The 54,972-nt window shown below is 33.1% G+C and overlaps 1 protein-coding gene across 3 annotated transcripts; it reads left to right on the plus strand.

Annotated features, from left to right (window-relative positions):
- Nucleotides 1–8,181: 8,181 nt before the first annotated feature.
- LOC110100604 (DEAD-box ATP-dependent RNA helicase 47A) lies at nt 8,182–29,002 on the plus strand. Of its 3 annotated transcripts, XR_003699681.1 has the most exons (4): nt 8,182–8,324; nt 11,604–13,355; nt 16,325–16,392; nt 28,475–29,002. XR_003699681.1 is itself a non-coding variant. In XM_020828185.2 (3 exons), exon 2 carries the CDS (start codon nt 11,604–11,606, stop codon nt 13,323–13,325), a length of 1,722 nt encoding a protein of 573 aa, XP_020683844.2. In that variant the 5' UTR covers nt 8,182–8,324; the 3' UTR covers nt 13,326–13,355; nt 28,475–29,002. The 3 variants fall into 3 exon arrangements, 2 of the variants coding, with proteins under 2 accessions (XP_020683844.2, XP_028547977.1); XM_020828185.2 differs by lacking the exon at nt 16,325–16,392; XM_028692144.1 differs by lacking the exon at nt 28,475–29,002 and having other exon boundaries at nt 16,325–16,543.
- Nucleotides 29,003–54,972: the final 25,970 nt, after the last annotated feature.

A 54,972-nucleotide genomic window follows, 5' to 3' on the forward strand; every position in this document is an offset into this window, starting at 1 on the left:
GAACCTATAAAACCATTCGGTTAGAGGACGTAATAATTGTTCGCCGAACAGAGGTAGAAGGAGAGAGGGATTAATGATATAATTAATTTTAAGAAAAGTTAATTTTAATAATAATTATTTTAATTAGTTATAGTATTATAATTAATTATTATTAATTTTAATTAAATGATTATAATTAATTTTAATTAAAGTATATTTTAATTAATAATAAATAATACTTTTTTAATTACAATTAATTATTATTAATTAACTATAATTGATTAAATTTAATTAATATTAATTAATTATAATTACTTAAAGTTAATTATAATTAATTATAATAATTAAAATTAATAATTTATTAATTGTAAGTAAATGTAATTAATTAACTATAATTATAATTAATTAATATTAATTATAATTAATGTAAAAAAATGGAGACCTCTTGCCTTGATCCACGACACCATCAACACTGCATAGTTATAATGATCTAAAACTTAGATTCTCATTCTCGTCATTTACGGTGGAACAGGTAACCACCTACATGCGCTCTCATAGCATGGTAGGAGGGAGTCTGCTGCGACGCCTATGACGAGGCATGTAATCACCTAAAATCTCATTTTTGACCTTTGCAGCGGACTGACAAAACTCCTTATACGTGCTCTTATAGCACTATGAGAGGAAACCCGGTGCGGCGTAACAACGAGGCGGGTATTCACCTAAAATTTCATTTTTGGTGTTTTCGGCAGACTGGAGAACCACCTTTATGCACTCTCATAGCACGGTAGTGGGGAGCCTGGTGCGACGCATACGATGAGATGGGTAAGCCCTATATATGATCTCGTAGCGTGGTGGGGAAAGCCACTTATGTTCTTCATGTAGGTACTTTTGAAGATCCCATACACGCTCTTATAGCATGGTGGGAATCGAATATATACGACCTGGTGTCCCCCGACACCTACCATACATGCTCTAGTAGTATGGTGGGATGGCCCCGTTTCTCGTAGTTTCCCCTAAACGAGGAAAATGCTGGGAGCCTGCAAAAATTTTCAGCATAATTATGGGCTTAAACTTGAACAAAATTTGGACTAAATACAAGACTTGTGGACAGAATGCAAATGACTAATAATAATGATTTTGAACTTAAGTAAAATAAAATTGAAATTAGAACTTGAGTTCAATTTAAATATTAATTGTACCTGCGAACATTGGACTCAAACTTGAATGAATATGAGCTCTAAAGACTTGAATTAGAACGGAGCATATAGAACCAAACCTTTGATTGATGAATGAATAATCAAGATCTAAGCAAATCCTAATCATTCAAGTGGACATAAATGAAAATAAAGCTTGTGCTGTCCAAGGAACTCTAAATGCATCCATACAAGGAGGGAGGCATATGCTGAATAAAGCTTTAGCCCATGAAGAACAAAGCCCTAGCAGTAACTAGAGGCAATGCATAGTCTAATTACAAACAAATACATGAATACATATTACAAATCATATAAGGATGATAATGGTGACATTTGTATCAATCATGTAAACAAGCGTGCAAGGATTCATCCATATCATTCATAAGAAATAATTAGTGGATTCATGCATATATAAATTGATGTGCAAGTGAGTATATCAATTAGCATACAAAGTGAACTACAGGGAGTAAAGCCTAAGATGAAGAGCAAGAAGTTAAAACTCTCATTTGATGAAATGCATGGTTTAAAGACAAGAAGAATATATATACGGATGATGAACTTGTTCATCAAGATGAAATTCATAAGAAATGAAATGTACATGCAAGCTAATGCAAAGAAGGCATGTTGGGAATATCATGCATACCACCTATGTTGCCTAGCTTGTGAAAAGCATGTATTATGTCTACACATTTGAAAGGAATTTGTACTGAATAAGGGATAATACTTACAAGCAAGGATAAGAAGCCGATAATGTATACAAGCATTGATAAACAACGATGACGATGATCAAATTGTGGAGGGTGCAACCTCCTCACGACCAATAACCAATGTAACACAAAGATATATAGTAGCTCTCACAAGTATTAGAAGAGATGCATGCAAGTACAACAATCCACTAATCAATGCATTCAATGAAGCCTGGAATGCATACAAAAATCTGTCAAACACAATAACATATTTGCAACTTATAACCATTGTAATTAATGGTAGAAATCAAATGAACACGCTAACCTGTATGCAAGTGGCGACATGAGATACACTGCTGATGTGATAAATCTCTTGAACATACATGAGTTTGTGTGAGAGGTCCTTTGCAAGCAAAGATGAAGATCCACAATGTATCAGATACCCACAAATAAGAGTAGAAGATGAATGGTAGGTTCAAAAACACCTACGAGTCATTGTAGTAAATTTGATGTATGATCAATAAGCTGTCTACGAATACTGAATGACTACAGAAAATGCAAGCATCTACGAACTACTGTTGGAGCCCCATCACATACACTACATGCCATATACAAGCAAACATCATATGATATGCAACATATATAGGCTCCTACAAGTTATTGTAGAAGACCCTTTATGTATCCAATATATCGTACTCCTACTATTAAAGATGTATGACGTGCAACAAGAGTAGAGGCCTACGAGTGTAAGAGATATTTCATGCACTAAACATACCATATGCAAGCAAATATAGAAGGACTGTGACAAACACAAGCTCCTACAACTTGATGTAAAAACTTGTTATGCATATAATGTATTTGCCACAAGAAAAATGCAGCATGATCACAGTAAGTGCAAATGCTTATGATCTATTGTAGGAAACTCATTATGTGTATAATAGGCTAACTAAATGTGTGTAAATACAAGAGAATTGTAGTAAATACAATTGCCCACGAACAAAAAACATGAGATTCGTTAGTGCATTACAATCCACTTGTAGAAAGTAACAAGTAGTGCATGGCAGTCTATCTATAAGAAACAAGAAGATAATCAGTACAACACCATGTCACCGAATCTGCAATATTCATACAAGCAGACAAAAGACATCTACAAGCTGCAATGCCATGCCATTTGATCTGCAATATCTATGCAAGATAACAGAAGACGTTTATAAATATTCTAAAAATGCCCCTCACACATACACTATAATATGTATGCACATATGTACATATAAGGGCATGTGCAATAAAATACCCGCATGGGCCTCGATGAGTGTGCTACCGGTACACACGTGACGTCTAGGGATGCTACGTGGGTCAATAAATGAACCACAATTTGAGCCCGATGCTTCTATATGGATATATAGGAGTCGACATGACTCGAACTATCAAACAAATATACTGTCAGGGTATCGACTAGAATATCTATTTTATACATTCTTATAAGATCTTCAAGACCTATGAACAAAGAAATTTATTAATAAAATATAAAGCCTCCAAAACCTAATCCTCTATCAGCAAGTCGACAGAGTCGACAAGGTTCAATCCATAAATGAGGATTTCCTATAAACACCCCAATGATGGTCGTGTTAATAGAAAATCTCAATCAGAGGTGTCCCCAAATATTTAAAAATGCCACTCAAATACCAAAAAATCTAAAATTCCAAAATTTCAAAATTCAAAATATTTAAAATTTGAAATTCAGCCATCAATCACTTAAAGTATAAAATCCATTCACCATCCGCAATAGTCTGCAGAGATTGACAAATCTGAAAAATACTTCAGCTCATAGAGATCTAATGCTTAGTCAAAAATATCACTAGAATCTATTCTCAAATAATCTCATGCAGTAAGGACGTGGTACGTGTCCTCTGACCAGTGGTTTGGCCACCAATGGCACTACAGGTAAATAGTTATGACCTAGGGCCATCTGAATTGTGTGGATCTACCGCCAAATGACACACGAGATAATGGTTATGTCCAGAGCCAATATATTCCTTAGTGGAATAAAATCTTTGAGACATGAATCAATAAGATATAATCGATATGACACAAATATCCCTGTTAGCTAAGGTGGATTCAAATTTGTCCCCTTAGATGAATACACACCTCTAATCTACAAGGTCCCCTTAGACGAAGCAACCCATGACTGCCAATAAGGATCCTTCTGTCATGTTGGGTCGTCTACCTCCTCTGACTAAGTAGACTAGGGACCACGATAGCACGGGACAACTGAACCATATGATCTTGATCGAGTCCATCATCCATTCCCCCACCATCCAGTTTAAGTACAAGATTGTGTTATTTTCAGTTTTAAATATTAAAATTTCTAACAAAATATTCAAATGCACATGCTGCTACTATATGCTAGATAACACGTACCTCTACATATCTGATTGATGAATAGCCTTAATCGAAAGTTCTCTCTCTTTATCGGGAGGGGTAATTAACTATTGGTGCTTGCACCTATAGGAAATAAAAAAATCAGATTATAAAGTCCTCGCAGAATGAGGGCGAAATTTCTGGGTGTGTCTTATCTATATACCTAATATGCCTTCCCAAAATTTACCCCGGAACTTAAATCAGTTAAAACTCCCTTACCCAAAAAACAACGACAGGGGAGGCCGGGGGCGAATTTTCGGAGCCCACAATATTGAAACACTAACTTCTCTAATTATGGAGAAGGGCATTCTTATCTAACATGTATCTACATAGTGGATTCCATTGTTATTCCCTTTATGATTGTTTACGTAGAAACTCTTGTATCTCTCATGAGCTACTTTATCAGTGTATGTATGTGTGAATCTATATATAATTATAAGATGAAAAATATTCAATGTACTTATGCAAAATTTTTAGCACTCAATAATAATAATAAATCTTTTACATTCTATTCCTTCTTTTATATAAACTTATATACATCATATTTTTTTTAATGAACTCTTTGTATCCCTAACTTTTGAATAATACATTTGTTATCATTCAACATGAAGTTATCAAATTTCAGGCGTCGTTGAGTGATTGGGAGCTTTTTGTCCAGTGCATACTTGAATTCGAATACGTAACACAGTGCATAATAGGGATTCATTTGGGACAACTATTTTATTATTTTAAAGCATTTTTTAGTACAAATTTTTTAGTTTAAAAAATTTTTTGTACTAAAAAAATTACTTTAGAAAAAAGAGAACTAACACCCTTGTCATTTTTTTAAACGGTCGAATTCATGTATTTGTGTGGGCTATGATCATACGTTGGAAATTTGACATAAAGGAAAAAATATGAGATATGATTTTATTGTAAATTTTAATATTTGAATGATAATTTGAAAAATAAAGCAAGATTTAATTTTATAAATAGTGAAAATTTGACTATTAAGCATGTAGTTTCCCAAAAAATAATATTAGATTTACATATAAACTCCTAAAGCTATTCTTTTCATATATTTAACATCTAAATTTTACTATCACTCAATGACACTTAAAACGTTAAAAAACAAAGAGATATATCACTTACCATAACTTTTTGTCATGTCGCCGCTCATTCCCCAAGTTCCTAGACGACAAAGAAATGTTAAAGTAAGAGATGGGATCTCATTGTGAATCAGACTGATGACTATGAAGGTTGACGATGACGATGAAATGTATATAAGCTTATAGGAAATCATAACTCAAATCATAAAGTCCTCGCAAAATGAGGGCAAAATCTCGATCTTTGGGTGTGTCTTATCTATATACCTAATCTACCTTCCCAAAATTTATCCATGAACTTAAATCAGTTAAAACTCCCTCGACCTGAAAAAGCAACGGCAGGGGAGGCTGGGGCCAAATTTTCGGAGCCCACAATATTGAAACACTGACTTCTCTAATTATGGAGAAGGACATTCTTATCTAACATGTATCTACATAGTGGATTCCATTGTTATTCCTTTTATGATTGTTTACGTAAAAACTCTTGTATCTCTCATGAGCTACTTTATCAGTGTATGTATTTGTGTGAATCTATATATAAATATAAGATGAAAAATATTCAATCTACTTATGCAAAATTTTTAGCACTCAATAATAATAATAAATCTTTTACATTCTATTCCTTCTTTCATATAAACTTATATACATCATATTTTTTTAATGAACTCTTTGTATCCCTAACTTTTGAATAATACCTATGTTATCATTCAACATGAAGTTGTCAAATTTCGGAGATATATATTTGAATTCGAATACATTAACACAGTGCCTAATAGGGATTCATTTGGGACAACTATTTTACTATTTTAAAGCATTTTTTAGTACAATTTTTTTAGTTCAAAAAAATTTTTGCACTAAAAAAATTACTTTAGAAAGTAGTAAATAAGCTGTCCCAAATGAATCCTATAGTGCTTACCTCTCTCAAAAATGATTATATGGCCTCCTAATCACTACAAAGTCTCTAAGCGATCAGTTGCCACCCACTTCAAATTATTTCACCATTGTGAAATGGGCAATTGAGAGATGGATGAGTTTTTTTATTTTATTTTAATAATAATAATAATAAATCTATGCCTTTGTAGCTGCTACTATCAAATTTTAACAATTTACAAAATGAATATTCTTCTACCTTTATTTTTTTTTCAAATTTTTACCTAAAAATTAAAATTCACAACAAAACTTCAACTCTTCTTTTTCATTTTATTTAAATTACCAATAGTTTAATAATCACAAGTGCAAATATAAAAAATTAATAGTTAACAAAACGGCAAACATACTAATTTTATAAATAAATAAGATTTAAATATTATGTATATAGATCTCTTATATTTAAAATAGTGAGAAATAACATAATTCTGAAACATATTTATTAAGAGAACTAACACCCTTGTCATTTTTTTAAACGGTCGAATTCATGTATTTGTGTGGGCTATGATCATACGTTGGAAATTTGACATAAAGGAAAAAATATGAGATATGATTTTATTGTAAATTTTAATATTTGAATGATAATTTGAAAAATAAAGCAAGATTTAATTTTATAAATAGTGAAAATTTGACTATTAAGCATGTAGTTTCCCAAAAAATAATATTAGATTTACATATAAACTCCTAAAGCTATTCTTTTCATATATTTAACATCTAAATTTTACTATCACTCAATGACACTTAAAACGTTAAATAACAAAGAGATATATCACTTACCATAACTTATTGTCATGTCGCCGCGCATATACCCAAGTTCCTAGACGACAAAGAAATATGAAAGTAAGAGATGTGATCTCATTGTGAATCAGACTGACGACTGTGAAGGTTCAAGATGAAGATGTGAGGAAGTCGTAATGGAATTTTGCTAGGATCACCAGGATTGACTTTAATCATTGATAAGGGCATCAATAACTGATAACATACATAGATGGAAACATCACTGGTAATGTATGAAGGTTTGCAACCAACAAGTCGCAACTAAATCACTAACAAATCACTAAGGGGTTGTTTGCCAAGAAGTAGGATTTAGTAAATCTTGTAAATTCAGATTTAGTAAATCATGGTTATGTTAAATCATAAAAACTATTTGGTAAGATAGTTGATAAATCCTATGGGAACTGTTTGACGATGTAATTCAGGATTAAAGATGGTTAGTTGATTGAAAATTAAATTTAATATATTTTATATTAATTTTTAATTATTAAATATACTACTAAATATTTAATTAAACTTAATTAGATTATTTAATTTCACCATTTATTATTTTTATTATTTAAATTAATTATTAATATTCTAAATTATATTAGTTATGTTAAGTTAGATTAAGTGGATAGAGGCCCTCTAGGGTTTGTTTTTCAACTCCATCTCTTTATTGATGTTGTGACCTCACGTGCATTTGCGTGCAATGTGTTGAAAGAGTCACTAACGAAGCTTCTTCGCTTCCTCCTTCGATGACGTCGGATTGAAAGTTATGTTGGGAACTTGCTACCTATGAAAGTAACCGTCTTCACCTCCTCCTTTAAAATGGGAGATCACTTGCTGGTCGTCGGAGAACATCACAAACGTACAAATCCTATTAATATGTTGAACGAGGGGTAAATTTACTGTGCCCTCTCAAATCCCACTACCAAACATCCCCTAAGAAGTAGTCCTCAAGATGGACTAAAGGGAAAGCATTGATGAAATTTAGAGCAAATGCTACTCTTATTATTATTATTTAAATTTTAAAATATTATATGAGTAAATAATAAAATTTTGCTATTAAATAAGTAAAAATATTCATTTTTGAATATATATGTCCCTTCAATAATTGCAAACACGTACATTTTTTTTACAGTCTACCGTTGATGTTGTAGGAAGTACCGGCGAAGTCCAGCTGCCGCAGCATCCCCCGATTACCCTTCGTATTGCTTGTATCCACTGGACCACCATTGAATCGACGGCGGTGATAGGGTTCTCGGCGACAAACCCAGGTATGGCCCTTGTTCTCATGCTCACCTCCTTTCTCTCTTTCCTCTTTCCTTACATCTCCACTATCTCCGCCATTTTGTAAGGCATGGACGCTTTGCCTCTCCTTCGCTCAAGCCTCGGGTTCTTGGAAAAAATTGAAGCTTGGGAGTTGCTAGGTCATCTTTGCCGCTGCAGAGACTCCATTTGGTTGCAGGTAGGGTGAAGCGTAGTCACAAACCCCGTTGATAGCGTCGCCATTTTCTTCTTTATACCCGCCCTTTGGTTCAAGCTTCCACTTCGCCTCTCAAATCTCAGGGATTGATTAGGCTTTTTTTATCCAATTAGGATTTAAGTGAATTTCGATTGTATAAAAAGTCTTTTAAACTTGATTTAGTAAATGTTGAAGAAGAAATTTGGAAAACAGTTTTGTTATCCAAATCATAAATACAGATAGATATGAGGAAACTGATTGGGTAAACATTAGAATACTCGAGGATTTAAAGGTATTTATGTGTTACGAAGCTGTTTTTGCTGGAAACAGTCCCCAGTACAGTAGCTGAGTGCTTTCCAGGGTCACAAACAGAAATTCTTATCGCTCTCTATAAAATTCACAAGTGAAAGACTGTAGCATAGACATTGGCTGTGATTTGCAACAAGGAAAAATCAAAGATTGATTCTTCTATATAGCATTCTGGGGATATAAATGAAAGAGATTTGCTGTGAATAGTGAAAAGAGTGAAAATCAGAGTAGAGGAGGCTTGTGCAGTACGAACCAACTGTTGAGATATTTTTTTTAATTTGATTAATAGATGATTAGGGAACATTCAGGAAAAAAATTAAAACCATATGAATCCATTCTAGCATCTAATTTTGGGCTTACACAATAATATTGAGAGTTTGGCTACAGATTAAGTTTGTATGAAAACATTGTTCCTTGTTGCATGGTATCTACAAAGATGGGAGCATTTCTCATTTGGAGAAGCTTGCTAAGTAAGAGACAAGAGCAAGAAGATGAGGAAAAACACCAGTCAATGCTAACAACGATTCTGTAATAAACCTAGCCAAGTAAGTGGTTAGGCTAACAAAACAAATGGCCATTATGATGGAGATAATGATGAGACTAACAACCGTCGCTTCAACTAGTTGGTCAAATTCTATTCTTCTTCCATCCATGCCAAATATAAACATAATTGGAGAAGATGTAGAATAGGATATGACTAGCGCTCATCGAGAATGCAACATTAAAGGTAGAAGGCAAAGGCGAGATTCATACTTATGATGGTAATAGTTCATTTTGAGAAGCTCAATGCATACATTGACCAGTTTGAACTTCACCTGTATGGTATGACACTTATGACAAGGTTGCTTTTACCTTAAGTTAATCTATTATGTTTTAGTATGGCTGAATGCTAATATGAAGATGAATGATCATCAATGCGACACTTGGGGGATGTTCAAGTGGCTAATACATCAAGAATTTATATCAATGGGGTATGTAGAAGATTGGTGGAAGAAGTGATACAATTTGAGTCAACACCAAGGGCAATCTATTTAGTATTATTCAATGGAGTTTTGACATTAACTAGTAATTTTAGAAATAAATCTTGAGGGAGGTCCAAATACTAATGAAATCACTTCAGGATTTTATTTTCAAATTGCTAATAAATTCCATTTGTTTGCAATTACTGATCTTAGTCAAACATGTAAGATTGCAATGATGATAGAGAATAATGACCAATGTAGAAAGTAGGTCTAACCATCTGAAGACGCGTCCTCTTTTTCCAATAGAAAGAATGAAAATAAGACCTATGATGTTCCTCTCTTATATTACTGATGCCTATTGTAAGATTGGTGACTATTATTAGATTTTATACCAAAAAAATAAAAATAAGATATAAAAAGATGTAAACTGCACATTGAACTCTTCCTCGAATATGGCAGAGTGATGAGAAAGAAAAAAATTCTGTTGTGGTGTACAACAGTTTGTTGTGTTGAATAAACAAGGCAAGCCCATTTTTATCTTTGATTGAAATATTGAAGGATATAACAACATGGTCATCATCCAATATAAACACAATAATGGAGTTACTTATCTCGAGATTACAGGTCAGGTGAGAGGTGATCGATGCTATTATTGACACTGATTGTCAGAAGAAACTTATTTTTATTTAATTTGGGGCAAAGATTAAGGTTTTACACTATACCTTATTTTAATCTTTATCCTTTGGATTGGATTTAGGAGCTAAAGATAAAGATTGATTGCCACTTCTGCTTAAAGTTTGCAACTATCAATGATTACATTGATGAAATGGTATCTGAGGTGGTTGTGCTTAACATTTGGCAAGTCGTTTTAGATATGTGATATTGCAACTTTGAAATTATCAGTGTCAGCTTAAAACAGAATGGAATATCTTTCTACTAAAAGAAAACTATTATGTACCAATGACAAATATAGTAATATAGGGCAAGCAAATAGACTTATCAATGCAAGCCAAAAATTCTTTTCAGCACTTGTTTGCCTTGCTGAAGAGAAAAGGAGAAGTCACACTCTCTCTATCTTGGGCAAAGGTGACATGTAGATTCACAAGCAGATTAAAGGACACTAAATAAAACCCATCTCTAACACACTAATGCCAAATATTTTGATGTGCCAAAAATCAATCATTAAGATTAACTCGATCAAAGTGAATGGTACAGTATGCCTTTATACTGTTCAAATAAATTAGAAATACTTTTGCTTGCTATTTAGTTGATACGAGAAGAAGAATAGACTGAGCATAGATGCAGAACAGTTTTGTTGAACCTTGTAGATGAAATTCCTGAACTTATTCGATTTTCGGGCACCCTTAATTGAATTTATCATCACAAGAATATTTTAGGCAAATTAGTAACAGGAAATGGATCATACTGAGCTCACTGTGAACCTTTTACACTTGCACTATTGTTCATTGTATGGTGTCTGTCTTTTCATGCAATGCAACCTTGGCATGGAAGAGTGCTAGTTTATATTTGTCTTAATTCGTTCTATCGATTTCTCATTCAAAATTGTACATTCTTTTTCTTGCATCATTCAACTTTTGTTTTGGTTTGGAATTTCACTAAATTGTGCAGCATGGTGGTATTTATTTATTGTAGCTTATTTGGAGATAAAAAATCATGTACTACACTTGCTTATTCTTCAAATTGATTTTGAAGGAGGTGGTGCATTAAGAAGGACAAGTGTCCTGCTTTATTTATTTTTATTTCTTAATTGTTAGAAAGGGTCGTAATGCATCTCCTTATTATCTTCTGCGATTATTTAGATGCTGAGTTTTCCAATGGAAGCAGTAATTGGACATACGCATAGAAGGCTGCTTGCGTTGACATCTACAAGCTTTTGTAGCTTTCATGCAATATACCCTTCCTTAGGTACATTATCTTTCCATAAGAGAGTTGGACTACATAATAATTCTTTGTTGAAGAGACGAGATGATTGTGACAAGGAGCCACTTTCTCTCTCAAGCTTTGCCCTTAATTCTGATGTTGAGACTTCAAAGAAAGAAAATGTATTTCTTCTAAAGAAATCGAACTCGGCTGCAGGAGTTTCTTCGGACAAGATAAAAACAATAAAGAATAGCTGGACTAAAACAACAGGTATGAAAAGTGCTGTTGAAATAGAGGAGGCACCATTTGCTCCCAAGTCATTCGTTGAGCTTGGTCTTTCTTCTCTGCTGGTTAAACAATTAGAAAAAGAAGGTTTGACTGTACCTACTGAAGTCCAGTGTGCTGCGATTCCTGTAATTTCAAAGAAGCATGACGTTGTCATTCAATCTTATACTGGTTCTGGAAAGACTCTTGCTTACCTTCTCCCTATTCTCTCTATGGTTGGCCCTCTGAAGGAACCTAATGGGGAGGAAGAAAATCAATCAAACCAGAAAAGTGGCATAGAAGCAATCATTGTGGCTCCTTCAAGGGAGTTGGGGATGCAGATAGTTAGAGAGGTGGAGAGATTGCTGGGTCCTGCACTTAAAAGTTTTGTTCAGCAACTTGTTGGCGGTGCAAACCGTTCAAGGCAGGAAGAAGCCCTGAAGAAGAACAAACCACTTATTGTTGTTGGAACCCCTGGCCGCATTGCAGAGATATCAGCAGCTGGAAAGCTCCACACGCATGGTTGTCGTTTTTTGGTTCTCGATGAAGTTGATGAGCTCTTGTCTTTCAACTATCGAGAGGATATGCACAGAATACTTGAACATGTGGGAAGAAAGCCTGCTGCAACCTCTAATGGTGCTCTTGGTCCTCTTGCAAAGTGGTCCGAGCGACAAACCATCATGGTATCGGCAACAGTTCCATTCTCAGTTGTGAGGGCAGCTAAAAGCTGGGGCGTGAATCCTTTATTGGTTAGAGCCCAAAGTGTTGTTTCTCTGGATTCCATTTCTGCTTCTGGAGTTGGCTTAGTAGCTTCGACTTCCTCCACTAAAAACTTGGTAACCCAAGCCGCTGTTGGAAGCTTGCCTCCAGGATTGAAACATTATTATTGTGTTGCCAAGGCACAGCACAAAATTGACACTTTAAGAAGATGCATTCATGCTTTGGATGCAAAGATGGTCATTGTCTTCATGAACCACTCAAAGCCATTGAAGGATCTTGTTTTTAAACTAGAGGCAAGGGGAATGAAGGCAGCTGAATTACATGGAAACCTGAGCAAACTCTCAAGAACAACCACCCTGAAGAATTTCAAGGATGGTGATATTAGAGTGTTGGCCACAAATGAGCTTTCTGCAAGGGGATTGGATGTGCCAGAGTGTGACCTAGCTGTGAACTTGGATCTTCCTACAGATTCAGTTCACTATGCTCACCGAGCAGGTCGAACAGGAAGACTTGGCCGGAAAGGTACTGTTGTCACAATATGTGAAGAGCCAGAGGTGTTTGTGGTGAAAAAGCTGCGCAGGCAACTGGGCATAGGGATCCAATTATGTGAACTTTCTGAAGGTAGGCTTCTTGTTTGCAAAGAGGAAGAAGATGAGAAATCACAGTCTATGAGCTGAGTTCTTCCTGTTGTGCCAATTTTTTTAATGGTAAGTGAAAAAATCTCTTTTATTTTCATGTTTTTGTCATGAAGTGCCATAAATATTTAGAAACAAACATTATTTTGTTATAGAGATTGTGAATTAATTCATGATAATAAAATTATTATTTTTTGCTCTAAAAAAGTTATATTTTCAACTGGTTGGAGTATGTTGTTATAATCTTTATATGTTATCAAAAAACCTTTAAGATCTGCCAAAGGTTAAATTTGGGAGGTACTGCATTATTTTTTATGCGTATTAATATTTTAATGAGATGAGTGAGTAATTAATCAAAAATATATATATTACCTTCATCACAAAATAAATCTAATGACTTTGAGATCTTTCATTAACCAACATTTTTCATGACGCATGGTTGTTAGTTAGGCTGTAATTTGCTAATAAAAATATAAAATGTGCTTCAGATTTGTTGCAAACTTATAGTATCAGCTGTAAAGAGTCAGGCTACAAACAATTAATTAAACGAATGTACGTGCTTTACTTCTGTTATAAATCAATTAATCTTAGACGCAGCTCATCTGTATCGTAATTTTTAGTTCTATCTTATGACATATACTGAAACAGAAAGGCAAAACTGCACTGTTCATTTCTGTAATATTTAACTTCAACGTAAATATTTGAATGGTTAAAGCAATCTTAACAAAATAGCATACCCAGTTTCCATGAAACTTTTTCCAATGTAAGTTTTGCGGAGGTTAATCTATGATGTATGTTAGATTTCACTTTACACGAAATGCAATCTGAAATTGGCGGAAGTCATTTACCTAAATTTTTTTTTTAATATTTTCCTGTACATGTGGTCTTAAGTTTTTAGCCCATACCTGCCAATATTGGTAAGTTTATGTAATATAATCATTTTAATCAATTATGTAATATATTGAGCAACTGTTGGGTGTGCCATGTTGCCCAGGACTTGATATTTTTAATTCTCTTAGTTCAAGTAGAGTGATCAGACAGAACCCGAGTGGTTGGGTTAGTGGTGAGTTGACCGGTTTGATCTGCTGGATATGAACTATTCTGCACCTAGGAGTTATCACCCCTAAGTTGGCTACCAAAGTTCTGTGGTTCATGTGTTACTACTTAGATTCATTCCCATGTAGTTTGTGATTAGAAGACATCCAATAATAAAATCTAAAATAAAATTAAAATAATTAAATGAAATTTATTTAAATTCATATGCATTCAATACCAGCTTGACAGTGATACCTTGTCTAAACCTTTGTTGACTTCACTTTTATAGCCCTTACTTTATAGATAGTCTTACCATTCAACTTTTGTTTTACTACACTCCACTCCACTGCCCCATGCTCTATTAGGTACCTTTCCATAGGTCTAAACTATCCAAGAGACTTCATATCATGTTTTGGTTAACCAATGATAAACCCTAGGCTAGTGTAGCCCTCATGGACACTCTTAGCCTGGTCACATGCTTTTTTAGAGGACCTCATGCCAAGCCTATCAAGTCTAGACCATGGTAATATAACATCTACTGCTACAGTGTTTTGAATTGGTTTGAAATTGATCTTGTAAGTCATGCTTGTTTTAAATTTTTTGTTTTTATATTATGCATATGTTACTGAATGTTCTGTATGCTTATGAATGCATAAATTCAATTTCAAAGCGTGTCCCAATGGTCTGGGTGTGTGAAATCCAACTTCTAAAAATTTTCCTTAGGAGCATTGTGATGCTGAGGGTGCTGGCACTGTGGTGTTGAGCTCTTTGTATTCTATAAAAAAATTGAGTCTGGCCTAGAGCAATGCAATGCTGGTCTGGTGGCGTTGTGACACCATTCTATTTGGAATTATGATTTTTGAAGGGAGTGCTGCGACGTTGAGTCTCTGAGCACCACGACGTTGGGCAATAATTTTTATAAATATCAAAATCTACTTAATTTTCTAAATGCCAAATCATTTCTTCCCTAATGCAAAGTTGACTAAAGAGAGAGTGAAATTCCAGAGAGAGTTTCGGGCGGCTTTGGATCATTTTGTCTATCAAGGAAGCTTGGGAACTTGTTCGGGCCAATGTAGGTTATATTTTGTTTATCTCAATTTTTAATAATTTAGAATTTTTCGAGATTTCCTTACATTTTAATTAAAAAATTTGGCACAAAAATGGGTATATCCGATTATCGATATTTTTTTACTATATAATTTTTGATATATTGTAGTTGTCAATATTTTGCACATTCTGATAGTTATTTGTGAATTTTCATTATGTTGTTTTGAAAATACGTTTTAATGATATGGAAAAATATTCTTACACCTATAAATAGTGTCGTAGTACAATAAATGTTTCGAAATATAACTATGAATAATGTGTAGTAATTTTGTTAATTTTTGAAAATGTGAAATTTTCTTTTGGTTTCCCTCAAATTTCTATCTATGGTACCGCCTGTAGAGCATTTTATGAAAATTTTGCGATAAGTTTGATGTTGTCTATTATATCTGAAAACACAATTATTTTTATGTTTATATATCTAAAATGTGTGAATTGGCGAAGTTTTGATGATCTGTTGGAAATTATGTTCTGGTACGTACAAGAAGTTATAAGTGCTTGAAATTCTGAATCAGATATCTGAATGAGAGTCATAAGGGTTTGAAATTTTGAATATATGAGTATTATGCACGAGGAGTCATAGGAGTCTAATATCTAAATTTTGTATCTATTGGGAGGTACAAGGGCCCGAGGGAACCGAATATATTTTTGCTCTTAGCAATTGATAAGATGTGTTTATTATTTTTCTACTTATGAATTTGTGTGATAGAATTATTGTTTAATGTTCAGTAAGTATGTACTACCTCTTTGTTTTGAGAAGTTTGTTCACTCTTCTGTATGAAAAAAATTACTTTAATGTTCCCGTTTCATTACTGTTAATTCTTATCATTAAATATTTGGGTAGGTTGAATGTAACCTACTGAATTGTGGTTGCTCATACCTGATTTTTGCATTTGTTTTAGGTCAAGGTAAGGGAAAGAGCAGAATGAGTAGAGAATAGTTGCAATATCTAAGATATGTGTTTATGTAGGTATGTCTGGTTAGATTTTGACAGTCATGGCTTTATTTCTATTCCATTCCGTGACATTTGTGCCATATATTATTTGTAGTTAATTATTTTGATTGTAAATATTTCTAAGATGAATGAAAAAGAGTTTGATGATGAGTATTTATAGGTTTAATTGAAGTTTTAGTGGCTCTGTGCTCTGTAAATTTTATTAGAAAAATTCTACAATTCTCTCCAATTAGGTCTTGGGAATTCTGTCATGTTATAATCCGACATGATATGACCTGTTCTATATGTAGTTTATATCAAGTCGGGTTATGATAGGTAAACCCATGGCCCATACCTAGCTTGATTTGACCATGAAGGACTCTATTGAGCTTAATATAATATACCCTTGTATTACTTAGTACTCTTTTGAGCTTTAGTTGGTCTTATGAGTCCACCTAACCCAAAGCCATCTTGATGACTTCTATACACTGCCCAAAGTACAAACTGTCTCACCTAAGCCTATACTAACACTAAGAGGTCCACTAGTTCAACTTTGACCTTAATTTGAGGAAGGTCAAATTGTAGTCAAACTCATCACTCATCTACTTTTGGTCACCTATTGAGGCATTATACATCCAATATGAATAAACCTTGATCCTGACCTTAGTTCTTTGTTAACCTGACCACAAGTTAACTTAACAAACCTTGGCGACCCATCTATTCAACCTAATTAGCTTAACTTTAAAACCATAGTTTAAACTTAAGAGTTAATTAGCCCTAACTATAGACTTAGCATGGATTGGCCTAGGGACCCTAACTAACAGTTAGGCTTGAGCTAAACTAACCCAAAAGCTTAAGAGCAAATTAAACCTACATTGCCAAACCCAACCCAACACCCTCTAAAACCCTATCCATTTCATCCTAGCTAGCCTAACTAGAAATTTAAACCTAGTCATATCCATGTAATGGCCCTTGCCTTATCCCTGGGGAGAACTGGGGATGTTTTAGCGAATTAAGCTTAAAATATTAAGAACTAAGCCCAAATCTTTTCCATTCCAAGCTTTCTAGAGACCCTAAACCTTTAATAGAACTTAAGAGAAGTTTGAGGAGGCCATGATACCAACGGAGCATACCCCTATTTGGGACTACATTAGGTAAGCCTTCTTATAAACCCTAGTTACCTTAAGTTTTTTTAAATAGCCCCTTAGGAGTTGAAAAACGGTTTTAACACCTTTATAGGTCCTAACACACTTTCGTCCTTTAGAAGCCTGTAAACCCCTCTACAAAAATATGCCAAGAAGTATTCTAAAAAAGATTCTTAAGGTAGCCTACATAACCATTCACTGGCCAGTTGGCCAGATGATTGTCGATTAAAACTTATTGGAAGTAGGGCTTGGTTGCACCTTCTTACTAATGGAGTACATGAAAGATTTTTGGCTATTGCATACCCTACTTCAACGTTTAATATATAAGGTGAAGTAGCTTCCATTCGATCTAGATCATCTCTTATGGCTAATGTCTTATTATACCATATTCTTTGCATGCCTCAGTTCTGATCTCCAGCATTAGATAACAAGTCACACTGATTAGCGAAACATATAAAGTTAAATTTTTTCTTGCCTCACCCACCTCATTGCATTAAATATAGAATGTCACTGTAGCTACATCAACTATTTATGTGACCTCATTAATGCATGCTGCATGATATGGAAATGATCTTAACATACAGTTAGGATTGTTTTAAATTTTGAATAACCTATTTTTACCAAATATAGTAAATAATTGCTTTTGATTACAAGCTAGTTTCTAGCCATTTTTTTGCGAGATTCGAAAATTTTTATTTAGGTTTTATATTGGAGTTATTTTATAGTCAAATCTTTAAAAGATAGATTTGATATCAAATAAAGCATCACTCACATATTTTATCCTCATTTTGCGAGGACTATAAGATTTGATTTGAGGTTTCTCATATGTATAAGTTTCTATAGTTAATTACCCCTCCTATTATGAGAGAAAATTTTCGATTAAGGCTAGTTGGTAGATGTTAAATATTTAACTTATAGCTGTAGCTATTTAATTTTGAAAAGAGAAGATTTAAGACATTAGCTTAGAGTGGATGATGGGGGAAAATGATGATGATGAATCGGAATAAGATTTCATAGTTCCATCATCTCAAGTTATCATAGATTTTACAGTTTACTTAGTCTGTAAGGTATTCTTGTCAGCATTTATAGGTTGTCATCTAAGATGGTCTTATAAAATCGGGGTGGATATTTAACCATGAGGATAGTTTTAGGTTGATCTTAGTTAATAATGGGCTTTGTGTTATATTAAATGTACTTCATGATTCACCACTCATTTTAGCTTTGTTGACCGTAATTTAATGGTGTTATTTTAGGAAGAACTTTATAGTCAGAGGATCTTGATTGTCAATATAATTTACTGGTGCTGTTTTATTGCAAATCACCGAGTCACAGGGAACATGTTATTCATTAGACAATTAGGCAACCATTTTTACTTTTAACAACAACCATATCTTTTAAATTAGTTTGTGGCGCTACCAAATCTTTCATAATTAGAGCCTTTGAAAATGATTTAATATCCTTCAGAACTAATTTTTTGTCAAATGGTGAAGAAATAGGTTCACATCAATCCATAGGAGCCAATGCCTAGTGTACCACGGTGATGCAAAATGACCTCTCAAAAATAGCAAGCCACGAATACAAACTCTTTTGTATATGGAGCTTCCATTCGCATGAGCTAGGGTTGACGACAAATTATAAGGTTTGGTGGTACTCATCAAGAGAACACTGCTGTTGCCAGGTCCCAAGTCTTGGATTAGAAAAGTGGAGGGTTATGTGAGGTAGTCGACAACCAGCGTAAAATTTATCGAATAATAATGACATGAATCCTTTAAGAAATTATGTTAATGCTAGGGCGTCCCCTGGAAGCGACGTGCTGTATGGCCTGGATACAGTGACAAGTGTGCAAGGGCTGCTGCATTGGCGCTCAGGTGCAGTGTTAAATAGTCAAAGATTCCCACATCAAGGACGGATGTGGGCAAAATAGCTAGTCCATAAAATAAAAATTAGAATATGAACGTGGAATATAAGTTCCCTTATAGGAAATTAATGGAATTAATATATATTATGATTCATAGGAAGTTAAATATTTTGTGCATTCATAAAACTAAATGGGTTGGAGAGAAGACTAAGGAGATTGATAGTTTAGGTTTTAAACTTTGGTATTTAAGTAGAAGTCGTACTAGAAATGGTGTAGGTGTGATTATATATAAGAGTTTGAAAGATAATACTATAAAAATAAATAAAATTGGAGATATAATTATAGCTTTAAAAATTATTGTTGATGCTAAGATTGTTAATGTTATAAGTGCTTATGTTCTATAAGTAGGTTTGCATATGAGTTGAAAATTAAATTTTTGGAATGACTTAGAAGAATTAATGCAAAAGACACCTCTTGAAGAAAGAGTTTTTATTGGAGGAGATTTAAATGGACATGTTGACAGAGAGGTAGATGATTTTAAAAGCATTCTTGGTGGCCATGGGTTTTGAACGACAAATGAAGGTGACAAGACCATAGTAAATTTTCGTTTACCTTATGGTTTTTTAATTGTTAATACATTATTTTAAGAAAAGGAATGAGCATCTCATCACTTATAAAAATTGTTATAATACAACTCAGATTGACTATTTTCTTATAAGAAAATTAGATCGTTTAGATTGTAAAGATTGTAAAGTTATTCCGAGTGAAAATTTATATATCAAATATCAATTATTAGTTTTGGACTTTAAGATAAAAGGACAAAAAAATAAAAAATAATGTAAAAATATATCTATGATTAAATAGGGGCGTTTAAAGAATATTAGCAAAAATATTTTTGAGAGTAAGATTTTAAATATTAAGATTTTGTCGGTGCATGATGATGATGCTAATGTTATGTAGGAAAAATTGTCTACTGATATTAAGAATATTGTAAAAGATATGCTTGAATTTTCAAAGGGAAAAACTCACAATATTAAAAATAGTTTGTGGTAGAATCCAATTGTACAAGATAAGATTAAAAATAAGAGGATTTGTTATAAAAATTAATTTAATTATAAAACTCTGAAAATTGGGAAAGATATAAAGAAACTTGTAAGGAATCTAAGAAAGCAATATGCGGTGCAAAAACCTTAGCTTTTAGTGATTTATATAATAGATTAGATACTAAGGAGGAAGAAAGATATATGTATAAATTAACCAAACAAAGAGATATGATTAGTAAGGATTTAGTTCAAGTGAAGTGTATTAAGGATGAAGATCAAAAAATACTTTTCTTAGAAAATGATATTCAACAAAGGTGGATGAGATATTTTGCTAAACCTTTTAATGAAGAATGTGAAAATATGATTGACTGTAGTGACCTTAGCACCCTAAATGAAAATAAAAAATTTCTATTTTTATCGGCGTATTAGTAAAACCAAAGTTAGAGAGGCTTTAAAGAAAATGAAGTGTGGAAAAGTTGTTGGACCTGATGATATTCCAATAGAGGTGTGGAAATGCTTTGGAGATGAAGGAATTTCTTGGCTTACTAAACTTTTTAATACTATTTTGAAGACTAAAAAGATGGCAGATGAGTGGCGAATGAGTGTGTTAATTCCTATTTTTAAAAATAAAGGTGATGCACAAGATTGTGCGAATTATAGAGGAATTAAGTTAATATGTCATACTTTAAAACTATGGGAGCGAGTTATGGAGCATAGGTTGCCGCATGTTACTAATGTTTCTCAAAATCAATTTGGATTCATGCCGGGTAGGTCGACTATGGAAGCCATACATTTATTAAGAGTTTGGGAGAAATATGAAAAAATAAAGGGAGCTACATATGATATTTATTGATTTAGAAAAGCTATTGATAAGAGTTCAGAGATGTGCTTATGAAGAGTTTTGAAAAGAAAGAGTTAATAACTCTTATATTCAGTCATTAAAATATTTTATGCAGGAGCTATTATTGGTCAAAACCACAAGGTGTTTTGACAAGTTTTCTTATTCGTTGGATTACAAAGATGAGCCATAAGCATATCTTTTTGCTTTATCGTATGGATTTCTCACAGACATTTAACAAAAGGATTTTGCCTTGGTGTATGCTTTTTGTGATGATATTTCTTGTTATAAATCTAGAAGAGGAGTTGAAGGAAAACTTGAATTGAGGTCAACCTTAAGAGTCTAAAGTTTTTGCTTGAGTAGATCTAAAATGAAATATTGTGTAGTGTAATTTTAGTGGTAATAGACTTAGTGAGGAATTGTGATTTGGGCGTAAGTATTAATAAGAGTAACGTTTTAGATATCTTGGATATATTGTTCGAGTGTGTGAAATAGAAGGGATATTATCAGTAAAATTAAAGTTGATGTTGAAATGCGAGAATGCATCGGACATTTTGTGTGATAAAAAGTACCATCAAACTTAAGAGAAAATTCTATAAGATGGTGGTGAGCCTGCCAATGCTTTATGATGTTGAATGTTTGGCCATAAAAGAAAGCATAATATAAGTTAAGTTGGAAATGAGGATGTTGGGTGGATGAGACGATTACCCTAGAAATAAGATGCTCATTATAAATACGAAATGAGCAATACTAAAAGTGAGTAACTCCAGTAAAGATAAGATTAAAGAGATCCTTAGATGATTGGTCACATACAAACGCTCCATGACCCGGTTATGAAAGAGAGTATTAATTTGACTTATTAAGAAAGTAGGAAGCAGACATAAAAAACTTTGTAAAAATATTAGAAAGGATCTTTCTCTTTTAGATTTAAACGAGAATTTGACTTTTAATAGGACACAATGGAGAAAAAGGATTCATGTAGCCGACCCCACGTAGTGGGATAAAGGCTTGATGTTGTTGTTGTGGTGGTGGTACTCATCAAGAGCGAAGGAGAAGCAAGATAATAAGCAATTTTAGGTGGACTTTGGTTAGAGTGGCTCACAAGAAGGTCACTACTCGGGTTGCATGTACGTCAATAGGCTTTTGGTAGCACATATAGTGGGGGTGCAGATTCATGCATATCCTAGAAAGTTCTCTTTTTGATGAAATATTCCTAAAATTCACAATAAAACTACTGTTCGGATAAAAAATTTCACTTGGGGGTAGCCTGACCTTGATCAAACATGTTTTGAGCATTAGTCTTCTTGAACTTTTTCAATCCTTACATTCTTCTAAGAAAATTATTCATAAATTTAATGTTTTTATTAACAAATTCCCTTGGGCAACTAACTAAGGATGACAATAGTAAAATCCTATGGGTTAGTTAGACTAAAATCTGTTACCTACTTTGGGAAATGGGCCATGGTGTTAGGTCCTTCAGTAAGAAAATGGTCTCAATCCCATCGGGCTTAGCTGGGTTGGTGGGCGAGCATAGTTGGGATCCCCCTACCCATGTTCGATTCCCCTCTCATACGGCGCAACCCCGTAAGTGGGGAGAAAATAATTGCAGGTTCTGCACCTATGAGGCTAATTGTTGGTAGACTCGCCAAGGGATTAGTTACGCCATCATGCGCCTTCTATGGGGTGGTAGTGGATAGATTCCCCGTCCCCAAAGAAAAAAAAAAAGACTGGTCTCACCAAAGTTGTCTTTGAAACTATGGCGTTAGTTTTTAAATTAAATCAATCTCTTTGGGCGACTTTAACATTAACTTTGATACTCACTACAACATGGCTCTTAATACCTCAAGTGGGCTAATTCTAACTTCAGAACTATCAATGGTTATATTTCCAATAAGGATGCTATCAAATTTATTATTGAGTTTGGATAATAAGGATGCTATCAAATTTACTATGTTGCATCGATACGGATATGACGATACAGATACAGGACACGCCAATTCTTAAAAATACAGGATACGAATATGGCGCGGATACGACATTATAATATATAAATAAAACATAAAAATTAAGAATGTAATCAAAGTGTAATATTTGAAATGACAAAAAAAAATTAAAATAAAAGTAAGCATTAAATATTTAAATATCTAGTACAACAACAAAAACAAGAAGATAAATTGACTAGCACATGAAATTTCAACTATTCAATAGAAGGAATGATAGGATTAGCTTCTTCGGTGGTTTGTCTTTGAGTTTCTATATCATCTTCAATAAATATCATAGCTTCTAATTCAGGCTCATCAAGTGAAAGATTTGCAATTTCTAATATTCCCATATCCTCAAGAGATTCAAATCCATCTCCAGCAACATCCCATATCCTGTTGTCTCCTTCCATATAAGTTGGAGTTTTCCTTGAGAGAAGCCGAAGGTTTGTATGCACATAAACTAAATATTCAGCCCATTGTGGAGTAATTTTATTTCTCTTCATTGATTGGATGAACGAGTATGTGCTCCAATTTCTTTCACAATAAGATGAGGATGAAACTTGGCCAAGCAATTTTATAGCGATTGTTTGAAGTAGAGGTGTTGAAGCTCCATGTATAATCCATCACATTTTCGGATCAATTCTTCACCTATCACGCAATGACTCTTGGTCACCAAAGTCCTCTAAATAACCAAAAATTTTAGCAAGCTCAATATTGACTTTTCTTCTCTCCTCATTTGAAAAATAACGCTTCAAACATGTTTTTCTCATATTTGAAATTTCTAAATCTTTCTGTGGAGAAATTCTTTGAGGATCCTTTTGAAGTCATTCTTTAGTTGAATATCTTCAAAAAATATTAAAATGAAATAATGAAAAAATGTTAAAATTACTAAACAACAAATTGTGAATTAATAATGAAAAATGTTGAAATTTACCTAGGATTTAGTGAGTGAGTCAAGCAATGTAAAGCTGTATTACTTTTGCTCCACCTATTTTTTAGAATAGTATAAATAACATCCTAAAAGCTTGAATCTTCATGAAGTGCTTTCCTCTTATGTCTATATATAATTTCTTTTACTTTGGCAAAAATTGAATCCCACATCTCATAAATGAGATATAAACAATACTTATCCGTATCAGCCACTCTCAACATACAATAAATTGGATCTGTGAAATTTATGATGTATTCAATCTCATCCCACCATAAATCATCTAAAAACTTCTCCTTTATATATCTAGCCTTTCCAACATCTTCCCTATAACTGAACCATTTGTCACTGATCACCATAGCTTGAAGAGCATTTTTTTTTAATCTTCTCAACATCACTATAACCGAGGCAAACTGAATTTCAGTAACTGCAAGTATCTTCAAATTAGGGAAATCATTGAACATAGAGAGTCTCTTGGAGTGATTCATAATAAATTTCTAATTACAAATGCATCTCTAACAATCACTATTATCCAATGACATTCATTGTAGGTGATTTCGTTTGCCTCTGTATTCTTAGCTACACAAATGTTCTTCAAGGCAAGATTAAGCGTATGCACAACACATGATGTCCAGAAAATATGAGGATATGCTTGCTCTACAAGTAGATCTGCAGCTCTACAAACAGGTGCATTATCAGTAATGACCTGGATGATGTTTGAAGGCCCCACCATCATGATAATTTCTTTGCTTAAATTAGAAAGGAAGAACTTATCCTTATACTGTCCTTCACAGTTTACAACTTTGATAAACATAGGATAACTCTCTATTACAGACATGAAGTTGATAAGTGGACTTCTTTGTGGATTTGTCCACCCTTCACAAACCAAAGTAACTCCTATTTTCCTTCTAAACTCCTCTAGTAGGCTCGAGCAACTTCTCAATATTATCCCTCTCTTTGCAACAACTTCGTTCTAATGACATTATATCCAGGTGGCACGTATTATGCAAGATTATTATTACATGCATAGGTAAAGACATTCTTGTAATGTGGATTCCTTGCTAGGTTAAAAGGAAGTCCAGCTGAGTAAAACATTCTAGCTATTTCCCTATCTAGTTGTTCTCTCATTTATAAATTAAATGTTTTCTTCAAAGCTCTATCTACAACATGTTTTCTTCTTTTGGTCCATCTATCCGAAAAGGCCCCTTATTAACAGTACTGTCATCATTTTTAATTGAAGAAGATGATGAAGTATATGAAGCATGAGTGCTTGGAAGTGGAATATGTTTTGGAAGCTCTTTTTTACTCCTTTGCTCAACTTCATTGATTTTTCTTTGCAATTCATCCATTTGTGATGAGCTTATATTCGGGCATACTCTTTGTTTAAAATTGCGCAATAAGAGGCGCGCCTCTGCGCAATTTGACCAAAAAACGCCTCGAGGCTTACGCAATTCCTCACCTGGCAGAGGCGTACGCCTCACCTGGTATGAGACGCGCCTCAGAGGCGCAATTGCGCAATTCTGAGTGAGTTGTACGCCTCACAGAAATGGCCACGTGCAGCACAAATGGCCAGCTTTATCCGTCCAGGCCAGTCAATTGTTGGCCCATCAGATCTCCCATAGAGCAATCGGTCTAAACTTCCATGGTAGAGCCTCTCATAGACCAACATTCTTTGATCAGAACCCTCACGTGCATGGAAACCAAGCAACTTACAAAGTTGGGGATGCTGTAACAATGCTATGGTGTTCACCGCATTGATAAAATCATAAAATCTTTTAAATTTTGCTAGTATCAAGTATTCACAATTAGACATTACAATAAATAAAGTATCTAGGAATTGAAGGTAAATTAAACACCAATTTAAAAGCATAATCGAGGTCATTGTTATGAAAACATAAAGAAATGCATGCAACATTGACATACAATAGAAAATGAAAATTGTAAAGAAGAATGCTAATACAAAAATGTTAAGGGCATTATTAAGAAAGCATACATAAATGCAAACAACGTAGATAGCTCATGAATACTCCACCGCTGTTTCAACTTTGGGAGTTTTGTTAAACTAATATTTTTTGATTTTGTACTTTGGGACGTGATTTTATTGCATCTATTTTCTTACTTTTCACTATTTTCATATATCATTTAGATGTTTTTATTGTAAGATAGAATATTGTTATTATTTACCTGCTAAAACTCTTAATTTCTCATTTACGCAATTCTGTGTCCGTGAGGCTTATGCCTCAGACCGCCTCGAGGCTTAATTACGCAATTTTAAACCTTGGGCATACTTTAATTCCATGACCACTAATCTTCAACAAATGAGCTTTCATTCTATAATATGATCTTTTGTATGTGGCATTACAAAAATTACATTTGAATGCAATATTGCCACCCCCTTCTGACGTTTTACCTATTTTTGTCACATAACACCACATAGGTTTGTATCTTCAATATTAGCCTCTGATGGACCATCAGTAGACCCAATTCCTACATCACTAGAGCTCATTATCCTACGAATGATCGACATAAATTAATCCACATGAATTTGAAACATGAAAATTTTTAATTAAAAGTGTAGATATGTTGCGCCTATGCCGGGGGTCTAAGGTTGCACTGCCCCCTGGCGGGGTTCGACCTTCTCGATACTGCTTGGTACAAAATTTTATTATAAGAGTTGTTTTAAAGCTTTCTTTACCTTCTCGGTACTGCTTGGTACCATTCGGTACCCCTCTGTACCGAGCGATACCGAGCAGTACTGAGCATTACCGAGCACCGAGTAGTACCGAGCGGTACCGAGTACTGAGCGGTACCGAGTTCCGGTACCGAGCCTACGATTAAGAAAACAAAGAATGAAGAAAATGAACCTTCAATGCTCACGTCGCCTTCACTGTTCGTGTTGTCGAGTCGCTTTGTCGACGAAGGATTCTGTCGGCTTTAATGCTCGCGTCGTCAAGCCTCTTTGTCAAAGAAGGATGATCCTGTCCGCTTCTATGCTCGCGTCGTCGAGCCGCTCCTTCGACTATAACGAAGAAGATGAACACCTGTGCGGAAACGAAAAACCTAGCTCGCCTAAATGTTTAAGCCGCATAAATGAATAGGGATATCGAGCGGATAGCCGAAATGAATAGGCAAATTGCGGCTCCATTTTTTTTAATAGGACACGCGTATCGGATACGCATGCCCGATCAAATTTAAATAGTATTTTAATTGGACACGACAAAGCCGTATCCGACACTTATCCGTGCCGTATCGGAGGCGTATCCGTATCCGATACGTGTCCGATACAGCATGCCTCATAAATAGGTGTATCCGTGCAACATAGCAAATTTATCTATTATGGAAAACCTTGTGAGTGAATGTTTTCAGTACCAAGGACTAGTTTTGTTTCCTGATATACCTGATTGAAATCACTGGTGGTTGTCACTGTGCTTCTTCATTTCTATGTAATTAATGGTTTATTTAGTGCTTATTGTTGGATTATCCGGTGCTGCTATTGAGTTCCATCGCTGTGAGTTTTTTTATCTCTATGGGCATTCACTATTTCATTTTGGCTTCTTATTTTTAGGTTGTGTTCTATTGCATGGTATTATTCTTCTTGTTTTACCTGTTCTAATGGTTTGTTTCTATGGATTCCTCGTTGGTATGTCTCCATCCCCTGCCTCTGCTCCTTTGACCAGTGGGATCATGCACATTATTGTGTATAATTTTGCATCAACGAGAGTGAAATATTTCAGTCCTATTTAGAGGGCTTTATTCTAATTGGAATCTCTACTAGTAAGCCACAGCTTGCTAGAGCTATTTTGTTCTCTTCTCTATTTGTCTTTCGTTAAATGGAGTTGGTTTTATGCCTATTTTTTCACATAAAACGCCAGCCTTCTGATGACCCAGTTAGGATAGTAGATATATTAGATTTGGTTTATGTTAAAAAAGATCGATGTAGATCTAAAAAGATTTGGTTAGAAAATATTAAAAATGATATTTCTTTGTAGATTTAAATGAGAATTTGACTCTTAATAAGACACAATGGAGAAAAAGAATTCTTGTAATCGATCTCACGTATTGACATAAAGGCTTGATGTTGTTGTTGTTATTGTATGTTAGTTTTTATCCACTATTTTGTGTTCTTCCATGTGCTTTGTATTAATATGCTAGAGTTGGATGGTACTTTGCCTTCCCTATTTGCCTTCAAATTTGATATATCTGATCTATTGGAATCCCTTGGACCCTTCCTACTGACATTTCTTGTGTTTAACGTTTAGTTTTATTATTATTTTTTTTAATAAATTTCTGCTAACTACTTTCTCTGTTTTGATATTTGGAAAAGTATTGTGGAAACGCTGTGGATTGAGCTGCTACAAGTGATTTCTCTTCTGATGTTGTTGTGATGCATGTCTACCGGAAGAGAGTTCTCTTTTCTCTTATCCTTTTGTTTGAAACTAATAGCTTGATTCCTGATGGCTGGTGTTTGAAGGCAGCCGGAAGTAATGTCGACTAGGTGTGCAAATGAGTTGAGTAAATTTGCGAGCTGGTTTGAATTTGACTCGTTAACGAGCTCGCGAGTTGAATTTATCGAGTTTCGAGTTTGAGCATATTTTTGAGCTCGTTGAATATTGAGCTTGAGTTTGATCGAGATGAAGCTCGGTTTGATCACTCATCGTGCGGCTCGAGTTTGTTCATCGAAGTGGCGTAAGGCGCAAGGCATAAGCTAACTCTTCAAACCGAATCACTTATTGGGTTTTTTTCTAATCGTGCGAAGGGATTGTGAGCGAGTGTTAGGGTTTTTCTTTTTGCTTGTTGTGGTCGTGAGTGGGAGGAGTGGTGCCAGGCGAGTTCCTGTGGCGACTGAGAAATTTCTCCAGGTATCTCTTCTCTCTTGTATATCAACAACTCACTCATTTTTTTTCAGCTTAGAAGGCTTTCTTTGTGTCCTATTTGTCCCTTGTCAATGTTTTATTTTGGCTTAGATCGTGTTTTCTGAGATATTTCGACTATTATGATCTTCGCTTTGTGCATAATTTATATAGAGAGAGAGAGAGAGAGAGAGAGAGAGAGAGAGAGAGAGAGAGAGAGAGCATAGTCCCCACTGATTATTTATGTATGATAAATTTAATCTCATAGTATCACATTGCTATATTTTAGTCTCTCAATTATATAGAATTGATGCAAAATACCCCATTATATGATTTCGATTTAATACCTCGAATATGTAAAACTGGTCTTACTTTAGCCCCAAAGAGAGAATTTTGGATTAATTTTATAGTAGAGAGACTAAATTAGAGCAACGTGATATTCTAGAATTAAATTAGTCATATACGAATAGTAGAAGAATTATATATATAGATAGATAGTGAGAAAGGTTTTATCTTGGACAATTTTTTTTTTTTTTTTTTTTGCTTTTTAGGGCAATTTTTTAGTATAAATTTGTAGTTCAAAAATTTTTGTACTAAAAAGTTACGTTATAAAGCAATAAAAAAAAAGTATCAAATGAGGAGAAAGAGAGAGATTTCAACATGGTCTTTAATTTGTTTATGCACGGCCAATTTTGTCTCATATTATACAAAATTGCTTCTACTTCATCACTTAATTATACAAATTGGTACGCAATACTCTCATCTTATAATTGTGATAAAATTAATCTCGATTTAGTACCTCAACTATATAAAAATTATATCAATTTGATTTCAAAGTAATTATTTTAGATTAATTTTATATAGTTGAGAGATTAAATTGGAGCAACGTAATATTTTGATATTATATTGGCCATATATGAATGATCGGGAATTTGTTTTAGATATTGGATTAATCTAATTAAGTTGTTATGATTGTAACAATCTTACTGAAAGGTACAAACAATGTGAAATCCATATTTTTTCTTACCTGAGCTCACCACTGATATTTTAAACTACAGATACATAAAATATATTTTTAGTATAATTATCTTTAGTTTTATATTTTTTAGCTTCTTAAATGATAGGCGCAATTCAAAGAATAACTACAAAATAAAAATTGTAATAAAAATATATTTTGATCGTATTTAAAAAATATGTGACTATAATTTAATATTTAGCCATATTATTTACGAGGTTAGTTTGCCCTCTCAATAGTTCTAGAAAAAAAAGAATTAATAATGCTTATATTTAAGTCATTAAGGATATGCATGCGAGAGTTCTTATTTGTATAAGATGGTTGATTGAGTATTTTTCTATTTTAGTTGGATTATATCAAAGAAAAGCTTTAGGTCTATATTTTTTTGCTTTAGTCATGAATGCTCTTACTAGACATTTGCAAGAGAACGAGTAATAGATCTAGTGAGGGGATTGTAATTTTGGGCGATTAAATATTAAAAAGAGTACACGTTTTAGATATTTGAGATTTACTGTTCCTAGTGATGATGAAATAGATGGAAATATTATTAGTACAATTTAAGTTAGATGATTGAAGTGGAGGAATACATTGAGCCTATTGTGTGATAGAAAACTATCTCTCAAAGTTAAGGGAAATTTTATATGATAGTGGTGGGACCCACAATGTTTTATGATGCAAAATATTGATCATCAAAAGAGAAGCATAAAGTTAAGTATTGTAGAGATGAAGATGGTCAAGTGGATGAGATGCTTCACTCTTAGAGACAAAATACAAAATGAACATATAAGTGAAAAGATTGGAGTAGCCCCAGTGGCAGATAAGATCAAAGAGAGCCGGCTTAGATGGTTTGGCCTCATAAAACTTCTACCTTTTGATGACTCGATTATGAGAGTAGATGTATTAGGTTTGTCCCATGTTAAGAAATATAGAGGTAGACTTGAACCGACTTTGTTATAAAGTATCAAAAATGAGTTTTTTTTATTAGATTTAAAAGAGAATCTAACTCTTAAAAAAACATAATAGAAAAAAGAAAAAAAAAGATTCATGTTGTTGACCCCGCGTAGCAGGATAAGATTTGATGTTGTTGTTGTCATTTTGCCATCTCAATTCCTTTTTTCACCTTTATAATTAATAATGTTTACTTTAATTGAAGAAGGTAAATGATGGTTATAAATACCAAAAACTTTATGATATTAAATAATATTCATTATTATTTCAAAGGGGCTATGTTAGGGGGAACAAAATTGTAAAATCTAAGGAGAAAGACATCTATTTCTTTCATCTAAGCAAAAATAACAAAATTTCTCCATTTGCACCAAACCAATGCATTTGCAGTAAGGTAGATTGTTCTCAATCAACACTTTGTCAAAGTTTGGTTTCAAATTAAAATCAAATTTATAGCTCACGTGACTGAAGAATTTTAGGTTAGTTTACAAGTTTCAACAGTTCAATAATGGTTGGTGAAGGGAGCTCTGATATGGAACAGTTGCGGGAATGGAGAAAAGCAGTCTACACTGTGCATTGGGAAGTATGCATGGATTTATCCAAACCTTCCACCCTATTATTTATAGAAATACATTTACATAAATACATTTATATTTAAGTACATTTTATGTTCATAAGCAATTTGTACTCGGCTTAATATGTTAATGTCATCTTTGGGCGGTGTTGATATTGTTTATCAGTCATCCAGAGAGGAGACGACAATGTTGTCAAGAGCCGGGCGTCAATGTTAAGAGAGTGTTTATCGTCGATATTGAGAGGGCGTTGGTCGTCGATGTTGAGAAGGCATAAGACAAAGATGAGATGTCAAGTTTTTGGTATAGAAATAGCTAACGTCGAGCATCAATGCCAAGACAGTATCAGACTTTGATATAGAGATCATTTTGAAATATTGATATTGTAACGACGTCAGACATAACGATGCTAGACGTCGATGTTGAAATAACATTAGATATTGGTGTGAAATCAAAGTCGTAACCTGCCAAAAAGAAATGAAAATGAGAATATTCTATGAATGGTGCATTGAGTGCAGGGTATTGATTTGGTGTTGTAGATATAAAATAAAAAATTTAGTTTTTATATTTTAAATAAGTAAAAATTTTAAATACACAAAATTATATTTAGAAAATTCATAAAATGTTTAAAAAAAGTGTGTCCGACACGCGAGTCCAATTTATATTTAATATTTTTTAATTGAACATATTTTCGGCGTGTCCGACACGTGTCGAAGTGCCAGACTCGTGTTGTCTAGAATATGTATCAGACACATCACACCTTTTTGAAGAGAAGTATCAATGAATCATAGCTTATATTATTTAACACATTCATTTTATTTATAAGCATTATCATGGTTTGATTCATGACTGCCACGTTACTTAATTGAAGAGAATCATGTATTATAAAGCATCTAAAATTTCGTTTAGATGCATTAGAGCCTCCATAAAGGCAAATTATTGCGTCCGGTCACCTGACATGCGGACAGCCAATCCAGAGACGCCACCTCACCCGGATGCAACTGGCCCCGGTATTTTTGAGTGACGTGGCGTGTTTTTATTGGTGTCTGGATGAATCCGGACACCGGACACAATAATTTACCCTCGATAAAAGGTGGAGGAAAGGACATCCCAAATTTATTTCATTATTTGTAATTTCGACCATCTCTCATTGAAAGCTAAATATGTCATAATAATTATTTTTATGATGATTAATATTATTTGTAACTACTATTCACAAATTTTCTATTAAAAAATAATATATTGTTTCATATTTGAATAATAAAATAAAATTGTTTTTTTTTAGTTAAAGGGATAATAATGATGATAATTAATTTCTTACATAATGGTGCTCTTCCTAGTACACTTGGATGTATGATTAATTCTATTATTGATTATAATTCCCTTCTTTGTAGTGGATTTTATGGCAGAAATAAATGTTGATGAAAGAGAAAGATAAGTAACAGATTCAAGTCTTTGAATGGATGGATATAAATGCTGGCAAACACAAGTTCATTATCAATGTGTAATGTAATTTCATATATCTAAATTGGCGGGCTAGAAACAAATTTGTTCATGGAGGGAAGGTTGATAGCGCTATCTTGATTGCATTAAATTCTGTAAGTTTTGCATCGATAGCTTTGAAGAATCGTAAAAGCAAACTGGAAAACTGGGGTTCCAATCAGTCATATAGACTGTTGGATCGTTGGCACCCTCCTTCCGGTTGGATAAAGTTAAATGTGGATGCATCTTTCTTGAAATCATACAAAGTTGGAGTTGGAGGAGTAATACGAGACAGCAAAGGACGATTTAAAAAACAGATTTTATGGAAGAGTTTAAAGGGCTGATTATTGAAGGAGATAACTGCAACATTATCAAATTTCTTCAACAATTAGGAGGTAATTGGAAGGAAGATCTTGCATTCTTAAAAGAGTTCAAATTTGTTACTTCTAATTGGGTAAATAGAGATTGCAATAAGTTATGTATATTTTTTAAGAGGCTCATCTCCACTTATCAAATGCCATAGACAAATATGATTAAACAATTGTTTAGTTAATATTATCATAAATAAAAAAATAAGAATAGTGGCTATATAAGAGAATGAATATTAACATTAAAAGTAAAGGTAAAATAGTGCACCTATGCTAAAAGTATTAAAAACATAAACTTATATAAAATGATTAAAAATATATATGTTTATTTTACTCATTGGCTTGCTATTAGTTGTAATTAATTCTTGCTCTTCTTCATCTATATCATGCATTCTTTATATTTTTCTTAGTGAACTCAATCTTCTTATAAAAACCCCCAATATCATATAAGTTAGCTTTTTATTTAGAATGAATAGCATGTTGCATGAATTATAACATTTTTTATCATCAATATATTAATTCCCACACTATCATTTTTCAGTTTTCAATAATATCTTAAGATAAAATTTACATATTTACTCCTTTTATGATCCATCTTATTGGAACTTATATATATCCTTCACATCAGCACTACTAACTTAACTTATCAACAAAAATACTAAATTCAAATGAAGGAGAGATGGTTGGCCCTGACATGATGAACCTGAATAATTAAAATTGTTCTAAATCCAAGAAAATACTTAAATTTTAAATTTTGAAATTTAATTTTAAATTCAAATTATAATTTTTTCATGATATTTTTTAACATTTGTTCTTCATAAACTATTTTTTCTTGCACTTGTTTGTCTTTATCATATAAACTTGTGAATGACTATTACTTCATGATTCTCTACATCAATGCTCTTTATCCCAAATGAACTCTATTCTAAGGAATTAAAATCTTAAGCTTCATTTGGGGTAGCTTTTTTACTGCTTCTCAAAACAATTTTTTGTTAGCTATTTTAGGAAACAATAAGAAAGTCGTCCCAAATGAAGCGTTTGTAGTTGTTCACAAGCTATGTTGCTATTTTTTCCAATTCCTCTCTTGCCATCCAAGTGTCTTTAGTTGATGGTTTACCTTTCCATATGATTAAGATTTTCACCTCATTTATAATAGTAGATTCAACTTTCAAGAAGGTGGGATGTGAAGGCAGATGCTACTAGTAAGTATAGTAATCTTCTATAAGGGCATCAATATATAAATATGAAAGTTAGCTTACTCTTTTAAATGGTAAGATGTATTCAATATTGAAATTTGATCTAATGAACATATCAATGAGCAAATGAAGATAATACACATTAGTTCTAACTTTCCTTATAATTTTATATGGACCACAATCTCTTCCTAGCAACTTTCTCTATTTGAGAACATTGTGACGGAGAAGCTAATTTCTAAGATATGATTCGTTTTGGTTGATAGTTTCCAAATGCCCAAATATATTGAAACATGTTTGCCGTGATATATAATTACATTGTCAATAATTTTTTATCAATATATTTTTAAATTTATTAATGTAAATTTTCATTTAAAAACACTAGATGCGTCCGGTGTCCACATAGAACAATAATAATTTAAGATCACAGAATAATCTAATTGATCTTACAACTCATCTTGGCTCTGGTAATGAGACGGCAAACAATACCATTTTAATTTAGCCCCCCCCCCCAAAATAAAATTTCTTTGACTGGTTGTCCTACTATTATAAGGAGTGGAAAGCAATACATTAAGGCTAAAGGGCGGGCATAAGTCGTAGGTGAAGTAATCGTCTGCATCTATCCCTGATTCAATTTAGACGTCTGCATTATGGAACTAAATCTAATGTCCCAAGTTAATGCAAAAAATAAAAAATTCAAATGTTACTAAAATTTAATTTTTAAAAATTTAAATTTAATTTTAAATTTAAATTATAAATTTTCCATGGCATTTTTGAATTCTTGTTCTTCTTATACCTATTCTTTCTTGCATTTATTAATCTTTAGGTTATAACCTTGTGAATAGCATTTGAATTTGTTCATGCTTTTCTACATCAATTCCCCCAAGAGCAAATGAACTTTACTCTAATGAGTTGAAATATTGGTATTTTTTGACAAGCTATGGTTCTATCATTTCTAACTCCTTTCTTACTAGCCAAGTGCCTTTGATTGATGGTTAGTATTGATAAAATTAAGAACTTATATGTAGCACTTTAATATTTTTGTATCTCATTTATTGTAATGGATTTAAGTTCCAAGTGAAAGTATTGTCGCACAACCAAGAGGACGTGGTTGGGGTGGTTGAATTGTTATTTAAAAACTTTATTAAGAAATAACACAATTTTTAGTAAAAGTAGTTTAAAAGACTATTGAAATCTCAAAGCATAAAGTACTAAAATTATTTTAATTAATTATTATTTTATGCTTTAGAGAAATAAAAATTACTCAAGACTAATTCAAAAGTAAATTCAAAAGTAAAATTTTTGATTGATAGAAAAATTTATGAAAACCTTTTTGAACATTTTTGTTCAATATAAATACAACAATTGGGAAATCATAAATCGATGTAATGAAGTTTCAAGAAATAAAAGTGTAGAAAATAAAAGAAATGCAAGCTAAAATTTTATAGTTGTTCAATCAAACTTGATCTATATATACACTCCTCAAGTTCCTCCTCTTTGGAGATTGCACTAGCAAATTCTTCTTTTGCTCCCAGTAAGATGGAGAATGACATTTACAAGCTCTTCCTCTCGAAAAGCCTAGACTCCCTCCTTCGACTTCCTAGCACAGTGGAGATGCCTCCCTCCTTCTGCCTCCTGCATGGTGGATATACCTTCAGCTCTTCACAACGACGAAGATATTGTTCCCCTAGCCTCCTTAGCTAATAAAAAATATTTCACCCAAAGACTTTCTTCCTAGAGCTCATCTCTAAAAGCACCCAACAAACAACCTAAAGGACAAAGTTGCAAGCCAAGGAGGAAAATCATGTGATCTCCCTCACAAAATTCCTTGACTCCTCAATGAATAACCTCTCAACCTCACTCTCTCTTCCTCTCTCTTCCCAGTAGTTTGGACAAGCTATCTCAAGCAAGGATTACTTGAGAGAGTCCTTGGAGAAGGAGAGGGTTGAACTTAGAATTTTGAGCAAGTAATTTTTAAAATAACTATCAGGATCATACTATACAATCAATTTTATACAATATGTTTAGTTATCCTATGTTTTAAATTTATTAATTTTTATCAAATATTTGATTTAATTTTTGGAATAATTGATCGTACAATAAAATTTGGATCATATAGTATGATTTAACAGAGAAATCAAGTGTTCAATTTTGATCCACACTTGTGAGTGTGTGCACGATTATCTTGCCACTATACACCCGATATAAAAAAAAAAAAACTCAAGAAAAAGAAAATACATACTCATATTACAAGTTTTGATAATTCTTCTTGAACTGTCTTCTTTTGATTTGGCTTCTTGTATGATGTATTCAACTTTAGTTCATGCATTGTAACTAAAATATTAGTATGGCATATATATATAATTGCAAAGAATAAGATGTAATTTAATAATAAATGTTTGAAATCATCAAAATGATGGGCCAGGCTCATGGGTTTCAACACTAAGAAAGTGGGATGTGAAGGTGCCCACCACAATTAAGTATCATCTCTTATATTAATAATTAAATATGAATGTTTGTGAACTCCATTATATGATAAGATATCTTAAATATTAAAATTTTGTCTAATGATCATATCAAAAGGAAAACTAAGATAATACACATTAGTTCTAAGTTTCCTAATAATGTTACATGGACCACGAAGTTCTTCTTCTCAACTTTCATTATTTTATCATTAAATATCTCTCTAATCAAATGCGTACCAAAATATGATTATCATTTTTATACTCTTTAGTCAAACTATTATGGTTTATCAATATCTATATATTTGGTGTCGCTCTTTTCTAATTATCCCCTAAACTTAGCTTGAAGGATTTAAAATCTTTTATAAATGTGAATAAATGCATGAGATGGAACATCAACAACATCAATTTTCTCTTAAGGGTGTAACCTTACATTTTTGTGGTGGTTGTAGAAAGTGTTGTTGTAAGAAAGTTTAGTGATAATAAATATAATTATCAATTTTATAAGACCCCTCTTAACAAAATATATAAACATATTTCTATGAGCTTTATTGACTACTTTAGTTTGTTCAATGGTTTGAGAGTAAAAAAAAAAAAAAAATAGTTCTAAATTTTCCTACATAACCTCCACAAAGTTTTCTAAAATATGACACAAAATCCATATTCTTATTAGAGACCATAGTAGAGTGTAAGCCATGCAATCTAAATGTCTCCTTAAACACAAACTTGTTACATGAGAAGCATCATTGTATAAGAAATATGTGTTTCCATTATATAGGTTAACTCCTTTATATAATAAGATATCTTCACTATTGAAATTTGGGCTAATAATTATATTAATAGAAAAATTATAAAAATAAAACCAATTATGAGTATCCTAATAATTTTACATAGATCATACACTCTTCATTGAAACTTCCTCCATTTTATGGTTGAATATCGATCTAATCAAATGCATATCAATATATAATCTCCTCTTTACAAACAACTATGGTTTACTATATTAACAATGTTACACTTTTCTATTTGTCCCCTCACTTTAGCTTGAAGGATACAAAAATCATTTATGAATGAGAATCTGACTTCTAAAAATGATTCAGATAGAAGGTCAGCAATATCAAATTTTTCTCTTAGGGGGTGGATACATACACTATTTCAAATGGTATTTTTTTGTTGGTTGCTCAATTAGTTTTGTTATAAGAAACTTTAGATGTTAATAAATATAATTCTCGATTTTGCAAGAGCTTTCTTAACAAACTATCTAAACAAATGCTATATATCTATTAACAATCTTAGTTTGTCCATTAGTCTAAGTAAAAAGTAGTAAAGAGTTATAATTTTGTCCTATATAACTTCCATAACCTCCACAAAGTCTTCTAAAAATATAACACAAATCTCTCATCCTTAGTAGAGACCATTGTGGTGGGTAATCTATTCAATATGACAGTTTCCATAAAGAACAAACTTGCTATATGAGAAGCATTATTATGTGTAGGGGATTTGTGTTTCCATCATATATACTATAAGTGGATTGTGCTATAACTTGTTGACAAGATATTGAAGGTTTTCTAGGATGTTTAAAACCAAGTTATTAGGGAGGATGACTTGTTGAGGAGGTCTAAACTAGTTAGGAAAGATGAGTTGTTTTAGAAAAGAAGGTTGATTTAGAAAAGTTTAAGGAATTTGGTAGTCTATGGAGTATGAGTTCTCAAGGAAGCTAAGTTTTACTAGAGGGAGGTTGTCACGCCCAGGGATAAATAATGAAAGAATTTCTTTTTCCCATTTTGTCTTTTCAATCTTTTGAAAGTTTGTTAGGGATGTTAAGCCCTTATGAACTAGTCCCAAGGCTAACCAAGAGGGGAGTGAATTAATATTTTAAAAAATATTTTGATCAAAACATAATCTTAAAATAAAAACCAAGATTCACCACGGAAATTTAGAGTGTGGAAATTAAATGCGGAAGCAGTAATAAAGAACACAAAAATTTATAGTGGTTCGGTCAACACACCTATGTCCACTCCTCGGAGGCGCCATCCGAGTATTGCACTAAACTCAGTGTCTCTCCTTTTCCCCCCCACGGCAAGGCACGGAAGTCTTTTTAAACCTCCATTTCACTAACCCATGTGAGGTAGAGAACCCAACTCCTTTTGCTTCCTTCAGAAGCAGGCAGAGAACCCAACTCCTTTTGCTTCCTCCTGCAGCAGGTAGAGAACCTTGACCAGATGCTGAAATTTACCTCTCTAGAACCCCTAAAGAACTAAGGATGATGACTAGAGAAGATGATGATGGATCCTTACTTGGAGCAACCTTTGTGAACTCCCTTACAAACTCCCCCTCACAAGATTCTCTCTCTCTTTCCCTTGCTCTCCCTCTCCTCTTGGCTCTCTCAGGTCAAAACAACAGTAAAAGATGTTCTAAAGGGTATAACAAGTGCTCTTAAATAGAAGAGCTACATAATAGCTCATTAATTGCACCTTGCCGACTTTATCGTCTATGACGATATAAATATTATCTCATACGATCAGTGCAATTTAAGCTTAATCAGCCAGGATGATCTCGGACGATCATAAAATTTTTATTTATATCGTCCAGGACGATAGCATATCGTCATGTATGATTAGTTTAAATCATAGAATATCAGCTAGAACATCACTATGAATGGATGTCTGGATGATCAAAAAATAGCTTGATCATCTAGGCCGATCTCACTATCGTCCCGGATGATCAGTTCAAATATAAGGAAATCGTCCAGAACATTGTCCTGAATAAGAGCTGTTTGATGTACAATCATCCAGTGGATCACCCCGGCTGATCCAGCGATCGTCCAGGATGATGTGATCATGCAATCAAACCTTTATTATTTTCCTTAAATACCAGATTAATTTAAGCATAATTGTGCTGCATCATCCAGGACGATGTCCTGGACGATGTTCTGGACGATGTTCAAAAATAATTAATGCCTAAATAGATCTAGCAGTTGATTCTTTCTAATTTGAGCCTATCGTCACAGCCGATACTAATATTGTCCGGGATAATCAGCTTAATGATGTCTGCCTTAATCATGATGCCCTAATTAGTGTTTCTATTTTTGAATCGATCGTTAAGGATGATATAATTATCGTCCCGGATGATGTTACCAAAAATATTAACTCTAAGAAACACTCAGAAATTCTCCCAAGGTGTGTGTGTGTGTAACATTACTTAGCATTAGGAACCACACCTTTTACAATAGACTCAAGAAAGGAAAAAGTATACAAACTGACTCGGACCTAGTCTACCCAATCTTGAGTTGGTTCCAATTACAGTCTGATCTTGTGGACCTGAAATGTTAGTAGGCAAGGTAGTCGTAGAGAATCAGAAGTGTTTACTATCATCAAAATCATAATCCTTGAAAATAAATTCACAACAATCTCCCCCTTTTTTATGTTGAAAAACACTAAAAATTAATTGAAGCAGTTCAAAACAAATTTAAAAGAAATAAATGAGAAAATAAACATAGTTTCAATAATTCAACTAATCAACATAACATAATAAACTATAACAAATTAGAACATCTACTCCCCCTTTTAACATCACAAAAAGGAGGAAAAAAATAGTAAAATAGAAAAAGGATTGAAGCAACAAAAACAAACTAAAAGAAAGAAGGGTCCTGATAATTCGAAGGAGGGGGTGGTGGTGGCTGCGAAAAGTAGCTATATAGAGTGACAAACTGTGCTCCAAACCAGGCAATATCCTTGTCGTGCTGGAGCTGCAGGCGAATAATGTCCTCAGTATGTTGCTGCTCCTGAGCAGCAATGTAAATCTCAAAATATGTCTCCCATTGATCGAATCGCTCCAGCAATTGATCCAGCTGAGAGTGCTGGCGAAGCGGGGTAGGTGCAGGAATAGGAGTGGGAGCCTCCTCCTCCTCAGCTCCCTCGGCTTCCTTGTTCCCCGGATGGAGATGAGTACTATGAAGAACATGTAAGGAGTTGTTGCAGTAGAAAGCAAGTTGGAAGTTTGATGGAGCAGGATGTTGAAGGTTATATTTTGATTCTAAGACATAGGCAATGATATGTCCTAGGGCTAGATTTTGCTTCCTCCTATGGCTTGGGTCACGAATAGTGGTCAAATGCTCAATGTAGCAAAAAATTAAATCAATAGCATTGAATTCGCGATGTGTTAAAATATAAAAGGTGGTGATCGAAAGAAGAGGAGTGATATGGACGCGATCACCAGCTTTTGAAAGTATTGATGTGCGAAGGATATGTTGGACAGTCCTAGTGTTTTTGAGCAAGCTGCTAGTCTCTCCAATGTGAAAGTGAGCATTGGAGTGTCGAAGAAAGTGGTTGGTCAAAGCCCAGTCATAATCAGGGTCAGAACACTGGGTGTGTAGTTTGTCCCCTGTGGTGAAAAGGAGTAAAAGTTATGCGCAGTCCTGGTATGTAATCTCGATGGGGCGTCAATTCACATAGGAGCCAAGTGAAGTGAAAGAAGAGTTTATGCACAGGCTTGCAAAAAACTCAAACAAAAGCTCGGAGTTGAGGTATAGTAAGAGTAAGGAGAAAACACAAGGAGGTGTGAGCGAATAGATCTAGTACCGGATAAGAGAGGATGTTTGGATTAACAGACTGAGATACAGTGATTCTGGCCGTCTTGTATCTTTGGTAAGCAGCTTGATCATCCTCCTTAGTGAATCGAGGATCAAGAGTAGCCCTCGAGGAGCTCCCAGAAGGGTTGCGGGATCGCTTTCCTCCGGCCATGATCAAGAACACCAATGCAATAGGAAGTATAAGAATGGTATGAGAAGAGGGTGTGAGAAAAAATGGTTGGAACCCTCAGAATTTAAAGAAACGGCTCGATCGTCCAGGACGATCACAGAATCATCCAGGCTGATAGGGTACAATAATTTCATCCAGGTTGATTTGTTAAAAAGGTGGTCATATCATCCGGGATGATTAAACACATGTGATCGTCCCGAGTAGTCTAGCCGGACGATCGTTGAGAAAGCATATCGTTTGGGACGATTAGGTGTATCGTCCAGGCTGATGCACAATAAAGGATCGTACCAGCCGAATTTAAAACGTTTAAATCATATGCCACGTGTATTGTCTAGCACGAACAGGTGGATCATCCGGGACGATGATCCAATAATAGATCGTACCGACCGAATTTAAAGTTTTAAATGTATTGCCATGTGTATCATTCAGGATGAATCGGTGGATCATACGGGACGATTATCAATAATTGAGTAAAGAGAAGAGCATCGTCCAGGATGAAAAAATAATCAGTCAGGACGATCATAAATGATTGAAGCAGAGGACGATCCGATCGTCTAGGACGACAAGAAGCAGAAAATTCAAATCAGTCATTAGAGGGAAGTTTAAAGAGTAAATTGGTCGGATCATCTAGGACGATATGAATATCGTCCGGGATGATGGAAAAAAAAGTTGAGAATTAGAAGATGGATGGAGATGATTAGAGAATGCCTAAAAACAAAAAAAAAAAAAGAAAAGAAGAAACAAAAAGAAAAGAACCAAATTTTTTTTTTTTGAGTTTTCGCAAGGCATGAATATGATAAAAGCTCCAAGTAATTGAATTTTAAAGATTTGTAAGACCAATGAGTTAACAATGTCAAAATCCAAAAGCGGTAGAATATCTGATCCTGTTAACCCTACCTTGGACTTCTTTCAGGGAAAAATCATCTTTTGAAAATAAAAGACCTAACTCATAACAAACAAATTGGGTAAGAGAAAAAAGATCAATTCAAAACTTGGTTCCAAAGAAAATATCTTATAAAATAATATACCAAAGTAATTTGTCACAATTATGAAATTTGAAATCAAGCCTTTGAAAAGATCAAGTAACACATGAATACTTCTAAGTTTTAAAAATTTGAAAGAGAAGTAAGCCTGTATTTTGTGGGCTCATTTTATGCCTCTTGTCAATTCGAATTGAATGACACACTTTGCGCATCTTTTGATTTTTGATACACTTTGTGTATATTTCAATTTTTAGCGATCATTGCGCATCTTTTATTTTGACATCATTGGTCAATTTTTTTTTTTTTTGTTATTTTTTCAAGCTAGATCCATTTTTCAAAACTTTTAAATACTTTTAGTTGAGAGTATATCTTCCAGATATTAGAGAAGAAAAACTCACTATCTAATATAAGGAAGAATAAATCATAAAATAGACTCAAAATCATATGATAAATACAATGATAAGATTTCAAATAATTTGAAAGTTATATAAAGACTTTGATATAGAAAAGATACACCACTAAAAGAGGTTAGAGGGAGGAAAACCATTAATGGCGTTTCTCCCAACAATGGTGTTTCTCCCTTTAACTGATTTAGAAATGTTTAAATATTGGCTATAAATCTCCAAAAAATAAAAACTAGAAAAAAATATCATAAAAAAAGAAACCAAAATAAAAATAACTATAACAGTAAATATGAAAAGCTAAAACAAACTAAGGCATATAATAATAATAATCAACATAGTAGTAAGCATTCAATCCAAAAATTATTAAGCAGCAAGTTTAAGTAATTATGAGCCTTGAGCCTTCGCTGTCCAAGTATCATATGCTCTCACGAGGTCTTTGGTGAAAGCACACCTACAAAAATCATCAACTGTCACATTTATGAACCCAAATAGGTTTGGGTCCCTTCTTATAAAAAGAAGAATGCAATGCATTTATGTTATGTTATGAAACAAATAATTTTGGTCTCAAAATTCAATGTGTACTCTGGTGAACAGTGCAAGTGTGTGAAATGTGTCTTAGCATGTCACATGAGAAACATCTAACTCCAGGAAAAGGATTTACTAATCTATTTGGGTTATAATGCCTCTTCCTAGGTTTTGGCTTTAGATCAAGTGTTGATGTATTCCAATTTTTCTCAAGTGTATTCAATTTAACTTTAAACCTCAAGTATGCACTTTCTAAATTAGCATCCAAACAGTGCTTTTTATGCTCAGATTCTTTAGTGTAAGCTTTAAAATCAAATTCAAGCGAGGTGTAGGAAGATTTCAATAAATCATGTTCAATAATCAATTCAGAATTCTTTTTATTTAACTTATCAAATTCATCAAATAAAGACATATGATTGCTATCAAGTAGAGTGTGATCTTTACTTAAACTTTCATGCTCTCTTTGCAAATTCAAAAACTCTAATTTTAAACTAGCATATTTTTTCTTAAGTTTTTTATATGATGCATGAATTCTCTCACAAATTTCAACTAATTAATCATAGGTTGGTTCACATACCTCTTATTGATTAGATTGACCAAGATGATCACCCATTAAGCACAAATTTATTATCTCCTCTTCGGCTTCAGTTTCAGATGAGTCAGATGCAGAATCCGCCTAGAAAGATTTTTGGTATTACTTCTTATCCTTCCTATATTTGGGTTTCTCCTCACCCTTCTCCTTGCTTGGGAGCTCCTTAAGTGTAGGACAATCAGCTTTAACATGTCCAAGCTTCCTGCATTCAAAACAAATAACATCAAAAGAACTTTTATAATTTTTACTATCCTTGCCTCTTTCCCACTTCTGATGATACTTATTATTCTTCCTTAAAAACCTTTTAAATTTTCTTGTGATGAAGGCAACATCATTGTTTTCAGATTTGGAAGAATCAGTGTTCGTGTTGTTGTTCTTTAGTGCCACAGTTTTCTCCTTCTTTTTCTCACCCGCATCAAGATTTCTTTGATTCATCCCTTATTCGTAAGCAATGAGTGATCAAAATAAATTATCAACATAATAAGTATTTAAATATTTATATTTAGTAATTGCAGTGATCTTAGCATCAAAAGAAGAAGACAAACATCTCAAAATTATATTGACTCTTTCATAATTAGATAGCTCTCTTCCTAAAGCATGCAAAGAGGTAACAATTTGAGTAAACCTTATATATATATCAGAAATTGAATCAGAATATTTCATACAAAAAAGTTCATAGTCATGCAATAAAATATTCAACCTAGATTATTTAACTTCATTGGTTCATTCATAAGTTACAAACAATCTATACCAAATTTATTTACCAATTGCACAAGTTGAAACATGCATATAATCTTCAGATTTCAAATCACAAAAAAAAAAAAAAATAATAGCTCAAGCATTTTGTAATACGTTATGCTAAATCTCTTTAATCAGAAGTCCATTCAGTAAAAAGAACTTCAACTTTAATTCCATTAAGTTCATGAGAAGGTGGTGTATAACCTTCTTTAACAAGCATCCACATATGATAATCAAGCGATTGTAAAAATGTAGACATGCGAGTTTTCCAAAAATAAAAAGGAATATTATTAAACTAAGGTGGTCGAGTAATAGAATATCCTTCCTTTGTATTACGATTACTAAAGTTAGCCATCAATCAAAATTCAAAAGTTTTCAAAAACTTATTTTTATAAATCCCACTCTAATACCACTTGAAAGTTCATTAGGGATGTTAAGCCCTTATAAACTAGTCCCACGGCTAACCAAGAGGGGGGTGAATTAGTATTTTAAAAAATCTTTCAATCAAAACACATTCTTAAAATAAAAACTAAGATTCACCATAGAAATTTAGAGTGTGAAAATTAAATACGGAAGCAGTAATAAATAACACAAAAATTTATAGTGGTTCGGTCAACATGACTTACGACCACTCCTTGGAGGTGCCCTCCGAGTATTGCACTAAATTTAGTATCTCTCCTTTTGCCCCCACAACAAGGCGGAGAAGCCTTTACAAACCTTATTTTCACCAACCCAGGTGAGGCAAAGAACACAACTCCTTCTGCTTCCTCCATAAGCAGGCAGAGAACCCATCTCTTTTTGCTTACTCCTGAAGCAGGCAGAGAACCTTGACCAGATGATGAAGTTTACCTCCCTAGAACTCCCAAGGGACTAAAGATGACTGGAGAAGACGATGATGGATCCTTACTTGGAGCAACCTTTTTGAACTCCCTCACAAACTCCCCCTCATAAGATCCTCTCTCTCTCCCTTGCTCTCCCTCTCCTCTTGGCTCTCTCAGGTCAAAATAACATCAAATGATGTTCTAAAGGGTAGAACAAGTGTTCTTAAATATAAGAGCTATGAAATAGCTCATTAATTGCAACTTGTCGACTTTATCATCCAGGGCGATATAAATATCGTCATGTACGATCAGTGCAATTTAAGCTTAATCAGTCAGGATGATCAGAATAATTTTGTTCATATTGTCCAGGATGATAACATATCGTCCTATACAATTAGTTCAAATCATAGAATATCGGCCAGATCATTACTCTGAATGGATGTCTAGACGATAAAAAAATAACTTGATCATCCGGGTCGATCTCACGATCATCCCGGACGATCAGTTCAAATCTGAGGAAATCATCCAGAATATCACCCTGAATAAGAGCTGTCCGATGTCCAATCGTCTAATGGATCATCCCGGTCGATCCTACGATCGTCAAGGACGATGTGATTGTGCAATCAAACCTTTATTGCTTTCCTTAATTATCAGATTAATTTAAGCATAATTGTGTTGCATCATCAAGGACGATGTCCAAAAATAACTAATGCTTAAATAGATCTGGTAGCTGATTATTTCTGATTTGAACCTATAGTCCCAGTCGATACTAATATCGTCTAGGACAATCGGCTTAATGAAGGCTGCCTTAATCAGGATGCCCTAATTAGGGTTTCTATTTTTTAACTGATCGTCCAAGACCATATAATTATTATCCCAGACGATGCTACCAAAATAGTAAACTCTAAAAAATAGTCAAAAATTCTCCCAAGGTGTGTATGTGCAAGGTTACTTAGTATCAGGAATCACACCTTTTATAATAGACTCAAGAAAGGAAAATATATACAAACTAACTCAGACCTAGTCTATCCAATCTTTAGCTAGTTCCAATTGCAGTCTGATCTTGTGGACCTAAAATTTTAGTAGACAAGACAGTCGTAGAGAAACAGAAGTGTTTGTTATCATCAAAATCATAATCCTTGAAAACATATTCGCAACATCTTTTTTTATCTTATCAATTTATTCTACTCATTAATCAATCATTAAAACCATAGTAATATCAACATCTAGAGCTAATTAATTTTTTTTACAGAGAACCAATAAATATCTAAAAACAAAATTCATATTTCTATAGTCCAGAAATACATCATAATGGTAGAGTTCAAAATAATATATATAATAGTCGTCACTCTGGCTACAAAAGAATACAAAAACAAAAAACCAAAATGAAAGTTACACTAACATCACTGCATGCATACAAAGCCTCAAGCTGAGGCTCCTTACTTGAAATTATTTAAACCACTTAATGAGCGAATAACCCAACAATTAACTAAAATCTTATAATTGAAATTAATGCAAGAACGAAAATTAATATGCTGTAAATCATATAAAAAAATCTATGCAACAATATGCCCATTATCTTCACTAATTGCTTAGTTTATAACACATTATATCTTAGTCCACAATATCAGTAACAATAATTCACATTAATAACAGTGATTAGTATCACCGGGAATAGTAACAATATCAATAATAAACTATAATAGTATAGTATAAACTACTATAATGAGTAGTAATAATTATTAATCATTCAATAATCAGTATTCTATAATCAATAATTAGTATTCTATCAAATATTTATATAAGGGTATCTTAAGGGCATCTTGCTCTTTTACTTTGACTCCTAATCAATCTCAATCTCAAACTCTTTATGACTCCCAATCGTTGTTTTGAATTTATTTCTCTAAAATTATTACTCTAGAATCATTGCTTTTGAATCATTACTCATGAATCATTATATTTTTGTATCGTTATAGGGTTATTATTTCATATATCTGATATCAACCAGAACCTCCTTTTGTATCATATCAATATCATTATCATAGTACATCCTTTCATTTCTCAGTCAAACCAGAGTTATATTCCAGTATTGTCAATCATTTCAACACATCGTACAGTTCAATACATCTTACCAATCACAATACATCATTTTTCCCTTTAATTTCATCACACATTTTTAAACACATTTTATTGAGAAGTTTCTATGCATAAATTTAACTGATGAAAATGCAATAACATCATATAAAATCTTTCATAATGATAAAATTTATAATATATCAAAAGTTACATGGTGAAAACTTACAAAATCATGAGATAATGCAATTTTGGCATATTTAAAAGAAATAAATCCGTAGAAATCAAAATTATCAAAAATATAAGTAAGAGGATAGTTACTTATAATAAATAGAATAGTATTCATAAGGGACATGTTGGATAAAAATAACCTGAAGGCATTTCTCTCTCCTTTTTCCCTCTTCACCCTCTCCCTTTGCTTCTCCTTTCCTTCCTGGCCAAGCATGCAAAGTGAGAGAGTGAGGGGAAAGTGCAGAGATATTTATAATAAAATGTATTAAAAATACTATTAGTGGCCTAGCGTGGTAGCACTTTATCCTAGTACCACAATGCGACATGTATAAATTAGATTTACTGTAGAATAGAGACACCAGTGCCGCGGCTATGATTTTTAGCGCTGCAGTGCTCTCAACCCTAGCACTAAAACACTCTAATGTACAACGCTGAAGCGCTCTATTTCAATTAGTAATTCAAATATATATTTTTTTATTTAAAAATGCTTGTCTCATCTTTGGGTTGTTATAATCTTTCTACCTTCGACCAATGTCATCCTTGATATTTCCATATTAGTCAGTCAGAGACAGAGGGAGCATACTCAAACAAGACTATCGAATCTAATCAATTCTGAAACTAATATTCAAAAATATACACTAAACTAAAAAACACATCAAATTTCATAAAAATGAGGCAAAATATATACTAAAATTTTTTCATAGCTTAATTTATATAAAATAATACAAAATCATACCAGTTGTATCCTCATGCACTTTAGAAACCTCCATCACTAACTCCAAATGTCTACTTTCACTCTACACTTATTCCTATCCATGTCCAAGTAATGGCCATTCCCCCATTCGGTGTCTATAATCATTGCACCTAAAGCATTATCGTGTCACCATGTAGCAGGATCTCACACATCACCTTCCATACCAAATGCGTTGCAGAGGGGTAGGAGCATTAATAGTGTTAACAATTCCATTTTTACTATTTCCCCCCATCTTCTTATAACTTTGACCAACCTGTTTCATCAATCGATCGACCACCATTTGAACAATCATATCAATAAACCATTCCATATTTTATGAAGCCATTGAAAACACCTCAGGATCTAGTTTTGGTTTCTTTTCTTTTCCTGTTGGATCCTTTTGCATGATCAATAATTAAAACTTAAATTCATTTATGATCAATAAACTTAAATTCAAAATGAATCTGTCAAACTCAAACTTAAACTAAATACTTCAAAATAAAATAAATTTATAAACACATTTAAATAATGCAATCATTAATGCAACTCTAATCATGATCAAATTCCTTCACTACCATTACTCTGTATCACTTTGTTGTGCCCCATGATCTATAATAAAAGAATTTCTTTTTCCCTTTTTCCTTTTTTTTTAATCTTTATTTTCTTGTCAATTTTTTCTACTCATTAATCAATCATTAAAAGCAAATCAATATAAAGATCTAGAGCTTATTATTTTCATTATTGAGAACCAAAAAATAATAAAAAATTAAAATTCACAATTTTATAGTCCAGAATTACATAATAACTTTAGAGTCCAAAATAATATATATAATATCCACTATGGTTATCAAAAGAATATATAAACTAATGAACTGAAATGAAAGATACATTAGCATCACTGCATGCATACAAAACCTCAAGCTGTAAGCTCCTTACTTGAAATTATTTAAACCACATAATGAGCAACTTTCCCAGCAAATAACTAAAATCTTACAATTAAAATTAATGCAAAAAGAAGCAAAATAATATGCTGTAAATTATATAAATAAATATATGTAATAAAATTTATGTCTCTTATATATATGTACTAATTACTTAGTTTATAACACATCACATCACTGTATATAGTATCATTAATAGTGATTCGTATTAATAGGAGTGTCAGTATCATTAAGAACAGTAATAGTATCAACAATAAATAACATCAGCACAATGTAAGATATAGTATCGGTAATAATTAGTAATCATTCAATAATCAGTATTATATAGTCAATAATCAATATTCTATCAAATATTCATATGAGGGTATCTTGCTCTTGCACTTATGACTCCCAATTAAGCTCCAGCTCCTTATGACTCATAGTTGTTGCTCTAAAATCATTGCTCTGAAATTGTTACTATTGAATTGTTATATCATTGTATCGTTATATAATTATCATTTCATATATCTGATATCAATCAATACGTACCTCCTTTTATATCATAACAATATCGATCAATAGCAATACAATACATTTTTCCTTTGTCAGTTAAACCAATATTATATTCTAACACCTATCAATCATTTCAACACATCATATAGTTTATTGCATCTTACCAATCACATCATTTTTCACTTTAATTTTAGTACACATTTTCATAAACATTTCATAGAGAAATTCCTATAAACAAATTTAACCAATGAAGATGGAAGAAAATTATATTAAATCATTCAAAATAATCAAATATATAACATATCAAAAGTTACATGATAAAAACTTATAAAATCAGGTGATAGTATATTTTTGGAAAATTTAGAAAAGATAAATTTGTAGAAGACAAAATCATCAAAAGTAGAAGTAAGATGATAATTACTTACAATAAATAAAATATTATCCGTAATAGGAACGACAGACAAAAACTAACTAAAGTCCTTTCTCTCTCATACTACCCTCTTCTTTCTCTCCCTTCTCTTCTCCTTTCCTTCCCGACCAAGCATTCAAAGTGAGAGAGTGAGGGGGCAGTGCAGAGATATTTATAATAAAATATATTACAAAAATATTATTTATGGCCTAACGGTGCAGTGTTGAGTCCCACTACAGGAAAATCACCTATTACCGATGACATTTTCCGACAGTTTTGGAATTAACCAATGGCTTTTCGGTGGCATATTTTCTGCCGGTAAAACCCGCGTTGGAAAAATATATTCGATGGTATTTTCCCGTGACAAATATTTTGGGTGGTTTTCTGGCAGAAAAAGGCAGCCGGAAAATAAAAAAAATTAATTAAAAAATGAAGTTGCTCGGCTTCCTAGCCACCTGCCCGCCCTCGCACCAAGCTCCTGTGCTGCTCGCTCACGTAGTCTGCCCTACTACTGCCTGGTCGCATGGCTTGCCTGAGATTTGAATTAAGTCCAAACTTTTTTTCTAAGTCCCAACCATTTTGCTGGAAGAGAAAATGTGTTAAAATACTTATTATTATTTATTTAAACTATAATTATTCAAAAAAATAATTAAAAATTAATTTGAAAAATAATAAAGTTAATAATTATTTAAATAATTTATTAAAATAATAATTAATTAGACTAAATTATTAAATTAATAAATAATTAAATAAATTAATAATTAATTAAAATAAACTCTTAATTATTAATTAATTAAATTACGAATATATGATTTTTTAAAAATTATTATATACCACCAGAAAAGCCGACGGAAACAAAACCGCCGAAAGGCCACCAGAAAGCGGCCAGAAAATAGTCCACCAGAAAGCCGCCAGAAAAATCTGCCGGCAATGAACGATTTTCCTGTAGTGTCCCCGAGCCACATGCAAAAGTAAATATATTGTAGAACAAAGACACCAGTGTCACGACGACAGTTTCTGGCACTGTAATGCCCTCAATCCTAGTGCTGCAACACTTACATCTACAGTGCGGAAGCATTCTAGTTCAATCATCAATTCTAAAATCCATATTTTTCATTTAAAATTCTTTTCATGTCTTTTGGTTATCATAGAGGTTAATCTGGAGAGATTCATAAGGGTGGACTATTAAGTAATCTAAGTTTTCAAGGAGGTCAATTTAATGAGGAGGCCAATGTATTAGGATGTTGACTTAGAAACATCAATAAAGGGGGTCAAGGAGTTTGAGTTTAAGGTGGGTGAATGAGTTTCAATACCAGGAAGATCACCAAAAAAAAACTATGATGCGTTAGTTTTGGTTGACTTATAAGCTGTGGCTAGCTAAAGAAGCAGTGAAGTAAGATATTCTCCCTAGAAATGAAGAGGTATATAAGATCAAAAAATGGAGGATCCAAGAAGAATATAATTCCCAACTAGAATGTGATGTAGTGATTAGAGCTCTAAAATCCTCAGCAATCCTAAAATTTAGGATGTATAAATGAGAAGAGTTAACATTTATTTATAGATGTTGAGCTAGTTATACATTCCTTATTTATAACTATATTGAAGTATTAATGTTTATTCTTATCGTTAATAGATAGTCCAAATTACATCTTCTCCCAATCAAAAGTGGCTTAGCTCGACCGATCTTCTTGGGTTAGGATCGAGCCTTATGGCTAACTAGAAAATGATATGATAATATGGTGATGGTCTAATTGTGACCAATAGCAATAATGTATTCAATAAATGAACAAAATACGTACAGTACTGTCCTATAGATCTCAAAATCACATATGTATAATCGAGTTATTAGAATAAAATTTTTGTTTTTGAAGTAAGTAAAAATGAGTATGATCGAGAAGGTTCAAGATCAAATTTAAGGCCGCCCAAAAAATGGCCATGATAAACCACCTTGTGCATCCAAAATCTTTCTTATCAAGAATATTTTTTTTGATGCAAACATCCCATGAAATAGGAGCTAGTGAACGTCATAAGAACTTCGCGAAGTATCAATATTATCAAACAAACTGTGCTAAAATGGTGGTGCTTTGGAATGATCAACATACAAGAATGATTGTGTACAAATAGAAGATGTAGATGGGGCAGTTTAGATGGCCCTCATATTAATTGATGTGGTGATGATGGTTGTTGTCCCTGCACTAGCTTCCCCTCGCACATATTATATACACAATATAATGCTTGAATTCATCCATCCGGTGTCATTATAATCTTCACCACGATAAATATTTTTAAAATTTATCACATTTGAAGCTCGTTTGGTCTATGAAATAAATTCCAAAGACAAAATTTATAATTGATTTAGCTTCTTTTAATTTGTTCTAAGATTGTTTGTTGCAACAAAATATATGCTTGTTGATCATATGGAAAAAAAAAAGGATATGCCAATAAATTTGGAGTGAAAAATTCAAACATTCAATGGCTTAGGACCACAAGGCCTTAATATGTCTATATCCCTGCTAACTAAATAAGGTATTAAACCAAGATACAAATGTTACAAAAAACAAGTTCATGCACGGCCTTCCTTCTCTCCATTCAATGCAACATATTTATCATAATTAATCCCTCCACTATAAGAGCCCACCATATGATCAGCCCCTCTTTACTATTTGAGTCTAATCTTACCAAAAAAACCATTCAAAAGCATAAAAATCGAATACCAATGGGCATATATTTTATCAAGGACCCACCACACGAACCCATCCACATAATTGATACGCCCATCCTCTCATGATATCAAATAGAATTGCACAGCTCATCAACATTTTAGTACATAAAACTCTTCCACAGCTTTCCTCCTCTTCCCTTCTTCTCTACTACTCTCTTCTCAGCTTCCATAAGCCTTTTATTCCCTCCTGATCGATCAACCATGTCTGGCTTTAAGATCGGTTGAGCACTTTTGATTGGGAGAAGATGTAATGTGGACTATCTATTAACGATAAGAATAAACAATACTTCAATATAGTTATAAATAAGGAATGTATAACTAGCTCAACATCTATAAATAAATGTTAACTCTTCTCATTTGGACATCCTAAATTTTAGGATTGCTGAGGATTTTAGAGCTCTAATCACTACATCACATTCTAGTTGGGAATTATATTCTTCTTGGATCCTCCATTTTTTGATCTTATATACCCCTTCATTCCTAGGGAGAATATCTTACTTCACTGCTTCTTTAGCTAGCCACAGCTTATAAGTCAACCAAAACTAACGCATCATAGTTTTTTTTTGGTGATCTTCCTGGTATTGAAACTCATTCACCCACCTTAAACTCAAACTCCTTGACCCCCTTTATTGATGTTTCTAAGTCAACATCCTAATACATTGGCCTCCTCATTAAATTGACCTCCTTGAAAACTTAGATTACTTAATAGTCCACCCTTATGAATCTCTCCAGATTAACCTCTATGATAACCAAAAGACATGAAAAGAATTTTAAATGAAAAATATGGATTTTAGAATTGATGATTGAACTAGAATGCTTCCGCACTGTAGATGTAAGTGTTGCAGCACTAGGATTGAGGGCATTACAGTGCCAGAAACTGTCGTCGTGACACTGGTGTCTTTGTTCTACAATATATTTACTTTTGCATGTGGCTCGGGGACACTACAGGAAAATCGTTCATTGCCGGCAGATTTTTCTGGCGGCTTTCTGGTGGACTATTTTCTGGCCGCTTTCTGGTGGCCTTTCGGCGGTTTTGTTTCCGTCGGCTTTTCTGGTGGTATATAATAATTTTTAAAAAATCATATATTCGTAATTTAATTAATTAATAATTTAGAGTTTATTTTAATTAATTATTAATTTATTTAATTATTTATTAATTTAATAATTTAGTCTAATTAATTATTATTTTAATAAATTATTTAAATAATTATTAACTTTATTATTTTTCAAATTAATTTTTAATTATTTTTTTGAATAATTATAGTTTAAATAAATAATAATAAGTATTTTAACACATTTTCTCTTCCAGCAAAATGGTTGGGACTTAGAAAAAAAGTTTGGACTTAATTCAAATCTCAGGCAAGCCATGCGACCAGGCAGTAGTAGGGCAGACTACGTGAGCGAGCAGCACAGGAGCTTGGTGCGAGGGCGGGCAGGTGGCTAGGAAGCCGAGCAACTTCATTTTTTAATTAATTTTTTTTATTTTCCGGCTGCCTTTTTCTGCCAGAAAA

This window comes from Dendrobium catenatum, unplaced genomic scaffold, assembly GCF_001605985.2.
Source record: "Dendrobium catenatum unplaced genomic scaffold, ASM160598v2 original_scaffold_125794, whole genome shotgun sequence".
NCBI classification, from domain to species: domain Eukaryota; kingdom Viridiplantae; phylum Streptophyta; class Magnoliopsida; order Asparagales; family Orchidaceae; genus Dendrobium; species Dendrobium catenatum.

What these genes read in the sequence shown, in the direction of transcription:
- LOC110100604 (XM_020828185.2), top strand. Translation starts at nt 11,604, where the DNA reads ATGCTGAGTTTTCCAATGGAAGCAGTAATTGGACATACGCATAGAAGG.